This window comes from Ranitomeya variabilis, chromosome 2 (genome assembly GCF_051348905.1).
Source record: "Ranitomeya variabilis isolate aRanVar5 chromosome 2, aRanVar5.hap1, whole genome shotgun sequence".
NCBI classification, from domain to species: Eukaryota; Metazoa; Chordata; class Amphibia; order Anura; family Dendrobatidae; genus Ranitomeya; species Ranitomeya variabilis.
In genome coordinates, this window is record NC_135233.1 from 218,023,241 (window position 1) to 218,095,329 (window position 72,089).

Sequence of the window (72,089 nt, forward strand, 5' to 3'; positions counted from 1 at the left end):
TTTCCAAGGACTCCTTAATATATTCCCGCATAGCAGCATGTTCAGGCACAGATAGATTAAATAAACGACCCTTTGGAAACTTACTGCCCGGAATCAGATCTATAGTACAATCGCAATCTCTGTGCGGAGGTAGTGAACCAAGTTTAGGCTCCTCAAAAACGTCACGATAATCAGATAAAAATTCCGGAATCTCAGAGGGAATAGATGACGAAATGGAAACCAAAGGTACGTCCCCATGAGTCCCCTGACATCCCCAGCTTAACACAGACATTGCTTTCCAGTCGAGGACTGGGTTATGAGATTGCAGCCATGGCAATCCAAGCACCAACACATCATGTAGATTATACAACACAAGGAAGCGAATAATCTCCTGGTGATCCGGATTAATACGCATAGTTACTTGTGTCCAGTATTGTGGTTTGTTACTAGCCAATGGCGTGAAGTCAATACCCTTCAGAGGTATAGGAACTTCCAGAGGCTCTAAATCAAACCCACAGCGTTTGGCAAAGGACCAATCCATAAGACTCAAAGCGGCGCCAGAGTCGACATAGGCGTCCGCGGTAATAGACGATAAAGAGCAAATCAGGGTCACAGATAGAATAAACTTAGACTGTAAAGTGCCAATTGAAACAGACTTATCAACTTTCTTAGTACGTTTAGAGCATGCTGATATAACATGAGTTGAATCACCACAATAGAAGCATAACCCATTTTTTCGCCTAAAATTCTGTCGTTCGCTTCTGGACAGAATTCTATCACATTGCATAATCTCTGGCGCCTTCTCAGTAGACACCGCCAAATGGTGCACAGGTTTGCGCTCCCGCAAACGCCGATCAATCTGAATAGCCATTGTCATGGACTCATTCAGACCTGTAGGCACAGGGAACCCCAACATAACATCTTTAATGGCATCAGAGAGACCCTCTCTGAATTTCGCCGCCAGGGCGCACTCATTCCACTGAGTAAGCACAGACCACTTACGAAATTTTTGGCAGTATATTTCAGCCTCATCTTGCCCTTGAGACAGGGCCATTAAGGCTTTTTCAGCCTGAATCTCTAAATGAGGTTCCTCATAAAGCAACCCCAAAGCCAGGAAAAACGCATCCACATTGAGCAACGCAGGATCCCCTGGTGCCAAAGCAAATGCCCAATCCTGAGGGCCGCCCCAGAGCAAGGAAATTACAATCCTGACCTGCTGTGCAGGATCTCCAGCGGAGCGAGATCTCAGAGACAAAAATAATTTACAATTATGTTTGAAATTCTGGAAGCGAGATCTATCCCCAGAGAAAAATTCAGGTAAAGGAATTCTAGGTTCAGATGTAGGAGCATGAATAACGAAATCCTGTAAGCTTTGAACCTTCATAGCGAGATTATTCAAACCTGTAGCTAAACTCTGTGGATCCATATTAATCAGGTGAAATCAGAACCATTCAAGGATTAGAAGGAGAGAGAGACGAAGGCTGCAGTAAGCAGAGATGCTAGAGAATCAACTAATGAGCAAACTCAGGGAAAAAAAAAAAAAAAAAATTCTCTGCAGACTTCTTTTCTCTCCTTTCTTCTGCCAATTATTTTAACCCTTGGCCGGCCAAACTGTCATGGTTCTCAATGGCAAGAGAACGTAATTAAGCATACAAAAGGACTAGCTCTTGGAAGATGGGAACTCGAGCTGACCATGAGCTAAACCTACCGCACAACTAACAGTGGCCGGGTAGCGTGCCTACGTTTTATCCCTAGACGCCCAGCGCCAGCCGGAGAACTGACTGACCCTAGCAGAGGAAAATACAGACCTGGCTTACCTCTAGAGAAATTTTCCCCAAAAGGCAGACAGTAGCCCCCACATATATTGGCGGTGATTTTAGAGGAAAATGACATATGAAGTATGAAGATAGGTTTAGCAAATTGAGGTCCGCTTACTAGATAGTAGGAAGACAGAAAAGGGAACTTCACGGTCAGCTGAAAACCCTTTCAAAATACCATCCTGAAATTACTTTAAGACTCTAACATCAACTCATGACACCAGAGTGGCAATTTCAGCTCACAAGAGCTTCCAGCCTCAGAAATATTCAATCACAGAGAACTGGAACAAAAATGCAAAACAAACTTAGGACAACAAGTCCAACTTAGCTGATAGTAGTCTAGGAGCAGGAACATGCAACAGAAAGGCTTCTGGTAACATTGTTGGCCGGCATAGAAATGACTGAGGAGCAAGGCTAAATAGAAAACTCCCACATACTGATGGAAAACAGGTGAACAGAGGAGATGAAGCACACAAGTGCAGTACCACCAGAAACCACCGGGGGAGCCCAGAAACCAAATTCACAACACTCCATAGGTGAGTATGCTCATCACATTGCCTCCATCAGTCCCGGTTGATCTGTTTCTTTCTGTCATGATCCAGGATGGGGTTTGCTTCTTGCTTTTCTTCCCCGGCCTGGTTATGGTGGAGTTAACCTTTTCTGCCTCTTTTTGGTTTGTGGATGGCAATTTATTGGTGCCATTCCTGACCCATATACCCTTGTGATCCTTCTGCCTATGATTACCTGTGCCTGACCCATTCCCTGTCTCTGACTTAAGCTACTGTCAACACTTCCGTCGGTACGAGCCCGTCGCAATGCGTCTGGCCGACGTACCGACGGATGCTGTGAAATAACTGCAAGACGTGGGCAGCGGATGCAGTTTTTCAACGCATCTTCTGCCCATTCTGCAGTCCGGGGAGGAGGGGGCGGAGTTTCAGCCACGCATGCGTGGTCGAAAATGGCGGACGTGACGCACAAAAGCGTTACATGGAACTTTTTTTGTGCTGACGGTCCGCCAAAACACGATGCATCCGTCGCACGATGGATGCGACGTGTGGCAATCCATCGCGATCCGTCGTTAATACAAGGCTATGGGGAAAAAACACATCCTGCAAGCACATTTGCAGGATCTGTTTTTTTCCCATAACGACGGATTGCAACGGAGCTCTAAAGACGGAAGTGTGAAAGTAGATTTAGTGTGCGCTTGGTGGTTTCCTACAGTGTATGACTCAGCTTGTATTTTGGACCCCGCCTCCTGCTTTCCATCTTTGTTACTATATTTCCCATCTGACTTTGACTCTCTGGCTCGTACCCCGACTACGTCTTTTGTCTCATGTCTTGGATCCCGTGCTCCCATCTGGTTCCGATTTGTGGCTTGTCTCCAAACTCGTGCTTTGCTAAGACCTCTGGTACTTCGTTTTCCTGTTTGTTGCTGACCGGCCTGTCTGACTACTCTGTCGCCTCCTGGGGACGCCCCTCGCTTTGCACCGGTGAGTGCTACATTTTTCCCCTTACCTATGCCCCCTGGTGGAGGTTGCGTGCATCTGCCTTGCAGTTGCATTACACTTTCCGTTTCTTTCTACATACCTTTAAGGCTATGGTCACATGTTCAGTATTTGATCACAATTTTACATCCGTATTTGTAAGCCAAAACCAGGAGTGATTGAAAAATACAGAAATGATTACTTGTTTCTATTGTTATGGTAAATATTTATTCTTTGCTTTGATTATTATTTTAGACAATTAAATCTACCTATATATCTGTGATAATTTTGTATTTTAGTAATATCTTTATCAGTGTTATTCATAAAAGCAATAATCCAGGGAGTTATCTCAGATCTAGAGGTGTCTGTGTGTTAAGCTTTCTTTGTTACAGAAGGCATAGAAAGCTGGGTAGAACTAGTTTGAAAGGAAATTTGTCATAATCCATAATTTTCAACCTTGTTTTTCCCAACTAAAATACTTTTTGAACCAAGACGAGATTCAGAAAACGGGGCAGCACCAGGATAGTCAATCTTCACAGGCTATTCACTAAGCGAAAGCAAGCAGACTTGAGACACTTCCAGACTAAACAATCAAGGGTGGTGCACTAATAATGTTCAACAGTAAAACGGAGACTTCACTTATAGCAACCAATATAACAGATATGGCACTCACCCCGAAGATGCTGTAGTTAATGTCCTTTATTTGCTACGACCAGCATTTAGACATACATGGAGAGGCGGCAGGGAATGAAGAGAGGAGGGTGCGGGGAGACAGGTGAGGACGACGGCCGTTTCGCGCAAATGCGCTTCCACGGGTCCAAGTGCAAACAACACACGTCACTTCCTTTTTAAGGGATGGACAATAATGTGAAAAAATGTACAATAGTGCAAAAGTTAATAAAACGCACAATTTGCAATAGAAATGCGTACAAAGACATATTGTTACCATTATAAAACAGCTTATAAACAGTTTATAAAAATTATAAAAAAGTTTATAAAAATACCGCCATATCGAGCTTATCGTTAAGACCGATTGGGCCCTGAGCATTGCTATCTACAGGTCCTTCTCAAAAAATTAGCATATAGTGTTAAATTTCATTATTTACCATAATGTAATGATTACAATTAAACTTTCATATATTATAGATTCATTATCCACCAACTGAAATTTGTCAGGTCTTTTATTGTTTTAATACTGATGATTTTGGCATACAACTCCTGATAACCCAAAAAACCTGTCTCAATAAATTAGCATATTTCACCCGTCCAATCAAATAAAAGTGTTTTTTAATAACAAACAAAAAAACCATCAAATAATAATGTTCAGTTATGCACTCAATACTTGGTCGGGAATCCTTTGGCAGAAATGACTACTTCAATGCGGCGTGGCATGGAGGCAATCAGCCTGTGACACTGCTGAGATGTTATGGAGGCCCAGGATGCTTCAATAGCGGCCTTAAGCTCATCCAGAGTGTTGGGTCTTGCGTCTCTCAACTTTCTCTTCACAATATCCCACAGATTCTCTATGGGGTTCAGGTCAGGAGAGTTGGCAGGCCAATTGAGCACAGTAATACCATGGTCAGTAAACCATTTACCAGTGGTTTTGGCACTGTGAGCAGGTGCCAGGTCGTGCTGAAAAATGAAATCTTCATCTCCATAAAGCATTTCAGCCGATGGAAGCATGAAGTGCTCCAAAATCTCCTGATAGCTAGCTGCATTGACCCTGCCCTTGATGAAACACAGTGGACCAACACCAGCAGCTGACATGGCACCCCACACCATCACTGACTGTGGGTACTTGACACTGGACTTCAGGCATTTTGGCATTTCCTTCTCCCCAGTCTTCCTCCAGACTCTGGCACCTTGATTTCCGAATGACATGCAAAATTTGCTTTCATCAGAAAAAAGTACTTGGGACCACTTAGCAACAGTCCAGTGCTGCTTCTCTGTAGCCCAAGTCAGGCGCTTCTGCCGCTGTTTATGGTTCAAAAGTGGCTTTACCTGGGGAATGCGGCACCTGTAGCCCATTTCCTTCCACACCAGACTCAGTCCACTGCTTCCTCAGGTTCCCCAAGGTCTGGAATCGGTCCTTCTCCACAATCTTCCTCAGGGTCCGGTCACCTCTTCTCGTTGTACAGCGTTTTCTGCCACATTGTTTCCTTCCAACAGACTTACCATTGAGGTGCCTTGATACAGCACTCTGGGAACAGCCTATTTGTTGAGAAATTTCTTTCTGGGTCTTACCCTCTTGCTTGAGGGTGTCAATGATGGCCTTCTTGACATCTGTCAGGTCGCTAGTCTTACCCATGATGGGGGTTTTGAGTAATGAACCAGGCAGGGAGTTTTTATAAGCCTCAGGTATCTTTTGCATGTGTTTAGAGTTAATTAGTTGATTCAGAAGATTAGGGTAATAGGTCATTTAGAGAACCTTTTCTTGATATGCTAATTTATTGAGACAGGTTTTTTGGGTTATCAGGAGTTGTATGCCAAAATCATCAGTATTAAAACAATAAAAGACCTGACAAATTTCAGTTGGTGGATAATGAATCTATAATATATGAAAGTTTAATTGTAATCATTACATTATGGTAAATAATGAAATTTAACACTATATGCTAATTTTTTGAGAAGGACCTGTATAATCCACCTCGCTTCATGTTGAAGCAAAATTTTGTTCCGATCACCACCTTGATGTGGAGTTTTAACGATTTCTAAGCCTGCAAATCTCAAAACTTCGGGGTTTGCGTTATGCCGGTTTTTTACATGTTCAATCAATCGTAAGGACCCTTTCCCTGTAGAAATCGATCTATAGTGTTCCCTAAATCTCGTTATTAGTGGACGGATAGTTTTGCCGATATAAAAAAATAGACATGGGCAATAAATTATATAGACAACGTATTGCCATTGCTATTGATTATTGCCATCTCCATCTAACGCACAATCCCCTACATATAGGCTCCATAACACACACAGTCCGGGATTTCATTTTGTGTAAAAGCAAATACGTTGTCTATATAATTTATTGCCCATGTCTGCCAATCAACGGTTTTGAGGGCTGACAAGAAGTCTCCTGAGTCTTTGACAAAAGACGGAATTTTTTGTAACAATGGCTTCAATAGCCAATCTAAAAATTGTGATAATGGTTCTGTTAAAGATTCATTCCCCGAAATTATGGGGCGTCCTGGGGGATGTGTGGCATTCTTGTGGATTTTTAGGATACTGTACCAGTGTGGAGTTTTAGGATATTCTGGTAAAAGTTTTTCTGCTCTTGATTTAGATAAGGCACCTTTTACCACAAATTTGTTCAGCAGAGAGCGTAGTTTTTCTCTAAATTTTACAGTGAGGTTACTATCTAACGGTATGTACGTTGTTCTATCGTTGAGCTGAGATAGAGCTTCAGCAATATAATAACTTTTATCCAATATAATAATATTGCCCCCCTTATCTGCTTTTCTTATAATAACGTCCTTCCATTGTTGCATCTCTCGTAGAGCCTTTTCCTCATTCTGTGTCAAATTCTTCCTAGGTTCTTGATATACAAGAGCCTCCACATCTTTCAGGACTAGATCGTGAAATAAGTCTATTGAATTCCTTGGAGAAATCATTGGCATGTAGTTGGACCGGATTCCTCCTCTAAATGGTTCAACCGTTGTTTTGACCATATCATCATTCTTAGGCGGCTCAACATCATCGACTTCTTCGCTTAGATTTGTCAGTAACCACATATCATCTGTTTCTCTGCTATCAGGAGGTGGAAAAGCCATGAAACCAAGATTTCCTATAGTGGCCGGACTTTCTGTTGTTGGTACACGTCACTTGCGATTTTGTTTTATTATTAGCAAATTGTTTATGTAAATGAATTTTTCTTACACTTTTAAACAGGTCTATTTTAAAATTTGTTAAATTAAACCGCTCTGGTAAACAAAAGTTTAATCCTAAAGACAAAACTCGCTCTTGATCTGCTGACAAAATTTTATTAGACAAATTAATAATTCGGAGTAGATCATCAGTTGTGTTCACTTCCTCTACGACACTTGTTTGCGTTTCTTTTGCTTCGTTACGTTTCCGGCCCCCTTGCCGGGTTTTCTTCCTAAAGGGATTTCAACAGATTGTGATGTAGTTGTGATATTACAATCCTCCCCCTGCTCTTCCAATCCACTTGAATCCGAATCTGTAATCCAACCGTCTTTCATTGATTTTTTCCTGTTCAAGTTTTTAGCGGGGCGATTTTTTGTAAAAAATCTTCTCCTGTTTTTGTTCCAGGAAAAGACTTGCCCCATTTCGAAATCATTTTTGTCCCTTAGGAATTTTTCTTTTTTCTTTTGCTTTGTGGCTATCTGAATTATTACCAGTTTTTTCAGGAACATTTTATACTGTGCTTCTGCTATTCTCGTGGATAATTCTATTTTAGCTTTATCCAGCTGTTCACATAACTTCTCGTATTCTTTTTCATTTTGTGATATAACTAATAACAGCAATTTCTGTGAGCATTCAAGATGAATCTGCTCCCATGCTTCCTTAAAGAACGCATCTTCCTTAAATTGAGAGATGTCCTTATAAACACGCAGTCCTCTCGGGTCACGATTACAATCAACATAAGATTTCAATGATTTGATAGTCCAATACAGTCTAATTTCTTTTTCGGCCAAGGTATAGATTTTTGACTCTAATGTCTTCGTACTAATCATTTCTAATTCCTCTTTATGGTTACAATCCATAAAGAACTCCACCGCACCCTCTCTGCCTGCCAATAAACCAAGCTCCGCTGGTGTGTTCGTGTCTGAGTCCATTAGGACTTCTTCAGAGGCTTCCATTTAGCAAATTATCGCTTATTTTCCACCTGACTCACTTTTTCCTGTGCTCTGCACACAATACACAAGTCCACAATGAACCAAGACGAGATTCAGAAAACGGGGCGGCACCAGGATAGTCAATCTTCACAGGCTATTCACTAAGCGAAAGCAAGCAGACTTGAGACACTTCCAGACTAAGCAATCAAGGGTGGTGCACTAATAATGTTCAACAGTAAAACGGAGACTTTATAGCAACCAATATAACAGATATGGCACTCACCCCGAAGATGCTGTAGTTAATGTCCTTTATTTGCTACGACCAGCATTTAGACATACATGGAGAGGCGGCAGGGAATGAAGAGAGGAGGGTGCGGGGAGACAGGTGAGGACGACGGCCGTTTCGCGCAAATGCGCTTCCACGGGTCCAAGTGCAAACAACACACGTCACTTCCTTTTTAAGGGATGGACAATAATGTGAAAAAATGTACAATAGTGCAAAAGTTAATAAAACGTACAATTTGCAATAGAAATGCGTACAAAGACATATTGTTACCATTATAAAACAGCTTATAAACAGTTTATAAAAAAGTTTATAAAAATACCGCCATATCGAGCTTATCGTTAAGACCGATTGGGCCCTGAGCATTGGTATTTATAATCCACCTCGCTTCATGTTGAAGCAAAATTTTGTTCCGATCACCACCTTGATGTGGAGTTTTAACGATTTCTAAGCCTGCAAATCGCAAAACTTCGGGGTTTGCGTTATGCCGGTTTTTTACATGTTCAATCAATCGTAAGGAACCTTTCTCTGTAGAAATCAATCTATAGTGTTCCCTAAATCTCGTTATTAGTGGACGGATAGTTTTGCCGATATAAAAAAATAGACATGGGCAATAAATTATATAGACAACGTATTTGCTTTTACACAAAATGAAATCCCGGACTGTGTGTGTTATGGAGCCTATACGTAGGGGATTGTGCGTTAGATGGAGATGGCAATAATCAATAGCAATGGCAATACGTTGTCTATATAATTTATTGCCCATGTCTATTTTTTTATATCGGCAAAACTATCCGTCCACTAATAACGAGATTTAGGGAACACTATAGATCGATTTCTACAGGGAAAGGGTCCTTACGATTGATTGAACATGTAAAAAAACGGCATAATGCAAACCCCGAAGTTTTGAGATTTGCAGGCTTAGAAATCGTTAAAACTCCACATCAAGGTGGTGATCGGATCAAAATTTTGCTTCAACATGAAGCGAGGTGGATTATAGATACCAATGCTCAGGGCCCAATCGGTCTTAACGATAAGCTCGATATGGCGGTATTTTTATAAACTTTTTTATAAACTGTTTATAAGCTGTTTTATAATGGTAACAATGTCTTTGTACGCATTTCTATTGCAAATTGTACGTTTTATTAACTTTTGCACTATTGTATGTTTTTTCACATTATTGTCCATCCCTTAAAAAGGAAGTGACATGTGTGTTGTTTGCACTTGGACCCGTGGAAGCGCATTTGCGCGAAACGGCCGTCGTCCTCACCTGTCTCCCCGCACCCTCCTCTCTTCATTCCCTGCCGCCTCTCCATGTATGTCTAAATGCTGGTCGTAGCAAATAAAGGACATTAACTACAGCATCTTCGGGGTGAGTGCCATATCTGTTATATTGGTTGCTAAAATACTTGTTGACTTGGGTAATGTATTGTAAGAAGCCATTCCCCCTTTCCTTATCTCTGTGGTTGTTATAAAGACTTGTGACAGGGCTTCTGAGAACCAGACAAGAATTGTACACTGACAGACACTGGCTGTGTGTTATTTTCTTGCCTCCGATGTACCGTATCTATTTAATTTGAATCAATAATGGCAGATTGGAGATCATTTGTGTCTCAACCCAAATTAGCTCTTCTTGGAAGGGGCTATCAGGACACTATTATACTTTTCTTCTGATTGTTATTCTCCTGGCTCTGGCCTCTAAATACGGAGGTAAAATACTGAAGGAGTGACCATAGCCTAAGACCCGCAAACATATTGATAACTGTCAAATCTATATACCCATATATAAGCTGAGTGTTTCAGCACTTTTTGTTGTGCTGAAAACACCACCCTCGGCTTATACACGAGTCATTGTGCCAGAAACATTGCGGGGGAGGGGGAGAAGCGGGTCACAGAGGCAGGAGCCGTCGGCTGTGGCTAAAGGCTGCTGTAATAGCGCACAGTGCTAGCCGCAGCTGCCATCTTCCAGCACACATTATACTCGCCTACCTGCGTGCCCTCGCTGGCACTGCATCTCGTTTAGCAGTTCTCCTGGCCGAGCGATCATGCGGCCCCCCCTCATTAAGGTAATGAATATGCACACCTCTTCACCCCCTCCCCCCAAAAAATTACCATAACATATGGATTTTGCACCTCTAAAAAATGCACACAAAAATGGGTACAAGCTACTGTATATGTACAAGAGACCCCTTTATTGTACCCAAAAATTTACACTATTATATATAAAAATGTGTTCAACATTAATTCGGCAACATTATTGTAAGTTAATTCTTGCTACTATTCCCTTCAAAGCTTCTCTCCCTCCCTTTTGTAGGGCTCAGCTTTCCCTGTTATGCTTTTTAACAATCCCAGATGGTCTCTTGAAAAAGAAGAGCTGTCAAAAAGCCATTGCAAGCTGCCGCCACTAGATGGAGCTAGCCGCATACATGTATACAATATCTAACATGGAGCTGTAATAATATGTAATATCGAGCTCCCTCTAGTGGTCATTTTTTGTTTGCAAATCCATGGCTCATAGTTAGGATATTGAGGGTCACGGTACTGGTTATGGATGGGAATTTCTTATGCTTATAGTTGATGCTTTCGGTGGAAAAAAAATAATCTGCAACACATCATTGTGTTGGAGTCTTCATTGATTTATGGGGAATAGGAAGAATAGCTGCATTACTGGGGAGATAAGTGGTAAATTGCAAAAGTGGTTGTATTTACAAGCTCTATCCAACAATATATACAGTTGTGTGAAAAAGTGTTTGCTCCCTTCCAGATTTCCTATTGTTGTGTATGTCTGTCACACTTAAATGTTTCAGATCAACAAACAAATGTAAATATTAGACAAAGATAACACAAGTAATCACAAAATGCAGTTTATAAATGAAGGTGTTTATTAAGAAGAAAAGAAATCCAAACCTACAGGGCCCTGTGTGAAAGAGAGACAAGCAGGCAAAAGAATAAGGAAATCAGGAAGGGGGCAAACGCTTTTTCACCCCACTGCATGATGTAGCGAATAACCCTTTAAAGAGAACCAGAAGGCGGTAGTTTTCATGATGTTGGGTGGCACATATGTCTGCTGTATGGACTGAGGTTGGAAAAACAGGCAGGTTGGTAATTATGGAGGAGGATGTGGTGATGCAGGTGCCGGAATGAGCTCCATGGATCCGAGCGATATCTAACCATAGCCAGTGGAACCTCTGGGGCTGAAGTGTTTGATGCAATAGCCTCTTCGTGCATCGGGGCGAGACTGAGTAGGGTCTTCGGCTGGGCCGTGTCCCCTCCACATTTGTATGAGCCTCCTTTTTCAGCAAAATGGTGCTGGAGGCAAAGCATACTCAGATCAACCTTACGGTCTCCACCAGAATGGTGGCGCCTGCGCTGATCGAGAACTCATCACTGAGCCGAGATCCCAATCTGCGCATGCGTAACCATTGACACTATTTTGCTGGAGACCGCCGGAGGTTAATCTGAGCATGCACCATTTTGCTGGAGAACACTGGGATATGAATGTGCAAAAGCGTGGAGAGGTCCGCAGAGCTGAAGACCCTACAGACGGTCCTGCCCGATGTACGAAGAGGCTATTGCACCAAAACTTCTAAGGGGAATTAAACAAGAACCAGGCTACAGATTTCCCCCCTACAGGTATCCATTAAATCAGAATAACGGCCTTATGGCCATACTTTTACAGGTTAAATCGTGATGACAGGTTCTCTTTAAAGACACGTGACACCTGTGATAGGGCTGCAACGTGACTGTGGTGGTCATCTGTAACCTGGCCGCTCAAATGTGTCCCCCAAAAAAGTGTGTCTGAAATTTTAAAGGCCCATTTCCCCCCCATACAATATCTGGTTGTTGGGTTGTGTTCTGTACTGAAGGACCACTCCACTACCTACAATGGGGCTGACCTGCAATTCCAAACACCGTCACCAAGCAAGAGTGGCACTGTTTCTACAAAGTAATAAATATTCTGAGTATCGTGGGAAAATGCTGCAGGACGGCGTTACTACTCCAGAAGCATGGAGCCATATATAAAAGTTGAGTTCCTCCATAAAAGACGGCAGAATCTGGTTTATCAATCTTTTATTGAATTGGGAACACAAGAGTAAATGAAGCTCACACACGTCAGAGCGGAGTACACACACAATGACCCAAGAACATACAGATAAAGGTTGGGCTCAGACTAATGATGGCTGCTAGCTGTAGGAACAGTGCATGCTGCGATGATGAACATCGGTCAGTGTGAGATCTGCTGCTCACAGCAGGAAACAGGCTGGTGTGAACGCTGCCGTAGGCATCAAATGCCGAACGCTGGAGTGCAAGTGCCGAGATTATACCAGAAGATCTCACACCCATGTACTGCGGCTATAAGAGGAGCTGAGGGCTGTGACAGGAGCAGGCACCGGCAATGGTGGAGGAGGCCACGGCACCTGGAACACACAATATTATCATCTCACGTAAGGAAGATATCCTGGAACCTTAACGTCTGTCACAAGAGTGGTCAAACCCGCAATACGGTCCCAGAGATCTGCGCCTTTTTATTTACTGCTACTTTTTATGTTCTTTGGGGGCGTGGCTCTCAGGGTAATGTACAGCGACCTAAAGACACGCCCCTGAGGATCCTGCGAGCCACAGCCCCCGAGTAAAGACTCTTAAAATTAAAACTAATGTAAAAGTGCATATCTCTGTACGCATATGGCGGATTTAAAAGACAACAAAAACAGAATAGTCGGGAGATGTTGGAATAAAATAAGAGCAAAAACTGGCAAGTCCTCTCAAGTGAATGCTCTATGAAACCAATCTTTTGTTATTTAGCGAGTTTTTTTTTTTTACTTTGATATACGTAAAAACTTTTATAAATTATAGGTTGAAGTCAATGGACTTGTGTATTAGCAACCTTAAAAATTACGAATATATTTTTTCAAATACTTTTCCCCAAAATTCTGTTTTGTTTTTTTTTTTATTTATTTACCTCCTCACAACAAAAGCCTTTATTAAATGTATAATTGTATTATTAAACATGCCGTACTATTACACCAGTCCACAAGAACTGTAAAATCTGTACAATGTAATAGTGCACTGCATAGCGGGAATAGGTTAATGTGCCCGATAAGAATACCCCTCTAACGTCCGAGCTGCACAGAGTTGTTCTTTAGGCCGGTTTCACACATCTTGATATTACGGTACCGGACATATCTGTGTCCGTGTGCAATACTTGTGGCAACCATGTGCCGCATGAGTACCACACATCCCGGGACCTGAGAAGCAGCGGCACTGTTAGCGCTGTTTCCCAGTGCCGGGTGCTGAAGACCGCTCTAAAAGGGCGCTACTTTTAATTAAAACCATTGTATTGTCAAGGTGACAATCGATATACACATTACAGGGCAAACCTCACAAAACGTCACTTTACCTCAAACAGTGACTGCACGGCCATTTTTCACAATAATCTGCCGGCAAATGGACTGGACCACTTCTGAGGTGGTACCCTGACCCCCAATATCTGGAGTGTGCATCTGTCACAAAAAGAGAAGCAATTCGTACACAACTTGCAAAAATGCAAAGATCCAACCACCGCCACTAACAGCAGCTTGTATTCTACAAGTGGTAGAGTCTGTAATAGGCGAAAGAGCTGCCATCTTTGTACAAGTGTTTCTCACTAAATTAGAATATCAAAAAGTTAATTTCAGTTCTTCAATACAAAAAGTGAAACTTATATACAGTAATTTCTCAGAGTGATCTTCACGTGTTTATTTCTGTTAATGTTGATGATTATGGCTTACAGCCAATGAAAACCCAAAATTCATTATCTCAGTAAACTAGAATACTTTATAACATCAGCTTGAAAAGTAATTTTAAAATCCGAAAAGTAGGCCTACTGACGTGTGTTCAGTAAATGCATCAACTACTGCATCAATGCGGCGTGGCATGGAGGTGATCAGCCTGTGGCACAGCTGAGGTGTTGATAGCAACCTTCAGCTCATCTGCATTGTTGGGTCTGGTGTCTCATTTTCCTCTTCCTTTCAAGGCTGCAGTTATCCCGATTGCTTGTGCACCTTTTTCTACCACACATTTTCCTTCCACTCCCCTTTCCATTAATATGCTTGGATACAGCACTCTGAACAGCCAGCCAGATTCGTAACCAATGACTTTTTGTGGCTTACCCTCCTTGTGGAGTGTGTCAATGACTGTCTTCTGGACATGTCAATTCAGCAGTCTTCCCCATGATTGTGGAGCTACTGAACCAGAGTTAGGGTATGTTTCCACGTTCAGGAAACGCTGTGTGTTTGACGCTGCGCAGAGCAACAGCTTCAAACACGCAGCGTTCAGATGTTACAGCATAGTGGAGGGAATTTTATCAAATCCCGTCTCCACTATGTGTGGTAACACGCACCCGGCGGCCCTGCGATTCCGGACATGCTGCGCGTCTTTTAAGATCGCAGCATGTCCGTTTACCTTGCGGCGACGCTGCGCCGCCGCAAGGTAAAACACAAGGCCCTATGTGTGGGGTGCGATGATGCCGAATGTGTGCAATGAACACATCCGGCATCATCGCGTCACAGAAGGGGTGGAGCTTAGGGCGGAGCGAGTTTGCCGCTCCGTCCAAATCGCCGGCCATCCTGAAGTTGGATACGAACCCTAAGGGATATTTTTAAACACTTAGGAAGCCTTTCCAGGTGTTTTTTTTGTTAATTATTCTAATTTACTGAGATAATGACTTTTCGGTTTTCAATGGCTGTAAGACATAATCATCAACATTAACAGAAATAAACGCTTGAAATATATAATCATTACACACAGAGTGATCTAATACATGAGTTTCACTTTTTGTATTGAAGATCTGAAATAAATTCACTTTTTGATGATAATTTAGTGAGAAGCAGCTGTATGTGTAGGTTCATAGTGATGGCTGCTGGGCAAGAGGCAGTGGTCAGTTATAGGGGGGTCACACGGTGTAGTCCACCTGGTGCAGGGCCAAGGACCTGCTGAACTTACCCGATGCTCATTCATACTGCCCAGGATAGCCTTACGAATGGAGGCCGCGTAACTGTGCAACCTGCCAAAACAAGAGAGGCTTCATCACACCCTATACGCCAACTACAGGACCGAGCAGTGTAGACTGTATACAGACAGGAGGATTAGTGAGGCGCCGCTCGTACTTTAGATGGTCCAACATCATGCAGCTGGCCAGCAGCATCGCGGTGGGGTTGGCAATGTTCTTGTTGGCTATGCTCTTCCCAGTATTCCTGGTTGCCTAAAAGATAAAGTATTTGTAATGTATCTGTATTTGTGATGTAGAAATTCAGATACCAGGCGATGGTTGCTTTGGGCTCCAGTGCTCTAAGGGTGCCCATTTCATGGGGTTGGACCCAATAAACCATGGCTTAGCTACTAGACTTCCATGGAAGCATCGTGTGTAGAGAGGGGCAGACCCTTAAGTGTTCGGATTCGGCGGGTTAGGCTGAACAAACATTACCCACAGTCAGACTACCGCGGTTCCCACGATGTCAAATGGCAATGTGAGCCCGCAGCTTTGTTCGGAGGTAGAAAGTTTACATCTGATCACTGGTGTCGGCTGATGGGACTACTGTTGCCATCAGCCTTTACCTGCTGCTGCTAAGAACAGCAAGAGCAGGCGGCGGCTGATGGGAGCATTCATCAGCCAGAACATGCGCTGTAAATAAATTTAAAAAACGGTGTGCGTTCTCCTGTATTTCTGATAACCAAACAGGCAAAACTGACAGCTGGGGGCTGCAACCATCAGCTGTCAGTGTTAGCAAGGCTTGTTATCAATAGAGGGGTCTCCACGCTGTTTATTTTAAGTATTTCAATAAATAAACACACAACAAGAATAAAGTCTTTTGACATAAACACACTTTTACTCTTATTTAAAAACAAAACACAGTAATACTCACCTAATGCCCATTCCATCCAAGCCCTCGTCTCCTGTAATAAAACAAAAATAAAAAACAACCATATCCCTCACCTGTCTGTCGTTCTGTCCCACGCCATAATCCATGTCTGGGGATGAACAGTTTTCAACCTGAATGGTGCCAAGATGCGACCGTCCAGGCTGAAAATCACTGATGAATGAGCTGCTGGGAGCGCAGCGTCAGTGACCTCATCGAGGGTACCACAAGTCACTGATGCGGTGTTCCCAGCCAGGCCAATGAACTGTGGGGACCTTGGTGACATCATCGTTCGCACAGTAAGGAAAAGTCTCACCGTGCAGCTGTGAGTTCACCGCAGTTCACTTGGAGGAAATTTCTCATGCTGAATTGTGGTGAACTCACCCCTACACCATGAGACATTTTTCTAATTGTGCTAGCAGTGTTCACCATAGTTCAGAGGCGTGCTCGCTGCAGCTCATTCTTCCTTGCTTCTCACCATGAACAGTCGCATGATGCCACTGTTCATGTAGCACAAATGGATAACGGCGTGGGACACTATGAATTACAGCCACACATCCATCCAACCATCCATCCTTCATTCATCCATCCATCCCACGCAGCTTCAGTGACCAGAGGTAACCTCGACGTCACCGCTAGTCACTGATGCTGTTCTCGAAGCAGCTCATTCCTCAGTGATTCTCAGCCTGAACGGTCGCATCTTGGCACCGTCCAGGTTGAACACTGGTTATCCCCCAGACATGGATTACGGAGTGGGACAAAACATCAGACAGGTGAGGGACATTGTCGTTTTTTTTATTTTTGCTTTATTACAGGAGACAATGGCTTAAATGGAATGGCCATTAGGTGAGTATAACTGTGTTTGCTATTTTTTACTAAAAAAAGGATAAGTGTTTTATTTCTAATAAAAGACTTTATTCTGGCTGTGTCTTCATTTACCACATAACTACAGGACTAGTAATGAATTTGTGTCTTATAGATGCCTCTCCATTAGTAATCCGTGGGCTTGATGTCACCAGACAATACAAAGGTGACATCAACCCAACAAATATGAACCCCACTTGCCACCGCTACAGGGCAAGTGAGAAGAGCCGGCAAAGAGCCAGAATTTGCGCATCTAATAGATGTGCCTTTTCTGGGCAGCTGTGGGCTGCTATTTTTAGGCTGGGGGGGCAAAATCCATGGCCTCTTACCAGCATGAGAATACCAGTCCCCAGGTGTGCTTTAGCTTGGCCAGCAAAAAAGGGGAGGGGACAACACACCGTTTTTTTATTTAAATAATTTTAAAAAATAGCTTGGGGACCCTTCTATTTTTGATAACCAGCCTTGCTGAAGCCGATAGCTGAGGCTTGCAGCCCTCAGCTGGGAGTTTTGCCTGGCTGGTTATTTAAAAATACATGGAAACCCACGCCTTTTGTTTTTCTTAAATTTAATTATGTATTTATTATTTATTTATTTATTTATTTAGAGTGCAGGCACCAGCTGATGAATACTGACATCAGCACTAGTCCCATCAACCGATGCCAGTGACTGGAGGTAAACCGGTCAGAAGCAGCATTTGCTTGCGCTGTCATGCACATGACAGCACTCAAACATCCAATGTTCGGGGGGCTGAACTCAAACAGTAACACAGACTTCCTGGTGAATTCCATGTTTGGTGTCCGTGACTGTACAGTACAGACACCGAACTTTACTGCTCGGGTTCGCCCATCTCTAGTAGTGTGAACGGGCATCTCCCCACTGACATTTTGGGAGAACCTTATAAAGATGGTCAGAGTACTGCCTGTACTCCCAATGGGGAAAGGCCTCACCTATATAATATTTATGGCATACTCCTTAAAAAAAAAAATAAAAAAAAATAAAAAAAAAATCTGATTAGATTACTAATTAGCATCTTACTGTTTCGAATACAGCATACACGCTGCCATAGTTCGCCCCTGGAACAAGACCGGGCCCACCGACAAGCCCAGCGCAGACGTTATTAACTATGTTCCCGTACAGGTTGGGCATCACCATAACATCGAACTGCTGGGGGTTGGACACGAGCTGCAAAAAAAAAAAAAAAAAAAGTGCATGAATAGTAAATGAGGGTGAAAGAGGGTATTAGATGTCCTAATCCTGCCGGAAAAGCTGGTGCTCATTACACTGCTCCCTAAAGGCCAGGAAAGGGGGGGTCCATCAATGTACCAGTAAGGTGGTGCCACATCCCATCTATCTGATTACTGGGAGTTCACTATGGTGTCTTTGGCAATGACTGGCCCATCGGGGGAGTATTAATCTGATGTAATTATCCCACATCAGAGATACATCAGACCAAACCTGCCCTGGAAGCACTAGATGGATGCCACCATGTTTACCTGCATTGTGGTGTTGTCAACGATCATACTCTCAAAGGTGATATCGGGGTAACCGGAAGCGACTTCCTTGCAGCATTGGAGGAACAGACCGTCCCCCAGTTTCCTGCAGAGACAATGGAGAAGTTAGAAGTGCCCCGTGAGCAGAATGCAGACTGCCCATGCCATAACCTACATGATGTTGGCCTTGTGCACAGCTGTGATCTTCTTTCGTCCTTTCTCCCGGGCCAGTTTGAAAGCATAGTCGGCAATGCGTAGCGAGTTAGTCCGGGTGATGATCTTCAGGCTCTCCACCACTCCAGACACGCTCTGTAATGTATGAGGACACATGTAGGTCATGCTTCATGAGGGCGAGCCTTGTATTGTGCCGTCATTCATACGCTTTACACTCCCCGGCATGGACGGATTGGTAGATCCTATGATGGGTGCCTGGGTACGGATCAGGCTGAGCCAGCTCCATTCCTGGCAGATACAGACTGTGTTACACAGACGGCAGCTGCCTCTAACCTCAGAGATCTTACCTGGCTCCTATCACTGCTGTTATTACCTTACATGACAATGTGTAAGTGCCCGGTCTAGGGGGCACGCCTTTCTGTACAAACATCGCTGGTGCCGACAAGTTGTTTTGGCAGTCAGAAAGGCCTGTTGACGGCCTCTGAAGAAGCCATGTTGGTCCTCCTGTGTAGAGTTGAGCAGATCTCTTCGGGTCCCCGCTTATTCGGCAAGCTATAGAGCTTGCCGAATAAGCTTCAGAGGGAATCTGGATACATGGAGCGCGCCGGCTGATCGGCGCCGCAGCTGTGTCACTGTCACAGCACATGCATGGACAGCCTGTGCGTTGGCCTCTCCATGCATGTGCTGTGACAGACACAGCCGTGACATATGCAGCTGCGGCTTGCCAAATAAGCGTGGACCCGAACAAATTCACTCATCTCTACTCCTGTGGAGCCATGGTATTGCACTATAAAGAACAAGCGATCAGACAATCCGCTAAGAGGACTAAAAAATAATATACCGTCGAATTACAACCCTTTGATAAAAAACAAAAAGACTCAGCGGTATCGCAGCTTCAGTAAATCTCCCATCATATAAAATTTGAAAATCCATACTGTAAGTAACCCTGGAATGGTGCAGACACCGGAGGGAAGTATAGGTGTCATTATTTTACTTCGGGAATGAGAAGGGGATGGGGGGGGGGCTCTGAGCAGTCAACAACCCCCTTAACGCACAATGAACACTAAAAAAACAATACACTAAAATGATCGCTCTTGGTATAAGGGGAAAGAAAAATGAAAGCTGAAAAAAAGGAATAAAAATGCCTGTTCATGAAGAGGTTAAAGTTCTCTCCTTACTCTAAAAGGTGAACTGGGATTAAATAAGACAAAAAGTAAAAGTATAATTCTCTCTCCTCCCCGGCTGCAGTCAGTCCCTCACCTCATGCTCCAGGCTGCAGTACTCTCCCTCGGGCCCGGCTGCAGTCAGTCCCTCACCTCATGCTCCAGGCTGCTGTACTCTCCCTCCTCCCCGGCTGCAGTCAGTCCCTCACCTCATGTTCCAGGCTGCTGTACTCTCTCTCCTCCCCGGCTGCAGTCAGTCCCTCACCTCATGCTCCAGTACTCTCCCTCGGGCCCGGCTGCAGTCAGTCCCTCACCTCATGCTCCAGGCTGCTGTACTCTCCCTCCTCCCCGGCTGCAGTCAGTCCCTCACCTCATGTTCCAGGCTGTTGTACTCTCCCTCCTCCCCGGCCGCAGTCAGTCCCTCACCTCATGTTCCAGGCTGCTGTACTCTCCCTCCTCCCCGGCTGCAGTCAGTCCCTCACCTCATGTTCCAGGCTGCTGTACTCTCCCTCCTTCTCGGCTGCAGTCAGTCCCTCACCTCATGCTCCAGGCTGCTGTACTCTCCCTCCGTATTCTCCCGCACGATCAGGATGTCGATGTCCTTATGCCGGGTCTGCACACCAGGCAAGCTCTGACAGTGGATCACATTGGCGTAAAGATCTAAGCTGGTACTGAAAAATGAGAGCAAAGCACCAAAATTATAGAGGAATGAGAGGGTGACAGAGAACAACGTACCCTACACATATTGGAAGGCTTTAAAGTGTAACTTGTAATTTCATATAGAACCTATAGAAAAGGAGATTTTTGTTTACTTACTGTAAAATCTTTTTCTCCGAGCCAATCATTGGGGGACACAGACCGTGGGTGTTATGCTGCTTGCCACTAGGAGGACACTAAGTGATACAAAGAAAGTTAGCTCCTGCCCTGCAGTATACACCCTCCTGCTGGCCCTCAGCTAACCAGTTCGGTGCAAAAAGCAGTAGGAGATCAGTAACAACATATTAGCTTACAGCATGTCATATCATATATGAGAGTATAGCATATCGGATTGTAAAAACAAGCATAAGCCAATACTAGGGTGGGAGCTGTGTCCCCCAATGATTGGCTCGGAGAAAAAGATTTTACGGTAAGTAAACAAAAATCTCCTTTTCTCCTACGCCTCATTGGGGGACACAGACCGTGGGACGTACCAAAGCAGTCCCTGGGTGGGGACAACATCAGATTAGGCTCTGTGTAACCGCTACTTACAAGTGCGCCACCGCGGCCTGCAGAGTCCGCCTGCCCAGAGTCACATCTGTGGAAGTCTGGGAATTATAATGCTTCAAGAATGCATGCGGACTGGACGAATCCGCAAACGTGCAGGCGTGTCTTGTTGACGCCTGGTGCCTGGAACCCACGATAGACGGGGAGATAGGCTGTCATCTAACACGGAAGGACTACTGGATGGTGAAAGAATACACCAGGCTAAATGGCCGATGGAGACGGCCAAACCCTTCCTGTAAAAGTCAGGAAGCCTTCCTCTTACCGGTAGGAAACCCAAGATACAGTGTCCAACCTTTGGAAGGACGCCGTCCTCAAGACATACCTACTCAGAGCACTTGCTCTGTCCGGAATATGGGGACCTCATTCCATTTTGTGGAGTGGTGCCAAAAGAGATGAGGGAGGAACTATGCCCTCATGACAGTAGTAATACAATACCACCTTGGTAACTAGGGACAGGGAAGGCTTGAGGACAACCTTGCCTTGAAGGAAATAAGAGAAAAAAGTCTGAAAAGACCCGTTAGCACCGAAGACTCGTCAGGATGAGGATATCGCCGAGAGAAAAGGGGGCAACCTTCCCTAATAGAATAGATCCCAATGATCTAACGGTATGCAATAGGGAAGAATTACATGTGAAAAAACATCCTGCGAGGTGGTCCCTACTTGCAGTTTTGTTGCAGAAATACAGAAAGCTACCAGCTCCGCAAGTGAACTGACGTGGTCAGTACGGATGTCCGAGGATCACTGGGGCCCTTTCTACTTCTGAAAAGTTTTCGGAAGTGGAAACTGGTACCACGGAATAACCGGAGCATGCAGTGCGAAGGCTCCTGGATCTCGAGGCCGAACAACCAACTCCAGTACGCCGGCGATCAGTCAGGACGCTATCCGAGCTACAACTGTAGAGCTCCAGTGAAGGCGGGTCTGATGGAATACTTCCGGTGAAGTTCCCACTCACTTGAGGTGAAACCCTGACGACTAAATATGTTCGCAGCCCAGAGTTCTACTTCTGGGATATGAACTGCCAATATCACCGAGTGATAGATCTCGGCCCATGTGAGGTACTTTGGCCATGGTGCTTGAACGTGGGTACTCGCTAGATGATTGACGTATGACACAGCCGTGGCGTTGTCCAATTGAATTCGGATGGGTTGACCCGCCATAAGGAGTGGACCTACTATAGGACTACCCTTGAGATCTCCAGAGCAATGATCGGGAGAAGAGGACTGGCATTGGAAGTTACTAGTAACCATGGAACCGGGAGAAAAAAAACTCCGGATGAAGAAGGAACTCAGAGACTATCGTCTGAAAGGCTGCTTGACTTGCTGAAAACTAACGGAGCAAAGGAAACTGTTTCCATTGTCGTCTCCGTTTTTTTTTTTTTTTTTGGAACCCTCCCAGCAAATCGAATGAAATGAGGGGATGAGTGAGCAAGAGCGCGAGCTTCCGTTGAAAAACCATGACCTTGTCCGGAGGGAGATTTACCACCCTTCTGGAGGAATACTGGATCATCCTCAAAAAGGATATCTGCTGGGCTGGAAATGAGGAGTTGTCTAAGTCTAGCCACCAGCCCAGGTGAGAGGGTATCGCAAGAGATATAGACGACTTAGCGTAGTCCTGCAAGGGTGGGTAAACAGTCGGTCAAACAGGATAGGACGACCACGCCTCTAGGTGCAAGATGACAGCCACCATGACCCTTGCGAACACCCTGGATGCGGTAGCAAGGCCGAAGAACAAGGTCGTGACTTAAATGCTATTCACGAATGGAAAAGCAAAGGAATTTTTGAAGAGGTTAGGCATCCCGAATGTCGATGGATGCCCGAAACTGCACCTTTTTTGTTGAAGTAATGGCTGAGCGGATGAGACTCCATTCGAAGAAGAAGAAGAACCTTGTGAAAAGATTGTTAGAAGTTTGAGGTCCGGAATCGGTCCTACTTATCGTTCCACCTTTTAGTAACCAAGATCCCTTAGATCTAGACTGTCATGGACAACCCTTTCACTGTTGGTCGGGGCTGCGGAAACGTACGATTGTTCGTTAGTCTCCCGCTCAAGAATATGATTGACCAGCTGAACTGTCTTCAGGAAAGGGATACTGGTGTGAATCAAAGTAGTTAAGGGCTCTAAGCAGGAGACCGTTGCTCTAGCATCCATGCGGCGGATAGGGAGGTTAAAGGGCTGGACCCGTAGTTGCCAAACGGAACAAACCAGATGTGCTATTTGACAGATCGTGGCATTTTTAATTAAGGACATATCGGGCAGGGATACTGGTAGGTAACCCACAGGAGATTGTACCCGGTTAATCTGCCGAGTGGCAGAATGCGCCGCTGCTTCCAGCAGGTCATTGCAGAGTTAAAAATTAGGAGCCTCGATCCACCATCCTCTTAACAAGGAAGTGGAGAGGGAAATTCGCCTACTTGCATCTTCTGTTAAATAGTGGTGATGCAGAGGGGGGTGCTCAGACGCCCGAAAAAAAGGGTGCCTCTGTACATCCACAGAGTTCAGGTCTCCGGGTGGACAGGACAGGCTGTCTGGCGTTAGGCCTGGACCTTCGAGTGCCCGTCTGTTGATGGTGTGGGGAGACCGGCGCCCTTTAAAGTGCCTGTCGCCCTTAAAAATCAGACCAGGCATAGCGTCCCGCGTAGAGGCTTCTGTCCAGTGAATCGCATATCCGGACTGGATGGCAAAAGCTCTACGAGGGAGTTTAGGCTGAGGGAACTAGTTACACTGGGATAAACTGGGCTCGGCGGCAGAGGGCTCCTCAATTATGACCAGTTTCGGATTGGTCATGGTGCCCTCAAGACCAGGGAAAACTGGTCGTGTGCCTTTAAGACCAGGGAAAACTGGTCGTGTGCCTTTAAGACCAGGGAAAACTGGTCGTGTGCCTTTAAGACCAGGGAATACTGGTCGTGTGCCTTTAAGACCAGGGAATACTGGTCGTGTGCCTTTAAGACCAGGGAATACTGGTCGTGTGCCTTTAAGACCAGGGAATACTGGTCGTGTGCCTTTAAGACGAGGGATTACTGGTCGTGTGGCTTTAAGACCAGAGAATGCTGGTCGTGTGCCTTTAAGACCAGGGAATACTGGTAGTGCGCCATTAAGACCAGGGAATACTGGTCGCGTGCCTTTAAGACCAGGGAAAACTGGACGTGTGCCTTTAAAACCCGGGAATTCTGGTCACGTACCCTTAAGACCAGGGAATACTGGTCGTGTGCCTTTAAGACCAGGGAATACTGGTCGTGTGCCTTTAAGACGAGGGATTACTGGTCGTGTGGCTTTAAGACCAGAGAATGCTGGTCGTGTGCCTTTAAGACCAGGGAATACTGGTAGTGCGCCATTAAGACCAGGGAATACTGGTCGCGTGCCTTTAAGACCAGGGAAAACTGGACGTGTGCCTTTAAAACCCGGGAATTCTGGTCACGTACCCTTAAGACCAGGGAATACTGGTCGTGTGCCTTTAAGACCAGGGAATACTGGTCGTGTGCCTTTAAGACGAGGGATTACTGGTCGTGTGGCTTTAAGACCAGAGAATGCTGGTCGTGTGCCTTTAAGACCAGGGAATACTGGTAGTGCGCCATTAAGACCAGGGAATACTGGTCGCGTGCCTTTAAGACCAGGGAAAACTGGACGTGTGCCTTTAAAACCCGGGAATTCTGGTCACGTACCCTTAAGACCAGGGAATACTGGTCACGAGCCTTTAAGACCAGGTAATACTGGTCACGTGCCTTTAAGACCAGGGAATACTGGTCACGTGCCTTTAAGACCAGAGAATACTGGTCGTGTGACTTTAAGACCGGGAATACTGGTCATGCGGGTTTAGGTAAAATCTCGCAGTGAGCGAGAAGCGCCAATTAAGGGGGCGGAGCCACAGGCACGACGTGGGCGGAGCCTCGAAACTTCCATGATAGGCCCCAGCCGGGGCGTAAATTTCTGCAGCCGGCGTCAGCGTTAGGGGTGGTCACCCGTTGCTCGAGAAAATTGAGCGCTTCCGCGTCAGGCGCTAAGCGCCAGGAAAAAAGGCTAAGCCGCCTTGAGGCGACACAGTGCGCTTCTGGAGGTGCGGACTACACATCGGCCGAAGCCGGGAGCTAAATTTGTTAGCCGGCTGGAGCGTTACCTCAGGGAGGTGGTCACAGGGAAGTCTGAGACTGCCTGTCAATATCCCGCTGCAGAAGCCCATCGCTGGCAGGATCCACTTACCAACGGTGCGCGTCCCGGCATGGAGACGCCGCGGATGTCGGGTATTGCAGCGTGGACGGTGCAGGGATAGAGGGATAAACCTCAATCCATCATCCCTTTGTTAGGGAGGTGGAGAGGAACCGTCCGCCTCCTTGTCCGCTTTCACAGTGGTGGAGGCTGCCCGGACCATGGAGGGGGGCTTCTTCCACGAAGTTCAGCCCATCGGGACCATGAAAGCACCTCCGCTCCTGAAAGGTATTTCACTGCGGCCTAGTCCGGCTGCAAAAGCCGGGGACTAAATTTATGGAGCCTGCCGGTGGAGCGCGTCGGCGGCCGCGCGCCGAATGATTGCCGCTGGCGTACCGGCCAGTGGCACCCCCAAGACCGCATCTTCCAGGCAGGCAGCGTGAGGAAGCATGGCCCCCGAGATCTGCAGGGCGCCTCTCGTCCCAGACGAGAAGCGCCGATATAGGGGGCGGAGTTACGGCCGTGGGAGGGATCTGCCCACTGCGGCCTACTCCAGCTGAAAAGCCGGGTACTAAATTTCAAGCCTGCCTGGGGATGCGCGGCGGCCGCAACGGAGCGACGCTAACCGCCGCAGTTCCCGACCGCCGGCGCCTGTCCCCAGGGGCTCTGCCGAAAGTACCGCCGGCGCCTACCCCATAGAGGCCACTGCGGCCTACTCCGGCTGAAAAGCCGGGGACTAAATTTCCGGCCTGCCCGGCGGTGTGAAGTGGCGCGGCCGCAAAGCGATCCGGAGCGCAGGAGGGGAACTCCTGATGTACTCACAGTCCGGTAATGCAGGTCCCCCTGTCCCTGCGCGCTCCATCCTCATCTGCAATCCCTTTGGGCTCTGCCGCAAGTATGCAACGCCATGTGATGTGGGCCTTGTATGTCGGGCCACCGGAGAGGAACATTAGAGCAGGCTCTATGTGCTCGCCGTCTTGCAGGGGGAAGGGAAATCGGGACCAAAGATGGAAACCCGTTGCCCGAGTAAAATTTGGCGTGCTCCCGCGTCGCAGGAGAGGGACGGGGAGGTATACTCGCCGTGCTCGCCTGTTGCTGGTTCGGGGGAGAGCGGGTCCCATAAAAAAGGATCCGTCGCCCCCTTCACTCCGTTGAATAAAAAATAAAAATTTACAGAAAAATAAAAATTAAAATTAAAATAAGAAAGTTGGGGTCTGAAAACAGACCCAAGTGCCTCCTACAGACACTAAGCAAGAACTGGTTAGCTGAGGGCCAGCAGGAGGGTGTATACTGCAGGGGAGGAGCTAACTTTCTTTGTATCACTTAGTGTCCTCCTAGTGGCAAGCAGCATAACACCCACGGTCTGTGTCCCCCAATGAGGCGTAGGAGAAATGCTCGGCCTTACTGCCCCCATCCTCTATGACAAGGAAAAACTGCTATTGGTTCACATATTGGTCTATGTCCAGGACTGATCCCAATTATCAAGCTCTGTAGGTTTCCATTAACTATTTTGAGTACACAATTCCTCTTCATCAGCATTCTACCAGTACTACAGGTGCTAGGACTAGCTTTCCCCTCAATTCCCAGTGTGCATTGCTCCTACCATGGTCTAGTGCAGGGATTCCCAACCTGTAGCTCGGGAGCCACATGTGGCTCGCGAGCCAGTGATGTGTGGCTCGCGGCTGCCTGCCAGCTTGGTGCATTAGCATCAGGTGTAAATAACTATTAAGAGCAGATCTCTAAATGGTGACTTGTGTGTGTAGCCCTGTACAGAAGACCAGATCTGAATGGGGATGAGATAGAACACCGTGGAGCTTGGCATACTGCCTTGGTGTGATTTCAGTGGAATAGCTTTGGTTGTCATTATACCGGTAATGGAGGCTCTTGGTGTCACTGCTGAGAGTGGGGGAGGAGCTGGTTGTGGCTCTCGACCCTCTCTCAGAGCTGAATGTGGCTCACTACCCTCTTTCATAGGTGGATGTGACTCAAGGTCTGAAAGGTTGGGGACCTCTGGTCTAGTGACTGAAAGCCATCCTCTATTGTGCCTGTACACAGATAGACAGTACATCAGGAATATGGGAAAGACCCCAACTTTCTGTCCAGCGACCAAGACCCCCCCAACTTCCTAACTACAAACTAAGACCGGCCCCGAAGGCCATTACATTCATTGTCTATGGGGCTGCTGGTCAAAGCCGAGCGCAGCGCTCCACAGCCCCATAGGTTATAAAATGGAGCGATGGTCGAGCATGAGAACTCCTGCTCCAGTCTAACAAGGATAAATGTGCCCAATTCATGTGGGTCCCAGCGGTCGGACCCCCATCGATCGGTGAGTTAACACCTATCCTCTGGAGAGGACATAATTTCTTTTTCACCTGACAACCCGTCTAAGTGCTTAGCTGACCATTTATGTATTGAGGACATTACCTACCCTTATGTAAAATAAGTTGTTCATTACTTTTACATTGATGCTTTTTCCTTAAGACAGATCCTCAATGTCTGATCGGCTGGGCTCCGACACCCGGCACCCCCGCTGATCGGCGGGGGTGCCGGATCCCAGCAAATCAGACATTGATGACATATACGAAGGAAAGGCCATCAATACTAAAGTAGTGGACAACCGCTTTACATTAATTTAGTAAGTTTGGGCGATTTATTTTATTTTTTAAGGTACCGTCACACTCAGCGACTTTGCAGCGAGAACGACGACGATCCGTAACGTTGCAGCGTCCTGGATAGCGATCTTGTTGTGTTTGACACGCAGCAGCGATCTAGATCCCGCTGGTCGGAGCTAGAAGTCCAGAACTTTATTTCGTCGCTGATCACCCGCTGTCATCGCTGGATCGGTGTGTGTGACACCGATCCAGCGATGTGTTCACTTGTAACCAGGGTAAATATCGGGTTACTAAGCGCAGGGCCACGCTTAGTAACCCGATATTTACCCTGGTTACCATTGTAAAAGTAAAAAAAAAAAAAAAACACTACATACTCACCTTCTGATGTCTGTCACGTCCCCCGCAGGCGGCTGCCCTGCACTGAATGTGTCAGCGCCAGCCGGCCGTAAAGCAGAGCACAGCGGTGACACATTCAGTGCAGGGAAGCCGCCGGCGGGGGACGTGACAGACATCAGAAGGTGAGTATGTAGTGTTTTTTTTTTTACTTTTACAATGGTAACCAGGGTAAATATCGGGTTACTAAGCGCGGCCCTGCACTTAATAACCCGATGTTTACCCTGGTTACCCGGGTGCTGCAGGGGGACTTCGGCATCGTTGAAGACAGTTTCAACGATGCCGAAGTCGTTTCCCTGATCGTTGGTCGCTGGAGAGAGCTGTCTGTGTGACAGCTCCCCAGCGACCACACAATGACTTACCAACGATCGCATCGCTGGTCGTGATCGCTGGTAAGTCGTTTAGTGTAACGGTACCCTTAGGTCACCAACTATAAAAAAAATGTTTTGAGATTTTGCAGTTTTCACTTTAACCAATAAGTTTAAAATTGGACTTCAACCTTTTGCTCTGTAGAAATCCTTTTTCATCAGTCTCATTATCATCGCAGACAGGATTACAATGACTGATAACACAGGATCCACCATTCACAATAGATGTCACAGCTCATCTCCTCCTCCTGTATAATGACTGATAACACCTGTATATACAGTAGATAACACAGGATCCACCATTCACAATAGGTGATGTAACAGCTCACCTCCTCCTCTCTGCACAGATTGGAGAGCATGTCCACAACGCTCTCCCATAGAAGTCGATGAACACCTCCAGGCCTACTAAATATAGCTGCTGAAAATCATGTCTATAGATACCGTCTACAGCAGCTCGGTAAATATGGCCGCCCCCATTACCATGTCCCGCAAACAGAATTTAGAAAATCAACGACCCTGGAAACGCACATTTAGCACTGGGCAGATTTGTGTACCCAGAACGTCTGTAGCGTTTCCCTGAGGTCCATGGTCAGATCCACGTAACCGTTCCCTACGGTATTTTGTGTAAAGGCCATAACCGCTGTCCCATGCCCAAGTCCTTACTGAGACCGGGGTGAAGATCTCCCCCGCAGTCACTTACCGAAGCAGGTTGTTCCGAGAGCGGTGAGATGGCGGCATGTTGTGGTTCGTCTCAATGTTACCTGACGATAAAAAGCAGAAAGGTGCAATAATTATCAGCACGGGTGAAAACTATGCAAAGATACGAACCTGCAAGAAACTCTATATAAGAGCGCCGTACCTTTAAGAGCCACCCTGTTCCTCCGGATGGCGGTTATGGCGTTCTGGATGTCGTCTTCGTCTGTTGTGGTGGAGTTCACATTCACCACTTCGAAATCCACCGGCACACAGGCGTGTCTGTAACAAGGGGCTGCGTTACGGGGTCTTCCCATCCTGTACACTTATCCTTAGGAGGACAGCGGGTGTATGGAGCTGAGCGCGCTATACAGGGCTTGGGTGGCTGTGCTGTACAGCCGGCATCTTCCCATAACAGCAGCGACCAGTGATGGCTCCGATCACTGCTGTTTAACCCCGTCACGCCATGGCCAATTTCCATTTTTCCCATTTTGTTTTTTCCTCCCCTTCTTCCCAGATCTATAAATCTTATTTTTTCTCTCCACATAGACATATGAGGGCTTGTTTTTTTCGTAACGAGTTGTCGCTATTTTCCCGAGACCCATAACGACTTCATTATTCGGCTGATGGACCTATCTGACGGCTTATTTTTTTGCAGAGTGAGACTATTAGTTTTTATTAGCACCATTTTGGGATAGATGGGACTTTTTGATCACTTGTTACAGCAATTTTTTGCAGAATTGTGGTGACCAAAAAAAAACCATAACAATGTTGGCGTTCTTGAATTTATTTTGTTTATAGTATTTACTGAGTGGGTTAATTATTTTAATAGATCGGATTTTTCAGAATGTGGCGATGCCACCTGTGTATTGTTTTTTTAATATCTCTAGTTTCAAAGGGAGGGGGTGATGTGAACTTATGGTTTTTCTTCATACTTTTTAAAACTTTTTTATAACTTTTTTTTAATAGTTTTATAAAACTACAAGTTGACTCATAAAAACAAGCCTCGTACGTCCAAGAGGTCAGAAAAAAAAACAATAGAGAAGTTATGGCTCTTGGAAGAAAGAGGATAAAAAAAAACCACGAAGGCGCTAAAACGAAAATAGTCAATGGCACAAAAGGGGTTGAAGAACTGGAAAACTCCTTAAGACATCGGGACAAAGGACGAACCTCACCTGAAAATCTCCTTAACGTGCAGGGAGAGTTCCTGGCCGATGCCGTCTCCGGGGATCATCGTCACGGTGTGCCTTCCTCCGTACTTTGCAGGAGGCGGCTGGAACAAGACACAAAGGAAAAAAAAAGTTATATACTGTAAGAGCGATGGAGGAAAGTCCGACACCCAGTCCGCCATCATTGTCTGGACAAGCCCTTTAAATAAGATTATTTGTCTCCCGGCACCTCCGCCAAATTATAAGTACCGCTACCAATGATTATTCTGATGGGACACAGCTATGACGACAGTGCTAGAGAGGGAAGGAAACATGCCTGACAAAGGATGACGTCAGAAAACAAGTAGCACTACAGACAACGGGGGAACGACAGACATAGAAAGCACAAACACACACAATACTTGGGGGGCGCATACTTACTATCATGGGTTGCTGTTAAGAGACAGAAAAAAGGCACAGTCAGAGACTTATATAACGGGGACCCGAGACGACAAGCCACTTGTAGGTGCCAAATGAAAAGGGCATTCGGATACGTGACAGACGGTCACCGGACGGCTCCTTGGCTAAAAACTTTGCCATCTCCTGGACACCTCATGCATCACCAACCACACATTTAGGGTATGTGTCCACGTTCAGGATTACATCCGGATTAGCTGCGGACAGAACGCTGCGTACAACCTCAGCGTTCAATGCGCAGCGTCCAGATGGTACAGCATAGTGGAGGGGATTTTATGAAATCCCATCTCCACTATGCGTGTGAACATGCGTCCGGCAGCCCTGCGTTTCCGGACATGCGGCATGTCTTTTTAGACCGCAGCATGTCTGTTTACCTTGCGGCGACGCTCCGTCGCTGCAAGGTAAATAAGAGGGTCCCATGTGTGGGGTGCGGAGATGCCGGACGGGTTTTCTTCTCCGTCCAAAGCGCTGTCAATCCGGACCGTGGACACGCACCCTGAGTGTTTCCCATTCTCACACTACCCCCACATCTCACCCCTTCTATATCCTGGGAATAAATATTTATCAACATTAAATGTATATAAAAAATACAGTAAAGTCATTCACCCCTGAAGAAGCCCCCAGGGCGGCGAGACACCTAGAAACTGCTGATACCATACCCTATGGGACGTATCAACTGTGCACACTGCATTAGCAGCGATTAGCTATTTATATACATGTATCACTTTACTACAGGACTGTGAATAATTCTCTATAGTGAGAGGATAAGAGGGCGACTGCCTCTTGTCACGGCCGGCCAGACTAGGCACCTTACAGAGCATGGTTATGCTTCTTAATGTGCTGTATACATGTCTGAATACTGGATTGATAAACCTGTTTGCAATGTTTTGGTGTAAAGCTTCTGCGGAGAGATGTGTCGAAATTTGTCAGAATCAAACAGCGGATTAGACTTGGTCAAGATAAATCTGGTACAAATTAGAACTTCTCTGAAAACATTTATTGAATAAAAGGCCTGGGAAAGGGCAAAAAATATATTTTTTAACCCCTTCCAAGCCTTCTATTTATTATGTTTTGGGGTCCGGAGAGACTTCATATAGAATGACCTGAAGTGAATCTGGATCTTCTGGGGTTGACAAGGCCACATGTGGGGTGCGATAAGTATATGCAATGGGCCATGTGACAAGGTGGGAAGGAACGCACATCCCCGCCCAACGCGTGTCATGTAAGTCAATCAATGGCGTGAGTCACATTCCATGGGAGGTCCAGTCAGAGCTGGAGGATCTGGCCCAAAGGCGGAGGCTCTACAGTGGTTTGAGGGGTCATTTTTGGCACAAGTTTAGGACTAGAGTTTTATGGGGTCCCAGCAATGCCGGCTCATCACTTACCGATGAATAGTCCCTGCGCTGGGTCCATGCTGCAGGCAGCACCTATGGGGAGTAAGAGATCAGATCAGAGAGGATAACAAGATGTCAGGAAATCACGGCTGCCATAAGTGTCTGAAATGAGAAGACACCATTAAAGGAGTCCTACAGTATCCAGTTGATAGACCATAACTGTTAGAGACATGAGAGTCTTACTACTGGGACCCCAGATAGGTAGTTAAAGATGGCGGCCAGGGGGAGTTGAATGGTGCGGCATTCAAGTCTATAACACTGATTATATCCCTCCGTTATCTTTGGGCATCTTCAGTGTCATAATGTAGACGTGATACTCACCGCTCAACTAATGGGGTACAGAAGGCTCCCATCCCAGCCATGGCTGGGGGTCCCAGTTGTGGAGGCCACACTGGTCTAACAGTCACCTTTCTAGGATATACCGACCCTTTAGCCTCTTCTCACTCCATGATGTAACTGAGGTCTGTGTTACACAGTCAGCACCGGCCTCTATCGTCTCCAATCACTGATATACGGCCACTTAAACGCTGCAGTTAGGGCCGGATATTGTCATTTATGTGCTGGACGTCCATTCAGGCGATCGCTGGCGGACGATGGTTTGCCGCAATCTTGGTACTCCTGTAAAGCCCAGCCTGTGATTATCACTACACACCACAATGCTGAAGAATGATAGTACAGATTCAATTCCCTTATGGGCGGCCAAAAAATAAAAGTTAAATATCTGGGGAACAAAAAAAGTTTTGGAAATACAGTGCTGTGCAAAAGTTTTAGGCAGATGTGCAAAAATATTGTAAAGTAAAAGAATGCTCATAACAGAAGGGTTAATAGTTAATTTATAAAAATAAACAATACATAAACAATTGAAAAATGGCATAAAAAATAAAAAACGCCATATCCGCCCTTCTTCAAACATTTAAAAAAAAAAAAATAAATAATAAAATGATCAAAAAACATTGCATGGACCCCAAAATGGAGCCAATAAAAAAAGAAGCACAACACCAATAATATAACCTACGGTGGTTAACCACACATGAAATGTATACCTACAAGAAAAGGCACCACGCAGCAATAACATTAAAAACGAACTTTATTTAGACAAATGAAAGACTAAAAAGTAGTCATAAAAAGGCCTACAATAGGCAGCAGGTAAAATACACTAGATACAGGAAAAGAGGGGAAGACACCTGGTAGAAAATCATAACAATATATATACACATATGTTAAATGTACATATAGTGCTCACATTGTATGGAATTCACATATACGCACCAAAGCATATGGTGACTAATTGTGGAGTAGTAATACAATCAATCAGCTAGCTGGGGGCTGGACGAAGCAACTCCTTGCGAAACGCGCGTCGGGTGTGGTGGACGCCTGGTTTTTGCTCTATTGTGTGGTAAATATGCACTGGTGTATAATTGAATAGATGTGTGTATTATCTATTATAGTTCTTTGGATACTTCCGTGTATGTGGCCTTTTACGGCACATTAGCCTCTCTACTTGACCACATACTTTATTTATTACAGTTTTCTATACAAATTTTGTATTTTACTATTCTTTTGATTGTATTACTACTCCACAATTAGTCACCATATGCTTTGGTGCGTATATGTCAATTCCATACAATGTGAGCACTATATGTACATTTAACATATGTGTATATATATTGTTATGATTTTCTACCAGGTGTCTTCCCCTCTTTTCCTGTATCTAGTGTATTTTACCTGCTGCCTATTGTAGGCCTTTTTATGACTACTTTTTAGTCTTTCATTTGTCTAAATAAAGTTCGTTTTTAATGTTATTGCTGCGTGGTGCCTTTTCTTGTAGGTATACAATAAAAAAGAAGACCTCAGAGAAAAAAATAAAAAAGTAACGGGTCTCAGGAAATTGTGATATAACGACTTTTATGTTTAAAAAAAATAAGATGAAAAAATTAAGCCACTAAAACAATAGTAGAAAAAAAATACACGTTTGGTTTCGTCTTCATTCAACAGACCTGGTGAATTTGTGAGTCTCAAAAAACTACAAGTCCCAGCATGCCTTGACATAAGCACACAAGAAGGGAATGCTGGGAGATGTAGTTTTACAACAGCAGAGCCAAAGCCCTCTGACATTGAAAACACCTGACCAATGCTGCAGACATCTCCTCCATACTGAACCCATAACATTACGGTTACAGGGACCACCGGGAGCCCGGGCACTACCTGCTGCCTGACGCCAACCGTCCCCGGGAGAGAAGACAGGAGAAGCCTGGAAGCTGCGGACACTGTGCGAGCCGCCATTATAGAGGCGTGAACGTCGCAGCTTGACAGGTAGGTAAGTATCTTGCGCATGCCCAAACACCTACTTCACACTGCACATGCGCCACAGCTGAAATTTACTAAGCATGCGTTAATCCAGACGTGTCTAATAGGTGACTGGACGCCATTTTTACTACTGGCAATAATATATTATAGCTCCACACACTATTTCACCATTGTACTAGCATGTAAAATATAAACGCTATGTACTCAAAATATGGTTTCAAACTAATTTTGTTGTTCAGGTCTCGGAAAGACGATTCCCTTAGTAAAGATGGTTTCTTCTAAAAGATATCCCAGGGTGCATAGCGTTGGAAGCTGAGGTGGCCCAATTTGGCTCCTCCTTCCTCTTTGAGAGGATTCCTGCGGCGGCGGAGCTGTGTCGTATCTCTGTGGTGTCATGGCAGGAGCGGTGCGGGTACTGGCGGCTCTGCTGCTGGCGGTGGCGGCCTGTGCAGGTGAGGAGCCGCCTCTGGTGACGGCCTGTACCGAGTACGGGATGGGGGTCACTGCTGACAGACCTGGTGCTGCTGCAGTGCCGGTGGCTCAGTGGTTACGGCTCTGACTGCGGCGCGGAGGGTCCGGGGTTCGAATCCAGTCAGTGATGATTATCTGCATGGAAATGGATTTATGGCGGGATGTGCTCAGTGGTCCCCTCATAGTGTACCCCATGCCAGAGAGCTCTGCCCCTAACCATTGGCAGGATCCAGGTGGGCCTGACCACTGAAGCGGGCAGGACAATGTTTTATTATTACTATGTACCCTGGCTTGTGCCCAGGGGAGAGGGGGCGGCCGTGGCCTGTGCCCAGGGGAGCGGGGGCTGCCGTGGCCTGTGCCCAGGGGAGCGGGGGCTGCCGTGGCCTGTGCCCAGGGGAGAGGCGAGCGGGGGCGGCCGTGGCCTGTGCCCAGGGGAGAGGCGAGCGGCCGTGGCCTGTGCCCAGGGGAGAGGGGGGTGGCCGTGGCCTGTGCCCAGGGGAGAGGCGAGCGGGGGCGGCCGTGGCCTGTGCCCGGGGGAGAGGCGAGCGGGGGCGGCTGTGGCATGTGCCCCGGGGGAGAGGTGAGCAGGAGTGGCTGTGGCTTGTGCCCCAGGGGAGAGGCGAGCGGGGGCGGCTGTGGCATGTGCCCGGAGGAGGGGCGAGCGGGGGCAGCCGTGGTGCATTTCTCTGTCGCTCTGAGCACATATTTCAGCCCTAGTAACTGATGATCGGTGCAGATGTTGGGTGTCGGACCCCACAGACCTGAGATTGATGCCGGTGATATCTCCTGGACAGCCCCTTTAATCTTTCTCCCCACGTTCTGTCTTTCAGCTGAGACCTGCACGGAGCCGGTCATTGTGCCGTCCTACTACACGACCTCAGACGCCGTCATCTCCTCCGAAGTGGTTTTCATTGTTGAGATTTCTCTGACCTGCACAAATGGCGCACAGGTGACTATGTCGCAACACCACCATCTCCCACCAGCATGGCAATGATTTATGGTGGGGTCCTGTTAGTGGCCCTCCCGTAGTGTACCCCATGCAAGAGAAAACTGCTGCTCCGAACCATTGGCCGGCCGGTGCTTGTCAGCCGTGACCACTGAAGAGAGCGGCACATTGTCTATCACCCTCTTTCCATTTACAGGACTACATGACACTGGGGCGATCGCGCCGTCTGGTGGTCTTGCTGAGTCAGGCGATGAAACCTTACTGCAGATGTAACCCTGGGAAATGCTTGCCTACCTAGTGATGTTATGTCTCTAGGGTTTGCCATCGCTTGTTGAGGATCTGACTGCCAGGAACCCCCAGTCAAGGGGCCACAATTCTAGTTCAATTGTTAAATAGCAAAGTGCTTGTAAAAACAAGGAAAATTGCAATTTCTTGTTAAAAATCATCTTTGACCTCAAAAACATCTTGAATTCAGCATTCTTACGGCTATTTGCAGAGGTTACTGGCTGCCTCAGAGGTGGCCGGTCTCCTAGGCAAAGAGTGGACACTTACAGCTGCTTTCTCTAGAGCTTTATTGCCCCCGCACTTCTTCTCCAATACCAGAGGGGCAATGCCGCCTGTGTTATCAGCACTGGAGCACGCGCCCCCTGCCATAGCTGTCAATCTTCAGGAGCACACTGCTCCTCCTTCCCCTACCACCAAGCGGGAAGACGACCTGTAAAAATCAATCTGTGTTAATTTTTAATGAACCCGAAATGCAAAAAAAATAATTTTTAGGCTCAAATACATTAATTTAAAAAGAAAATGATTGCCCCCACCCTCCCCCAAAGGAGGACGACCTCTGTAATTCTCCTACTATAGGGTTATTAATACAGCAGATGGTGTTTCTGTGGATAATGGGAAATGTCCTGATCCAACATCTTCTCTTTCTTCTCTTTCTGTAGAACGTTGCACTTTACGCGGATGTAAATGGGAAACAATTTCCAGTTACCAGAGGCCAGGACGTCGGGAGATATCAGGTAGGAATCGTGTGCATGCCAACCTGGCTACCGTAGAATTTTGGCTTTTTAGGGATCATCTGATTGGACTTTACATGATTTATGCCATGTTATCAAATACTGCTGACAGCATGGTGCTAGTGCTGCCCTTGTTAATAGGGATGCACTGCCTGACTGGCTTCTCCTTTGATAGATACCTCTGCATTTTACATGCTCATCAGTAATGGACTCTACAATTCAACCTTACCTTGTACTATACCTGTAGGGGTGTTCCATCTTCTTTCTTCAGGAGCCCACAGCTCCTCTTCCTGCTTGCTGACAATTCTACCTTTCTTTTTTTTCTATACCTGTAGGGGGTGTTCCATCTTCTTTCTTCAGGAGCACACCGCTCCTCTTCCTGCTTGCTGACAATTCTACCTCTCTTTGTGCTGTGCCTGTAGGGGGTGTTCCATCTTCTTTCTTCAGGAGCACACCTCTCCTCTTCATGCTTGCTGACAATTCTACCTCTTTGTGCTGTGCCTGTAGGGGTTGTTCCATCTTCTTTCTTCAGGAGCACACCGCTCCTCTTCCTGCTTGCTGACAATTCTACCTCTCTTTGTGCTGTGCCTGTAGGGGGTGTTCCATCTTCTTTCTTCAGGAGCACACCTCTCCTCTTCATGCTTGCTGACAATTCTACCTCTTTGTGCTGTGCCTGTAGGGGTTGTTCCATCTTCTTTCTTCAGGAGCACACCGCTCCTCTTCCTGCTTTCTGACAATTCTACCTTTCTTTGTACTATGAAGATGGAATTCTTTGTGCATGAAGATGGAAACTCCCTTGACTTGGTCTTCTCCCGGCTTTGCTCAGTGGATGATTTCACAAACTCCCCTCTCCCGCTCTCTGACCACAACCTTCTTTCATTCTCTATCAAGAACTGCCATCCCGCTCAGGTCACCCCCACTTTCCACACTTATAGAAACATACAGGCCATTAACACCCAGAAACTTATGAAGAACTTGCAGTCCTCATTGGCCCCTATCTCCTTCATCTCATGTCCTGATTCTGCTCTGAAGCATTACAATGAAACCCTGCAAAGTTCCCTGGATGAAGCTGCACCTCCTATACATAGAACAACTCGGCACAGACGGCGACAACCGTGGCACACACTGCAAACACGTTTCCTGCAGCGGTGCTCCAGGTGCTCCGAACGTCCATGGAGAAAATCTAATCTACCCGAAGATTTCATCCATTATAAGTTCATGCTAAAAACATACAACTCTGCCCTTCACCTCTCCAAACAAACCTATTTCAACACCCTCATCACCTCACTGTCAAATAACCCTAAACGTCTCTTTGACACTTTCCAGTCCCTACTCAACCCAAGAGTGCAGGCCCCAACCACAGATCTCCGCGCTGACGATCTGGCCAATTACTTCAAATTAAAAATTGACCACATTCGACAGGAAATCATCTCCCAATCCCTTCATACCATGCACTGTCCTCCCTCCCCCACTGCATCTAGTTCACTCTCTGACTTTGAACCAGTTACAAAAGAAGTAGTAAGCAGACTCCTTGCATCTTCTCGCCCGACCACTTGCGCCAGTGACCCCATTCCGTCACATCTCCTCCAGTCCCTTTCCCCGGCTGTCACCTCTCACCTAACAAAAATATTCAACCTTTCCCTCACTTCCGGTATTTTTCCCTCCTCATTTAAGCATGCCATCATACATCCATTACTTAAAAAACCCTCCCTCGACCAAAACTGTGCCGCTAATTATAGACCTGTCTCTAATCTTCCCTTCATCTCTAAACTCCTCGAACGCCTGGTCCACTCCCGTCTTACCCGCTATCTCTCAGATAACTCTCTTCTTGACCCTCTTCAATCTGGCTTCCGCTCTTTACCCTCTACTGAAACTGCCCTCACTACAGTCTCTAATGACCTACTAACCGCTAAATCTAATGGTCACTACTCCATGCTAATTCTCTTGGATCTCTCTGCAGCATTCGATACTGTGGATCATCAGCTTCTCACTATGCTCCGCTCCATCGGCCTCAAGGACACCGTTCTCTCCTGGTTCTCCTCCTATCTCTCTGACCGATCCTTCACTATGTTTTGCTGGTTCCTCCTCCTCTCACCTTCCCCTTACTGTTGGGGTTCCTCAAGGATCAGTCCTAGGCCCCCTCCTCTTCTCTTTGTATACTGCCCCTATTGGACAAAATCAGTAGATTTGGTTTCCAGTACCATCTCTATGCTGACGACACCCAATTATACACTTCTGCTCCTGTTATCACGCCGACCTTTTTAGAAAACACTAGTGATTGTCTTACCGCTGTCTCTAACATCATGTCCTCCCTCTATCTGAAACTAAACCTGTCAAAAACTGAACTCCTCGTGTTCTCTCCCTCTACTAACCTACCTTTGCCTGACATTGCCATCTCTGTGTGTGGTTCCACCATTACTCCAAAGCAACATGCCCGCTGTCTTGGGGTCATCCTTGATTCCGAGCTTTCATTCACCCCCCACATCCGATCACTGGCTCGCTCTTCTTATCTGCATCTCAAAAACATTTCTAGAATTCGCCCTTTTCTTACTTTCAACTCAGCAAAAACTCTTACTGTCTCACTTATTCATTCTCGTCTGGGCTATTGTAACTCTCTACTAATCGGCCTCCCTCTTACCAAACTCTCCCCGCTCCAATCTGTCCTGAATGCTGCTGCCAGGATTATATTCCTCACCAACCGTTACACCGATGCCTCTACCTTGTGCCAGTCATTACACTGGCTACCCATCCACTCCAGAATCCAGTACAAAACTACTACCCTCATCCACAAAGCACTCCATGGCTCAGCACCACCCTACATCTCCTCTCTGGTCTCAGTCTACCACCCTACCCGTGCCCTCCGCTCCACTAATGACCTCAGGTTAGCATCCTCAATAGTCAGAACCTCCCACTCCCGTCTCCAAGACTTTACACGTGCTGCGCCGATTCTTTGGAATGCACTACCCAAGTTAATATGATTAATCCCCAATCTGCACAGTTTTAAGCGTGCCCTAAGAACTCATTTGTTCAGACTGGCCTACCGCCTCAACGCATTAACCTAACTATCCCTGTGTGGCCTATAAAAAAAAAAAAAAAACAATCAGGTTCCTCGCATCATGTTCTCATACACTTTATGCAGTTAATAGCACTCTGTGTCTGTACTGCTACATACTTAGGCAGTTAACTGGTTCATGCAGCTTTATATGAACACCCGAGCCTTACACTATGGCTGGTCCGAATAACTAAAGCAATTGTTACCATCCACCTCTCGTGTCTCCCCTTTTCCTCATAGTTTGTAAGCTTGCGAGCAGGGCCCTCATTCCTCCTGGTATCTGTTTTGAACTGTGGTTTCTGTTATGCTGCAATGTCTATTGTCTGTACAAGTCCCCTCTATAAGTTGTAAAGCGCTGCGGAATATGTTGGCGCTATATAAATAAAAATTATTATTATTATTATATTATTATTATTACTATGCCTGTAGAGGTTGTTCTTTCTTCAGGAGCACACCGTTCCCCTTCCTGCTTGCTGCGGGAGGACATTGTGCTTCTGAAGATTGTCAGTTTGGGTCTGCGGCATGGTCGCACTGCTTGACCGTCCTGTGCATTCTCCAGTTCTGTAAGCAGAGGCAACTTTGCTTCTGCAGTTTGGGAGAAGGCACTAACCAGCCGACCAGCACCATGGGTGCACTTGCAAGATCTAAAGCATAGATGTGCAAGTACTGTGCACTCCATGCCTACGAGAGCCGCCATTTCTTAACCTGCAGAGGAGGTGGCTGGTAACAAGCAGTAAGTAATAGAATTAAGAATCTCTGTTCTTTCTAGAGGAAGTTACTTTTATTAAGGGGTAAATTGCAGAGTTGGAAACCATTTTACCCATTTAATTGATAGAACTTTCTGCACACGTATTATTAGATGCTATCTGATAGTCTTGGTTTTGCTTTGCTTTTCCGCCAGGTCTCCTGGAGTCTGGAGCACAAGAACGCTCGCTCCGGCACTTATGAAGTGAAATTCTTTGATGAAGAATCTTACAGTCTTCTGAGAAAGGTCAGCAGGGGGCAGTGTTGTATCTTCCCTAATAGTACTGCATTCTGTATGCTCATGAATACGTCTTGTGTCTTATTCTCTAGGCCCAGAGGAACAATGAAGACATCTCTGCCATCAAGCCTCTCTTCACCGTCAATGTTGATCACCGGGTAAGGCTACCACTCAATGATCTTGATCGCACTGGACCTTGCTCTTTATTTAAGCTTGGATGTCGGCTCATGGGAAGAACTTTATAGGTAGCACATAAATGTAGAGGTGAAGAAGTACCTTTGTCAGGAGGCTGTCTGGAAATTCTCGTCATCTTGGAAGTCATCCTACTGTAGAGCTTTTAGTTCAGTACATCAAACACACTTAAAGGCGTCGTCCATTTTGGACATTCATCCTTAATATTTTTTGGGGGGAGGGGGCCCACTAATTTCTTCCTACTCGATGACATACTATTATACCATGGTGTGGGGTGTATGGAGCGGTGGCAGGAGCTGAGCACGCTCACATAAGGCTTATGTCGGCTACGTTGTACAACCAGCATCTTCCTCTAACAGTAAAATAATAATAAAAAAAAAAATCAAATTTAGTTCCGTCTATCAAAATATAAAATGTTGTAAAAGGGGGAAGAAAATTGAAACGCCAATATTTCTGGTTTTTGCAATGTAAAATTAAATTTTATGGACATTTGGTATTTCCATAATCAGACTGAGCTGGAGAGTCTTGTTGCCAGCTCACATTTTCCCCTCCATCCTGACAGCACCATTGAGCAGATCCAACACCATGGAACAGGAAACTTACAGAATAAAAAGGCAGAACCTCTCCATTCACCTTCAGTGGGGTTTCCTCTTGAGGACGACCTACAATCCTTGGGCTGCCAGGGTGAATACTTTCCAACGTCATTTTTCTTTCTATTTACCGAGAGGATGGTAAAATTAATGTGGTCAATCAAAACTACAACTCCTTTTGTACAAAAACAAGCTCTCATATGGCCATGTTGACCGTAAAAAATTTTTTTTATTGCTCTCAGAAGTAAAGGAGGAAAAAAACTGTAGCATAAAAATGAAAATTAATTGTGTCCTGAAGGGGTTATTAGAAATCTGTTAGGTTTGTCTCACTGTTCCCATCATGCGATCTGCCTTGAAAATGTCCTGTTTACGATCTATTAGATCCCAGCAGCCGCACCATCACTTAGGAAAAGTATAGTTTGTATAACTGCCGAAATGCATGACACAAGTCCACTGAGCAGGTGCGGATCTTAGAAGCCCCCTGTGGAATCCGTGCTAAGCCATTCTCTACACTCACCATGGATGACGTACCCCTTTGTGGTCCCCCTCTCGAGGGTTAGTAACCGGTATCCTTCTTCTTTCAGGGTGCGTGGAACGGTCCTTGGGTATCCACAGAAGTGTTGGCCGGACTGATCGGTATATTACTATACTACACGGCGTACACGGCAAAGAGCAATATCCAGGCGTGAGAAGAACAGGCCGCCGCCAGGGAGAATGACTGGTCTGGGTGTAAAAAGTTGTCATGTTTTTTGTCATTGATGCAAATAAAACTTTTCTATACAACTAATTAATTTTTTTGTTTCTTTGATCTCCTCTTTATACTCTGAAAACAACTGTATTCATGTGAATAGAAACTAAACTACGATTCTTGGCCACTAAATGCTGATCTGATCAGTGGGGGTGCTGGGTGTAAGCCCCCCTCTGATAGGTCATCCATATCAAAGTAGTTGTCAACCCCTTAGATATACATATCCCGATGTGCTCCAATCTTTTAGGTTGTGTATTGTTTCCCTCCGCCATACTAGCTGACATTTGTGTAAATAAATCGCTGTGTACAGCGCTCCTCCGTATGTGCGCTACAAAGCATCATGTGCTAGTATCCCTTTAAGAACAGAGACCTCTAGTGGACATCTATGGTAAGTACACAAGTTTACTGACTGTATACGCCACATAATGCACCTTTGTGGTACTATACTCTGGTCTATGTTTTCACCTTCTCTTTGTAGAGGCAGAATATATTGTGCTTATGAACAGGGGTCAGGCTTCATAAATATGGACGTATCTGTTCACCCAAGGTTCTGTTTAGAACATATATTTGGAGAATTCACGCCGCCATAGGTGCATAATCGTCTATAGTAGTCTGCTTCCTACCATACAATGTAATGGAGCCTAACCTGCTGTTCATATTGAGTCTTAACAAGCTAAGTGCAGTCATGGGCAAAAGTTTTTAAACTTTGCTTTTCACAAAGTTTGCTGATCCAGTGTTTTTTTGATCTTTTAGTCCAATGTTTCTATTAATGAAGGACAATTATCAGGGTTTCATAAGCTTTTAATCTTCTTATTTACAAATAAAGGAAGCTTCTGTAAACTCTCAATATTTACAGAGTTGTCCCTTATTGCCGTGGACCTCCATAGAGGAGCCAAAGATTTAAATAAATGTGTTTAATCGTCATTTTAAATGAAGGGATGAGAGGTTCTGTGTAATTGCGAAGGCACAAGGGGAAGGGGGATTGTCAAAAAGGGCACAGTATAGTGAGGTGGGTGAACTTTCCATAATAGTCCCTCCACACTGCTGCCTCCTTTGCAAAGGGGAAGTTTGGGGAGATATTTTGGAGACGCACAGTGTAGGGGGCATATTTATTATGGATTGGGGCGCTGGGGGAGGGGGATATGAAGAAGCTCAGTGTGTGGGGGGGGGGGTTTGTATTGTGGAGAGTGGCACTATAGGGAGGTTATTATTGAGAGCCTTATCGTCTGGTGGGTGGACAGTATGGAGAGGGGCAGTGTAAGAGGGGATATTTTGTGCTGGAAGAACAGTGAAGGGAAACTATTCAGGGCCACAGCAGCGGTCATTTTTATTTATGGGGCTGTATAATGGTACTTTTATTTTTAATAATGGTGTGGTGTCAGAATGTGCTACTGAAGGCTAATGTCTACAGAGATGAGCTCTGGGCATGAACACTCATCATGGCGTCTGTACTACATGGAAACAAAATGGATGAGAACAACTCCAATCAGAGAACATGTCATCCGTAAGGTACATGGATATAAATGTTATACATTTGCTCTGATGCCGCATTCATGTACCGACGGTGGTTCAGGCGCCGAATTCATGTACTTGCATTTAGAAAAGCAGCGGAGACACCATCACGTGTTTCTCAACGCAAGCAATGAATAGCCAGGTCTTTCAGCGGGAAGGAGCAACCACGGGAAGGGCAGCATCCAATAAAGGAAAACCACCTATGCCAAAACATGGTACCCATCCACAGACAGCTGTTTCGGGGTATTTGCCCATCATCAGTGTGGAGTAGGAAATGTTTATAGTCTTTTCACTAGGCACTGCTCCTAATAGCCAGTTTCCTACGTGGTTGTTCCTTCCCGGTGAAAGACCTGGCTATTCATTGCTTGCATTGAGAAACACGTGATGGTGTCTCCGCGGCTTTTCTACATGCATTTGCATATTTCCCTTAAGGGATGGGGGCAGTGTTCTGGATCACTGCGTTGAGAAACACGTGATGGTGTCTCCGCGGTGTTGGATGTTTTGATCACCCCGAGGTCATTCATCCTCATGTTTATAGAGTTCATGTACTGACTGTGGTTCTGGTGCTGCATTCATGTACTGACTGTGGTTCTGATGTCGCATTTCATGTACCGATGATGGTTTAGGTGCCGAATTCATGTACTGACTGTGGTTCTGGTGCTGCATTCATGTACTCACGGTGGTTCTGATGCCGCCTTCATGTACTGACAATGGTTCTGATGCCGCATTCATGTACTGACGGTGGTTCTGATGCCGCCTTCATGTACTGACGGTGGTTCTGATGCCGCCTTCATGTACTGACTGTGGTTCTGGTGCCGCATTCATGCACTGACGGTGGTTCTGGTGCCGCCTTCATGCACGGACGGTGTTTCTGGTGCCGCCTTCATGCACTGACGGTGGTTCTGATGCCGCCTTCATGCACTGACAGTGGTTCTGGTGCCGCATTCATGCACTGATGGTGGTTCTGGCGCCGCATTCCTGTACTGACGGTAGTTCTGGCACCGTATTCATGTACTGAGACCACCAATATAACATAAGCTTTGTAAGACTTAAGAAACAGAACCCCTTCAGCATTCATATACAGTACTGATGCAGGCACTGGGAAAGGTCAGAGCTCCAGCACATGCACACTACAACACTTTGCTCTGCTCTCAACAGGGCAGAGAAGATGCTGAGACTGTATGGATGATGTAGGATCTCGTCATCCACACAAAGAAAGAAGATGGGAGACGCAGGACCAAGAAAAGCAGCACACCTCGCACTGTACCGCCACTGCAGGTGAGTATAATAAAAAATCTTATTTTTCTCTTGCAGGTCGGGTTGGGGCAGATACACAGAATTATAGAACGCCACATATCAGCCCTGAGAGATGGCGGCCGTATCTCATATTGGCGAAACCTGGTGGCAGGTTCGTTTTCAGACTATTCCCCACAGTACTTCTTACTATGGCCGTGATGTGGATAAATTGGGAAATAAGTCTACGTACACATCTGTCCTTTCCCTGGTGCCCCATAATATCATTGTGCCCTATTACAATGCCCCTTAAGCCGCTCTCTTTACCCTTGTGAGAAACATCCTGCCATATTTACAGTGCAAGGCAGGAAAATAAATGAAGTCAGGCCCTTGGAATTGCCGTAATTAGCAGCTAATGAATTGTGACTGTGCTACGTCTTGTTTAATAGATAATGAGGACTGTACCCCTGCTAAACAAGTGCAATACGTCACATAATTAAGCATTTCATTAGCTTGATGGGATCTGGCCTTCTGTGGTCTGGATGCCTTCTGCACTGATTTGACCCCCATCATTTCACTTTTTGGGTCATTATTGCTTCTGTGCCGTATCTGTATCATTCATTTTTATTTCAATTTAGCATTGAGAATAAGTGTTGTAATGTCAGCGGCTAAATGTTCTCCTACTACTTGGCCAAGCACTGAGCATCCAGATCTGTGTCCGGCCAGGCCACATGGCCATATTGGATGAGACGAGATCTGGATGTTCTCCATCCAATTTGAATATTTGGATATTTTCCGGAATTTTTCGCAATGTAGCGTCCAAGTTTTACTTTATTCATATCATAGAAATGTGTTGGAAGATGGGTTAAGTGGAGTATGTGCGCTGGAACCTCGCAATCCCTGGATGTGAAGGACCCCTAGTAAATGTCCATCTTTTCTTATTTTTCCTCTTACGGTGTAAGGCAATGTTCACATGGAGTTTTGAGGAGGTTTTTTAGCATATTTTTCCTCCCATCAAGAGGTTCAGAAAAATGCCTGATGGCAAAAAAAAAGTGTTTGTCACTTCTTTAAAGTAGATCCTATTGTAATCCACTCCAACCTAGGCACTGTCAACTCAAAAGGCTGCAAAAAATGTTTCAGGAAAAACACTTCATCACTCTGCTCCAGCACTCCTGTCTATCAAACTGCCTGCAGCCATACCAGAGAAGTGGTGTTCAGATTGGGCAGGAAAGCCATCAGAGATTGGCAGGTGCAGTGCATGATGGGGAAAAGGAAGTTCAAGCACATATAGTGCTGGCAGAACTCAAAAAGAGGGAATATCAAGTTACCAACTATAGAAATTGTGATATTTCCTGGACATATTAGACTGGTATATGCACCAAGAGGACCATGCTTTTATACAGATTTTGTGTGAACATACTGGGACACTTTAACACTACATGTTGGTGCACATTTTTCTTAAAATGGGAAAAAAATATGGTGGATATTTTATAAGATAAATGCTTAACCCTGCTGTTTTGTTCGCATTTACTATACACTTGTAGTGTTCCGGGTCACTATGACCCGGCTTATTAAAAAATGGTCCTGCATTTCTCCAGGTTCTTTTGTATAATTATGCATTGAAACTTCTGTGGCAATTAGAAGTGTTTTTTTTTTTTTTTTAATTCTATGGGGAAAGTAAATTTATTTATTTATTTTTCTTGCACCGTAGAGATAAATATTAAGATAATCTCTGCTGAGGATTACAGAAATTTACTGGAAATATATGATCTAGGATGTTATTAGAATAATTAGAGATGGCCAGAATGGCTCGTAAACTAATAAGTGGATCTGCCGGGGCCGCTCTGTGCTCCTCCGAGAGACGCCGCGGTCAGAGACGAATGGTTTTCATAAAGGAAAGAGACAAGCGATGTAATAACTCGGGTCGTATTTCGTAGGTCAGCTAGTTAAACCTTCAATAGCGAGATACATGAACTGAGGATCCGAGTCACAATTAGTTTATAAGTCGGATAGTTGGGAGCTGATACATTTATTTCATATGTATGTAAACCATGCTTGACTTTTATGAATCATTTCTGGAAATACGCGGTGCACTTAGAACCTTTTTTTCTAAAGCCCTCCTATAAGTCATACAATCAAAACTGCCCCGTTAGTTTGCGTGCAGATGGATTTTTCTTAAGAGGGTTCTCTTTAAAAAAAAAAAAAAAAAAGCATAAAAATCACCAACAAAACGCTTAAAAGATTCTACCTATTAATTTTAAATGTTAATCCTCATTGCTGTTCATCTGTAGAAGTTTTTGTGTGTTTTCTTTCCACTTCAAGTTCTGAAAAAACCTTCCAACAGGCTCTATAAAAACTTCTTCCAAAACTTTTCAAGACTGCTGGGAAAAAAAAGGAGAAACTCTTCCAAAAATGCTCCAAAGAATGGATCCTACACCTCCGTCTGCGCATAACCTTATATATAAGCACTGGCATCGCGTTTTTCTGTTTAATGATACGGGTGCCGGAACGCAATGTGAAAGCCCCCTAAGGAGGGAGACCCCAGCTTGTGCGGCAGGAGATCATCTCTGATTTTTCGAAAGCTACTTCAATACATCTAGTACTACAGGTAAAGGCTTGTTCACACAGCCGTAAAAATCAGGTTTTGACAGACGGCACTTGTACCCTTGTTATTCTATGGCACTGTGCACATGACCGATTTGTTTCCTCAGACTTGAGTGGACTGAGGAGGAAAAATCACAGCATGTACAATTTGCCTCTGAGAATTTGATGACACTCACCCATTTACGTCTATGGGTCCGTGAAAAAAATCATTGGCAAACAAGTGCAGTCAAATTTTCACGGGCTGACAAAACAGAAAAGGTGGAGAATATTTTTTTTTCTTTCTCTCCATCTCTAAGAAATACTGATGCCACTCTGATCAAAGTCTGATCAAAGTATTATTAGCATAATCGGACCAATTTTCTTAGATGGAGAGAAAACAATCCCTTATAAAGAGTGAGAACCCAGCTTTATAAAAGCTTCCAAGCTTTATAAAAACCCAGCCTCCTCTAACAAAAAAACCCAGCAGCCATGGGTTCTTCTAAGCAGCTGCCTAGTACTCTGAAAAATTAAAATGGTAGAGGTCCACAAAGCAGGAGAAGGTTATAAGAAGATAGCAAAGCGTTTTCAAATTGCAGTTTCCTCAATTCGAAATGTATATAAGAAATGGCAGTTATCAGGAACAGTGGAGATCAAGATAAGGTCTGGAAGATCAAGCAAAATTTCAGTGACAGCTGCTGGTAGGATTACTAGAGAGACAAATCAGATCCCTTGCTTGACTGCAAAAGACCTTCAGAAAGATTTAGCAGACTCTGGAGTTGTGGTACATTGTTCTACTGTTCAGAGACACCTGCACAAATATGGCCTTCATGGAAGAGTCATCAGAAGAAAACCTCTCCTGCATCCTTACCATAAAATTCATCCTCAGAAGTATGCAAAAGAATATCGAAAACAAGCATGATGTGCATTTTCAAAACAAGTCCTGTGTACCAATGAGGCTCAAAAGGGCTCTTTGGCCACAATCATCAAAGGTATGTGTTGAGAAAAAAAGGCACAACATGTCAGGAAAAGAACATCTCGACAACCATTAAACATGGTGGTGGATCAGTCATGCTTTGGGGTTGTGTTGCAGCCAATGGCATGGGGAACATTTCACGGGTAGAGGGAAGAATGGATTCCATGCAATTTTAACAAATTCTTGATGCAAACATAACACCATCTGCAAAAAAGCTGAAGCTGAAAAGAGGACGGCTTCTACAAATGGATAATGATCCCAAACACACATCAAAATCCACAATAGATGAACTCAAAAGGCACAAGCTAAAAGTTTTACAGTGGCCCTCACAGTCCCCTGATCTCAACATCATTGATAATCTGTGGCTAGACCTCAAAATAGCAGAGGAAGCAAGACAACCCAGGATTCTCACAGAATTAGAAGAATTTTCCAGGGAAAAATGGATGAAAATCCCTCAAACAAAAATTGAAAGACTCTTGTCTGGCTACAAAAAGTGTTTACAAGCTGTGCTACTTGCAAAAGGGGTGCTACTAGGTACTAACCATGCAGGGTGCCCAAACTTATGTATAGGGCCATTTTCGTTTTTTGTTTTTGTTTTTTTTTAATTTTTAAAATGTAAAAGATTCTGTTATACAGTCATTGCACTGTTTAGATAAGCATTCCTCCTCCTTCCATCAAAATTTGTATCCTCTTAATATATTACTATCATCATATTATATATACAGCGCTGTGTACTTATAATTGATCATTTTGTCTTTCTATTTCTACCCAGCTAATTCTTCTCTTTTCCATTAGGTCTACTCTGACATCATGTGATTATAAATTGACAAACTTAATCCTTCTAAGCTCTATGTGGAAACAGGAGGTCAATTTTCCCTGTATGAGTCATAAGTCACTGCAAAAGTCCCTTAGAAAGAGTAGTGGAGCAGCTTCGCAAGGAGTTGAAAGCCCCCCTTGATAAATAAAGGGACTAGAGATTTCCTTTTTCTACATACAGTAGAGAAAATAGAAGAATTATCTGGGTAGAAAGGCAAAATGAGAAATTGTAAGTACACAGTGCTGTATAATATTATGGTTGCAATATATAAGTGGATAAAAACTTTGATTGGATAAGTGCTTCTTTAAATGTGAATTTAGTAAACCAAAAAAAGGGGCATATATTAGGCAAGCTCTACCATATGAAACTTAAGAAAAACCAAAAGAGGATGGACAACTGAGCTGAGTAAAAAATTGTCAATTTTTATTCACAGAATATTAAATAATTAAACAAATGCAATAAAGACGAAACAATTAAAAAGGGAACGACACCATAGTGCCACATCCGTGCAGGAAATAGATATAGACTAATAGAGGAATAGTCTATCTATAGAGCTAGGCAACTCAATCGGAGCAAATATGGATGATAATCAATCTCTATACAACCAATATTAAAGAAAATATTCCATAAATCGAGTTACTATAGTAGAATATATAGTCTAAGTGACATAGTTACACTTTATATATATATATATATATATATATATATATATATATATATAGTCTCAGTGGCATAGTTATATATATAGTCTCAGTGACCTAATTCTAATCAGTGTATGGCTGCCACCAATAATATAGGATCATAAATAATAAAGGTGAACACAAAGTTGCAATGATTTACTATAAAGTGCCTATTGCCATGGTGCAAAATTGGACATGTATGTGTGCACATCCAAAAGATAAATATAGAGTTCATATACAAGCCACATACATGTATATAGACATTGCTGAACTAGCATGAAGCACACACATGCATGGCCAATAGCATAAATACTAAATTGTAGTATAGAAAGACCGACCTGCTGAGGACTTTGGAAAGAGAGAACCCCAACGCGCGTTTCGCACTCTGCTTCTTTGGGGGGCATGATCAATGTGAATTTAGCTGTTTGACAATATCCGTGCACCTGGTTGGGAACAGAATATTTAATATTTGGGACTAGCCCAGAATAAGAGGGCCTAGCAACCAGTAATGTAACCTAAGGTCTGATAGTTGGCAGACTGACATGCTACAGTGTGTTGTGGAGAAGACATCAGATAGCACGTCCTAAGAACCAAGAAAGCATAAGACATTTAATAGATTGGAACCCAGGCCGGTGAGGTCATTCAAATGGTGCAGAAATTTGGCCCGGGGGGAGCAGGATGAAATTGATAGCGGACAAGGAATTATATCAGGGCGCTAGTGAACAGTTGACTACGCTGAATGGACCTTTGTCTATACTGTACAAAAGCTATGATCACCATATTGAGACAAAAATTCGGCTAGGGAGAGCAGTGGACTTTCAAGAGTGACTAGTCGTACCCGGCGTACCTCAAGTAGTGGAGTCCTCATTAGTTGGGAACTGAGAGTAGCTGTGAGCAGCTCAACCCATGCGGCCCTCACAGGGGAAGGTGGACTCTCCCATAATAGTTTCGTAGATTGTCATTAGATGCTGGAGTGTGAAGTACAAGAAAAATGAAGTGTCGTTAACTGTGACAGAAGTGCCTATGTCTGCTTAATGCAAGAGAAACCTTTGTGATGAATTGCGCCTATTATCTGATGTACATCGTTCTTAGCAAGCTCATGCTCGGTAAAAAGAAGTTTATTGTTGGACTTTGGTCTCCCTCCTCTTTTTGTAACATCTGATCCTCACCTGCCCAGTACAATAGCATCATAGAGTCAGCAGAGACGTGTCACCCAGCTAGCATGAGTAGAGATGAGGGAGCCTTTTGACGTTTGGTTCAGAACGGCGAACACCTAAGGGTATGTGCACACGTTGCGGATTTTTCTGCACGGACTCTGCAGAATCCACAGGTAAAATGACCTGGTTTTTCTGCGGATTTTGTGCGGATTTCACCTGCGGTTTTACACCTGCGGATTCCTATTATGGAATAGGTGTGAAACGCTGCGGAATCCACACAAAGAATTGACATGCTGCGGAAAATAATCCGCGGCGTTTCTGTGTGGAATTTTCTGCAGCATGTGCACAGCGGATTTGGTTTTCCATAGGTTTACATGGTACTGTACACCGCATGGAAAACTGTTCGGAGAACGTAACCAAACCTCAAGTCATGTCTCTTCTCTCGCACCTTTTCCGGCACATGACAGCCAATCTGATCTGATCTGATGACATGAGTGTGGTTTAATTTAGATTAATTAAAGGAGTCTGTGTCATTCTTCAATTAAAGGACTTTATTCTGGGTGTGTGTTTTTTTAATACTGTACAATATGACTATGGGGTTAGTAATGGGGCATCTTATAGACACCTCTCCATTACTATCCTCTGGGCTTGATGTCACCTTACAATATGAAGGTGATATCAACCCCACTTGTCACCGCACCAGGGCAAGTGGGAAGTCTTATAGATGTGCCATTTCTGGGGCAGCTGATTGTTTTTAATCTGGGGGGGGACCAATATCCATAGCCCCTTTCTAAACTATTAATATCAGCCCACAGCTGTCTGCCTAGCCTTTGCTGGTTATTAAATATAAGGGGATCCAGCTTTATTTTTGGGGGGATCCACAACTTTAATAATCAGGAAAGGCTAAGTATACATCTGTAAGCTGATATTAATAGCCTGGGAACCTTTATGAAGATTGTCTCTTTTCCAGAATATTAACATCAGCCCCCAGCCGTTGGATTTCACTCAGCTGTTTATGAAAATTACCGGGGTTGCTCTAATACTGGCATGTCAGCGGAAGGATTAGACTCTGTAATTTGCACCATCTTGGGTACTTTTCTGGGACTGCTCTGTGTGTTATTTGCCTGTTTTGTGGTTCAATAAAGCACACTCTTTTACCCTCACCCTTTGTTGTCTGAATAGTATTATGCCCACAGGAAAGGAGTGCGGACATGCAGTGGGATGATCCCTGGTCCATGGGGTCTTGAGCTAGCAGACGAGACCACCCACTGACCCCGCGTGTCTCCACAATTACCCACTGCACCCCAACATTTCTTTCTTGCTAGTAACCCGTTCCTTGAATATTACAGCTCAGCAGGTGATATGATATATAATGACAAATATGGCGCCCGACGTGGACAGGAGATCCCAGAAGACAACATATCGTTGTTCAATGTGTTCATTACACAATTAGAATCCCGAGCCCTTTGCCGGGATGTTAATCCTGTAAGTGCGGCTGTGAATTGCTTCTCCTGCCCCTGATTAACATGGGGTGAAGCCGACGACGTGCCTGTTGGCATTTCACCCATGTAAACGAGGACAGGCGAGACCTCCGTCGTTGACCTCAGTCTTCTCCAAGAGACACATTAAAAGCTTTTCATTAGCGGCGGCGGTTTCCATGGTTTATAGGAACCGATATTGACAAACTTATCCCGTTTAGCTTAATGCATCGCAAAGGCTGAGGGCAATACTGTATAATGCCATTGTCATCCATTATCAGCCCAGGCATGCGATGTACCTGGGATTATATCATTGTAATGGATGAACGCATGCCCAGCGTACAAGGGGTCATGGCTGACTCACATTTATTACTGGAGAGGGTCTATCTCCCCTACTAAAGAACTCATTTATCAATTCACAAGCAGGTGATGCTCTCATATGTGGATTATACACAATGGCTGCCATGTTCCCTTGTGCTGAATTGATGGGTTCATGGTGCATTTTACATCAGCAATTACATATTAGACGCAATGGGGAAGATTTATAAAAAAGTATTTCGTTACCCATAGCAACCAATCACAGAGCAGCTTTCATTTCATCAGAGCTGTTTGAAAAGTACAAGCTGAGCTCTGATTGGTTAATACAAGCAACAAAAGCAGTCTTCCTTTAAGGTACTTTTGATAACTGAGGCCCATTTGTAACATACACAACACAGACAAAAGTGTGTGCCCCCTCCACATTACACCTACAGGAGCTTTTATGACCTCCCATTATAAATCCATGGACATTAATTTGGAGCTGATTGCACCCCCCCCCCCCCCCCCCCCCCCCACCTCCGTGCAGTTAAAACAGTTTCCACTGGGGAAAAAAATCCCTTCCCCAAAACTGTTCTCATAAAGTCAAAAAGTACAATTGCCCAAAATGTCTATGTGACTGCATACTTGTTAATCCTCATGGCCAGGGCCGGACTGGGACTAAAATTCAGCCCTGGCATTTGAAGTTACACAGGCCCACTTGTCACATGGTGACTGTATAATACCTTTGTACACTTGTAGGCAGGGCCGGTTTTAGGCAAAGTGGGGCCCTAGGCAAAGTTTAAAATGGGTCCCCAAATGCTAACATATTGCACATCACACAGAAGCCTTTCTGTTGTATTTACGTGCGCTGAGTTCAGGCCGCTAAACAAGTTTGATCGACAATACTGAAGTTGTTCAACGCTTGTTTCCCGGCCTCTTTCCACCAGCTGAGGAATAATGATGAGACAGAACGATCACTAATAGATCACTAACAGATCACCATACAGTATCATGTTTTCAGCAGCACATCTACAGTTTACACTGGCAATGTGCTGCTGACAACAAGGCTTTTAGTTCCAGCAAAAACAATCCGAATATGCAGCATTTTACTTGTTTAGTAAAATACATCCCATAGTCCTCCATATATTATAATGTGCTCCATAGTCCTCCATATAGTATAATACACTCCCTATAGTCCTCCATATATTAAAATACACTGCTCAGTCCTCCACATAGTATAATACACTCCTCATAGTCCTCCATATAGCATAATACAATCCTCATAGTCCTCCATATAGCATAATACAATCCTCATAGTGCTCCATATAGTATAATGCACCGCCACAGTCATCCATGTAGTACAATTCACTTCCCATAGTATAATGCACCCCATAGTTCTTCATATAGTATAACGTATTCCCCATAGTCCTCGATACAGTATAATGCAGCCCACATATAGTATAATGCAGCCACCCCAGAGTATAATGCAGCCACCCCAGAGTATAATGCAGCCACCCCACAGAGTATAATGCAGCCACCCCAGAGTATGTAACCCCCATAGAATATAATACAGCCCACCTCCCCATAATATATAATGTAGCCCCCCATAGAATATAATGCAGCCCCCCATAGTATATAACGCAGCCTCCCCCATAGAATATAATATACCCCCACAATAGTATATAACACAGCCACATAGTACATAACATGGCCTCCCCCATAGAATATAATATACTCCCCATAGTATATAGCAAAGCCCGCATATTATATAGCACAAACCGCATAGTATACAGCACAGCCTGCATACTAAAGCACAGCTCGCGTAGTAGATCACACAGCAGTATTCAGCACAGACCACACAGTAGTATACAGCACAGACCACACAGTAGTATACAGCACAGCCCACGTAGAAGTATACAGCACAGTCCACACAGTAGTATACAGCACAGCCCACAGAGTAATATATACAGCACAGCCCACAAAGTAATATATACAGCACAGCCCACAAAGTAATATATACAGCACAGCCCACAGAGAACTATATACAGCACAGCCCACAGAGAACTATATACAGCACAGCCCACAGAGAACTATATAAAGCACAGCCCAGAGTACTATATACAGCACAGCCCAGAGTACTATATACAGCACAGCCCAGAGTACTATATAAAGCACAGCCCAGAGAGTACTATATACAGCACAGCCCAGAGAGTACTATATACAGCACAGCCCAGAGAGTACTATATACAGCACAGCCCAGAGAGTACTATATACAGCACAGCCCACAGAGTACTATACACAGCACAGCCCACAGAGTACTATATACAGCACAGCCCACAGAGTACTATATACAGCACAGCCCACAGAGTACTATATACAGCACAGCCCACAGAGTACTATATACAGCACAGCCCACAGAGTACTATATACAGCACAGCCCACAGAGTACTATATACAGCACAGCCCACAGAGTACTATATACAGCACAGCCCACAGAGAACTATATACAGCACACAGTAGTATACAGCACAGAGCACAGCCCACAGAGAACTATATACAGCCCACAGTAGTATACAGCACAGAGCACAGCCCACAGAGAACTATATACAGCCCACAGTAGTATACAGCACAGAGCACAGCCCACAGAGAACTATATACAGCCCACAGTAGCATACAGCACAGAGCACAGCCCACAGATAACTATATACAGCCCACAGTAGTATACAGCACAGAGCACAGCCCACAGAGTACTATATACAGCCCACAGTAGTATACAGCACAGAGCACAGCCCATAGAGTACTATATACAGCCCACAGTAGTATACAGCACAGAGCACAGCCCAGAGAACTATATATAGCACACAGTAGTATACAGCACAGAGCACAGCCCACAGAGTACTATATATAGCACAGAGCACACAGTAGTATACAGCACAGAGCACAGCCCACAGAGAGCTATATACAGCCCACAGTAGTATACAGCACAGAGCACAGCCCACAGAGAGCTATATACAGCCCACAGCAGTATACAGCACAGAGCACAGCCCACAGAGTACTATATACAGCCCACAGTAGTATACAGCACAGAGCACAGCCCACAGAGTACTATATACAGCCCACAGTAGTATACAGCACAGAGCACAGCCCACAGAGTACTATATACAGCCCACAGTAGTATACAGCACAGAGCACAGCCCAGAGAACTATATATAGCACACAGTAGTATACAGCACAGAGCACAGCCCACAGAGTACTATATATAGCACAGAGCACACAGCAGTATACAGCACAGAGCACAGCCCACAGAGAGCTATATACAGCCCACAGTAGTATACAGCACAGAGCACAGCCCACAGAGAGCTATATACAGCCCACAGTAGTATACAGCACAGAGCACAGCCCAGAGAACTATATATAGCACACAGTAGTATACAGCACAGAGCACAGCCCACAGAGTACTATATACAGCCCACAGCAGTATACAGCACAGAGCACAGCCCACAGAGTACTATATACAGCCCACAGCAGTATACAGCACAGAGCACAGCCCACAGAGTACTATATACAGCCCACAGCAGTATACAGCACAGAGCACAGCCCACAGAGTACTATATACAGCCCACAGCAGTATACAGCACAGAGCACAGCCCACAGAGTACTATATACAGCCCACAGTAGTATACAGCACAGAGCACAGCCCAGAGAACTATATATAGCACACAGTAGTATACAGCACAGAGCACAGCCCAGAGTACTATATATAGCACAGAGCACACAGTAGTATACAGCACAGAGCACAGCCCACAGAGAACTATATACAGCCCACAGTAGTATACAGCACAGAGCACAGCCCACAGAGAGCTATATACAGCCCACAGCAGTATACAGCACAGAGCACAGCCCACAGAGAGCTATATATAGCACAGAGCACACAGTAGTATACAGCACAGAGCACAGCCCACAGAGTACTATATACAGCCCACAGCAGTATACAGCACAGAGCACAGCCCACAGAGTACTATATACAGCCCACAGTAGTATACAGCACAGAGCACAGCCCAGAGAACTATATATAGCACACAGTAGTATACAGCACAGAGCACAGCCCACAGAGTACTATATATAGCACAGAGCACACAGTAGTATACAGCACAGAGCACAGCCCAGAGAACTATATACAGCCCACAGTAGTATACAGCACAGAGCACAGCCCACAGAGAGCTATATACAGCCCACAGCAGTATACAGCACAGAGCACAGCCCACAGAGAGCTATATATAGCACAGAGCACACAGTAGTATACAGCACAGAGCACAGCCCACAGAGTACTATATACAGCCCACAGTGGTATACAGCACAGAGCACAGCCCACAGAGAACTATATACAGCCCACAGTAGTATACAGCACAGAGCACAGCCCACAGAGAACTATATACAGCCCACAGCAGTATACAGCACAGAGCACAGCCCACAGAGTACTATATATAGCACAGAGCACAGCCCAGAGAACTGTATATAGCACACAGTAGTATACAGCACAGAGCACAGCCCACAGAGTACTATATATAGCACAGAGCACACAGTAGTATACAGCACAGAGCACAGCCCACAGAGAACTATATACAGCCCACAGTAGTATACAGCACAGAGCACAGCCCACAGAGAGCTATATACAGCCCACAGCAGTATACAGCACAGAGCACAGCCCACAGAGAACTATATACAGCACAGAGCACAGCCCACAGAGAGCTATATATAGCACAGAGCACACAGTAGTATACAGCACAGAGCACAGCCCACAGAGTACTATATACAGCCCACAGTGGTATACAGCACAGAGCACAGCCCACAGAGAACTATATACAGCACAGAGCACAGCCCACAGAGTACTATATACAGCCCACAGTAGTATACAGCACAGAGCACAGCCCACAGAGAACTATATACAGCCCACAGCAGTATACAGCACAGAGCACAGCCCACAGAGAACTATATACAGCCCACAGTAGTATACAGCACAGAGCACAGCCCACAGAGAACTATATACAGCCCACAGCAGTATACAGCACAGAGCACAGCCCACAGAGAACTATATACAGCCCACAGCAGTATACAGCACAGAGCACAGCCCACAGAGAACTATATACAGCCCACAGCAGTATACAGCACAGAGCACAGCCCAGAGAACTATATACAGCCCACAGCAGTATACAGCACAGAGCACAGCCCACAGAGAGCTATATACAGCCCACAGCAGTATACAGCACAGAGCACAGCCCACAGAGAACTATATACAGCCCACATCTCTTCTCTTCCTCCCCTCACCTCCTCCGAGAATGGCCCCACAGTCCAGAAAAAAAAAAAACTCTCCTCACCTCTCCTCGTGCCCAGCGTTGCTTCCTGGTTCCTGCTCCTGTCTCAGCAGCTGCAGTCTGCCCGGGACACAGCAGGTGCGCGATGATATGACATCATCGCGCACCCGCAGTGTCAGAGGCAGAGCGGGGAATGATGGGAGAGGAGCGTCTGTAGACGCTCTCCTCCATCATTGCATTCAACTGTACCGGCGTCTATACGCCGGTGTAGTTGAATGCGACGGCGGGGGCGGCGGATTGAGTGGCCCACCACTGGCACCGGCCCTTCTGGCATTTGCCAGAAGTGCCCTATGGCCAGTCCGGCCCTGCTCATGGCGCACATGCTGCACACTGTGAGGATTCTCCGGTTACGAGATCGCTGGGTATGTGACCATAACTATCTGATTTGCATACATGTGGTCACGTGCTGACTAGGTTTGTGCGGCTTCGCTCCCTGAAGCCCTAATGCAAAATATTCAAAGAGGTCCTCAATCTCCTTTGTGTCATTTATTATCACACTTGCCAGCTCTTCCAGAACTCCTGAGAGGCTCTCGGAGAAAGGGGAGACCTTCCAGACTGCAAGAGGAGTTAGACAATGTCTCTGACGCCTGTCATAACACAGCTGTCGAGTGACCTGGGATCAGGGGCTCCTTTCCTGGCCCTAACACTAAGGGGTGCCCTAGCTCGCCCTGTTCCCCGGGATACTTCACATGGCGAAGATGCCAGGGCCTCCGCCCTTGACTTATCTCTTAAGTTAGCCCTTAAGCTGTCACCTTTACCCACACAGGGAAGAGGGGGCGTTACAGTGCACCGCAGTACGCCAGCCCCGACAAACAGGACAACAAAGACAAGGGGAAACTGAAAACTCCACACAAAATATTCACTCACATATAACAGAGGAATCCACCAGGTTGTGCAGGAAGAGGAAGAAAGCAAAACAGGGAAGGATAAGGGATTATGAAGCGTACAAACCAAACAACAGTCGCTTATAACTCCTCCAGCAATCTTTCAATCTTTCTCCCACTCCTATGTCTTGCAGCAAATGCTAACTCTGACAGGAGCCAAGATTTTATAGGGAAAAGGAGTGGCTAACCGAGCACAGCTGAACACAGGGATTTCTGACATGACCGATTAACCCCTGTTCTGCAGGAAGAAATAAACACGGTTAATAAACCGGAGACGTGCTTTTTCTCAGTGGTGGAGTAGGAGCAACCAGACGCTGCGGTCTTCTGGCTCTGCTCTGCTGCGGCAGCCCTGTGACAACGCCAAAATTATTTGAAACCTCATTGAAACAAGCATTTCTGGAAGGTTTCCAGTGCCTGACACCTGGATGGTCCCTGCATGGTCCATGATTATACTGAGTGCCAGGGTTCAAATGTACTTTTAAGGGTACATAACTCCGCTCAATATTAAGTGATAATATTAATATAAAATAATAGCTATAATTAATATGTTAATATTAATTTTGAGCATAATTAATTTTAGCCTATTGGTGCGGCCACCCCAATCTCTCATATGGCCCCTCAGAAAAATTAATTTCCTACTCCTAGGTTAGGGGATATTTTTCCAATCACTGGGGGTGTGACCATAGGGAACCCCATTGATCCCCAGAAACTTACTCTGAAATTTCCCATCTGAATACAGGGAAAGACGAGCATTCAAACTGCCACTCCATTCATTCTTATGGGAGTGCCAAAGACAAGCCGTTCGCAACTCTCTACAACCTCTGTCAAGAATGAATAGAGCAGAGATGAGTATGATCAACGTCTGCTCCACTCAGGCTGGGCTCTCCAGAACCCCATTCCCAGGATCAGCGGGGGGGCCCAGGAGTCAGACCCTAAGTGAATAGTCATTACCAAATTAGTCATAACTTCCAAACTTGGTACAACCCTGCTGAGCACAAGGTCCTCAATGTTACTGCTCCTCCAGCTATGCCCCTGGGATAAACCTTACATCACATACATGGAAGCCGTTCTATGAGAGAGGAAACAGTTTACCTTGCTTTGTAAGGACGACATTCTGCCTCCTTTTATATAAACACATTGTTTTCCAGCAATTCTGATATTTTTTTGCCAGCCTCCATACACAATGTGACCTCACGGGGGGCGCAGAGCGTATGACACTAGAAGGGGAGACAAATTGACATTTTAATGGAATGGAGCATTTCGCAGACGGCGTTTCTATTCTGGTCTCTGACATCAGCGATACTGAACAATGAGTGACTCACGGAGAACGGTGAGACACAATCACGTCTCCAATTCTCCACGGACCTCAAAAGGAACATAAACAGCACTTGTGTCACGAGCGCAGAAATGTGAAGTCTTGGCTATATTTAACTGAGATGAACATTTCATATCAAATGTCAGAAATACTCAGCGAGGTTATATTCTCAGTCCTGTATGTAGGGGATTATCACAATACACAGGACATCAGCAAAAACATAAATTAGCGCCCTATCCCCATGCAGCATTATGCCAAAATATCAAGAATATCCTAAAATGGAGGTATTTGTCTTCACATATGAGAACTTAACGTTTTATTGTGGGATGTAGGTCCTCCACTCTAGTAATTGGTGGGGTCTTATTGGTAGGACCCCCACTGATCAATCTTTTCTTACTTATCCAGTAGCCCATGTAACTCATCAAAGCTCTGTGATCCAGTGCAAGCAATTTCAGCTGGCATCTTGTGTGCTAACCAGCACTTCTGTTCTGGGTCGCTGCCTTGATGTCCACTACAGGTCATTGTATCAGGTAGCCTAGGTGAGTGGTGCCTCCTGATCATCCTGGTGGTCTATCTCAAGAGGGCTTCATCGTCTGGACCTCAGCTGGTGTTTTAGATGCGACTTATCATTGGCTCCTGTCAGTTTACTTTTCTGCTGTATGGTAAAGTGCAAAGATTTTAGGCAGGTGTATGGATAAAATGCTGTAAACTAAGAATGTACTCTAAAATAGAAGTGTTAATAGTTTATCATTATCAATTTTTTTTTAAAACTCAAAAGAAATAAAAAAAAAAAGGAAATCTGAATCAATTAATACTTGGTGTGACCACTCTTTGCCTTGAAAACAGCATCAATTTTTCTAGCTACAGTTGCACAAACTCAGGGATTTTACATGACTATATTCACGTGTATGAGTAACCAATATAGCCAAACTGGTGATAATGACCATCATCTTCATATGTAGGTTGAAAGACGGTCATTAACGGAAATAGAAACAGGTGTGTAGGAGGATTTAATCTGGGAGAGGGATAGCCAAACGACTCTGCTACAAAGGTGAGGTTGTGGAAGACAGTTTCATGTCACTGTTTATGCACCATGGCAAGACTGACCACAGCAACAAGACACAATGTAGTTAATACTGCATTAGCAAGGTCTCTCCCAGGCAAAGATTTCAAAGACTGGGATTCCAAGATGTGTTGCTCAAGCTCTTTTGAAGAAGGATCGGGTAAATTGAGGGCCGTTGATGCGGTTTTTGGCCAAGGAAAATTAGTGAAGCAGATGAAAAACACATCAGGCTTACTTTCTGTGAACTTGGAAGATGACCAGCAGTGCCATCAGCTCAACACTGGCAGCCAACAGTGGGACCCAACATTTACTGTTCGGAGAAGCCTGTCCAAAAGTGGTCTTCATGGAAGAAATGTGGCCATACCTTTGACATGGATACAAGACCAAGTGACTCAACTATGCATGAAACATAGGAACAGGAGAGAAGAAAAAATGGCAGCAGGTGCTCTGTGCTGATAGGCCAAAATCTGAAATATTTGGCTGTTCAGAAGGCAGTTTGTTTGCCATATACTTTGCATGAACACAAGCCATAAAAATAAACCATTTTCCAGCTCGTTCAATATCGAGAACACCGCCTCCGCACCCTTACATGAACCTCCATCATAGTGTTTAGAGCTAATGCACCGATGTAACAGCTATTTGTAACTCCATTCCTGAACTCCTTATGCTTCTACTTTGAAGTGCTCACATCAGATATGCAAATGCTCAGTAATTAATTGCAATGATAAGCAGTCACTAATTAGTAGACTGCAGCAAAATCTTTTGCAAGGGTAAATTTTAGAGCAAGCAATTTCCTAGTTTATCCAGTACTTAATACCGAACGCCTTGATGAGAATGTAATAATAACAGAGCCCGATAATGGGAACAAAATAATCTGAATGTAAGTTAGAAGTACGGCTGTAATGAGTCAGCCCTGGCAGCGGTCTCCGAAAAATGAAACGGGACGAGTTTCCTAATGTGAATGTCTAAATTAATTGTGCGCACATTACAGAGCGCTTCCCAGTAATTGCACTCTCTCATCACCACTATGTGAATCTGAGATTTTTCTGACTTTTGTGTCTGTTTCTAGAAGAGCTGGGTCAAGCATCATTACAACTCAACACTCAGAAATTCAATATTGTGCCCACCAACTTCAACCTTATTCCATATTAGTGGGCACCACCCATGGAGGCTCTTATACTTCTGCTCAACCATGGTGACCCACTAATTTTTAAATAAAGGAGTATAAGACCATCTTGGCAGAACCTCATGAATCCGTGTCTCTGGGGCATCACCACTGGAACCAGGAAATAATTCATTTAACATTTGTGTTTTAATTGATCAGTAGAAAACCCCTGATGCAAGCAACATATAGGAGTAATTATATCATATGTACCTCCTCAGGCTGCGTAAAGAAAGTGATAGAAAAATCAATATCACTCCACAGACCAGCGCCTATGATCTCAACATGTACATGAATGAGAATCACTGTCTGTCTAAAGGAAGAAATACATCATGGGGCGACTGGTTCATTTCCGCGAAGCCATATATCATGTGTACTGACAAGTCTCCCTGACACTTATGGCTCTCAGACCTTCAGTTCAGCAAGAGTTGCTGGCTTCTTCTCCTGATCTGCCACTCTCAAGGTGCAAATCCAGAGCTAAAAGTTGAGTGGAGTGACGTCACAGTGCCTTGGAGGCGCAGGAGATAACCAGTGGGAGCATTTTACAGCATTTTCCCAGAAGGTAAATTGCCCTTATATCAGTATGGAATCAGTCTGTCTGTGTAAAGACCACCAAACACACAGCTATAAAGTTGTCCAAACCAGTCCATTTTGGCTTGATTGATTATTTTATGTATTGAGGTCTTCAGACTGATGATTTTGGGGAATGAAAGGTCAGAAATGCTCAGGAGGTGTCTGGCGGCTGCTTACTCTCCTATTCTGAATGAGCAGAACGTTCTTGTGTATGGTGGAAGCTACTGAAGGTGCATGAGAGTCTTAAATGGAATCTGTCAGTAGGTTTTTTGCTATGTAATCTGTGTGCAGCATAATATAGGGCACAAAACCCTGATTCCAGTGATGACATCGTCCGACAACATCATGATGTTGTGACAACACAGCATTTAATCTTAATTATCCAAACATCTATTTGCAGTAGGCCAGGAGAAATAGGCTATTGTTTGAATGTTGACTATTGAATTTACGTGTTTTTCTTTGGTGTGTCAAGAAACATAGACTGTTGTCATATGAGACATAGGCTATTCTCTGATCGTTGACTATTAAAATTGATGTTTTTGGATTTTTGAATGGTTGCTGTTTGATGCTTATATCAGCTCCAACAGGTTATTGTCTTGCTATCTTTGCAAGACAGGGATGCAGTAACTCAATGGACTGTCAGCTTCCTAGGTTTGTCGTTACCTCCTCTCTCTAGGTGCCAAAATCGGGGTGCCATAGGTGGGGGTAGTCGGCCCTTGAAGCCTCAAAGTTGCAGCTGCTCTAATCCTAGAGAGTCAGCAAGAGGGTGAGACACTAATTTTGCACCATCTTGGGTATTTACTGGCACTGTTTTATGTGTTATTGTCTGTTGGTGGTTCCATAAAGTATTGCCACACTGTTTCACCCTGACCCTGTGTTGTTTAAGTAGTATTATACTCACGGGAAAATGAGATTGGGCGTTCAGTGGGATGAGCCCTGGTCCATGCCGTCTCAGGCCAGTGGACGAGAGCACCCACTGACCCCGTGTCTCCGCAGATATCCCTTGAGATGTAGCACTGAGCTGAAGGATTTATGCAGCGCCCCAGAGTCCTGGTCGTTGCAGTACTGTTGCTCTGCCACTAAGGGGAGTGATGGTACGTCTGATTGCACTAAAGGAGTTCACCTGACCAGGTAACACACACCCACAATACACTTCACACTCCGGCCACCAGGGGGGGTGGTTCTATCTATTAGACCACTCCTCACACTTGGGTAAAACTGGGGGGTTGGACAGGAAGTGAGGAAGAAAGGAGCTGGGAAGAGCTCGAGAGAGGACCTGTCAGAGATGGGATCCTGGCAGAGCCCTAGTGAACAGGAAAGAACGTTACGGAGCCGTGCCTGTGCTTACAGCAGCAGTCTCCTAGGAAAGGACAAGAAGCGAGGGGTATTGTGAAGGAGTGAGAAACGGGAATACAGCGCAGAGGTGATAGGACCAGAAGGAGTCGTGCTGTAAGATCGAGGCAACATCCTTCTGAGGCGCAAAGTCGGTGGCCGGAATGCCGAGAAAGTAAGAGACTCTAAGCATTACTTCAAACCACGGCAAGACAGCCAATTATAGGTTGGCTGTCTCACTTAAACACCTAAGCAGACAACGGAGGCAGCTGTGGGAGAGGGGCGACTCTAGGGTCCCGGAAGAACTCCAGGCCTACCCCGTCATAGGGGTGCGTCCTAACCATATCATCTGGGGGGACGAAGAGAACAAACATCAGAGACAGACACAACAGTTGTGAGGACTATCCCGGGGTGCTCAGCAGGGAAGGACTACAACACACAGGCGCTAGAAGGTAGACACTTATTCCCACCTGCTAAGGGAACTCCGGATGTGCCTTTGGACCGGCCGGTCTCAGCCAGCCCTGTTAACAGTGCTCTGGATTGAGTATCTCGAAACCTTCAGTAAAGAGGTAAAGAGACTGCAACCCTGTGTCCTCGTTATTCATCGCACCCCGCACCGCACATCATCACTCTCAGCTTTTACTGGACGCCCCTTAGCAGGGTCACGGACCGGGTCTAGCCACCGTGACAATCCCAGAACCGAGACAGAGAGGCCCGGTACCGGGTACCCCACGGCCCTGCAACGGTGGGGGCACTCCAACTTGGCGTCACGAACAGGATCTACTTAAGCCTGAAGAATCAGGTCATGTGTGCCTTGGAACTGTGATTTATTGTGCTTGGACTGTGACTTATTGCAAAGACTGTGCATTGCTATTGCCGCCAAGAGTTCCCGCCACAATTCGCCATCGCCGCGCAGGGAGCGAGGAGCCTTAGGTTCGTGGGTGGAACCGGTCAAAAGGAGCGTGGAACGAGAAAGCGCGGTAAAGCGCCAACCCCGGAAGAGGAACCCCGACCTCCAGCAGGTTAGTAGGAGGAAGGGACGGCCATGTCTGAGTCGGGAGGAGCGGAGGCGGCGGTCGCAGACGTGGACACAGAGGCAGCTCCGGTCCCCGCAGCGGACGTAGCCGCGGCCCTAATACCACCACCGGTTGCCGCAGAGCCCGCTGCCTCCATCAGCCAGTCAGAGACTGACGCCACCACAACGGCCATAATGCCCTTCTCTATGCCGTATCTGCCCGGAGCGGCCTGGCTCCCGCGGTACTCCGGGGAGTCGCATACATTAACTGACATTAAAGAAGGGATCTGCAGCCTGCTCGAGTTCTACCCCTTGACAGAGCCTCAGAAGGTTCATATGATAACAAACCAACTCTTTGGAGCGGCTTTGAGAGAAGTGAAGTCTTGGCCCGCCGCGGATAAGGGAACTGCACAGCAGGTTTTTGCAAAGCTTAAAGCCACCTTCGATACCCGTACTGCTACAGAAATTAAATTGACTTTCTATGGATGCAAACAGAGACCGCAGGATAGCTTACGGGACTATGCTCTTAATCTCCAGGAGGCGCTGCGGGCCATTAAGCAGAGTGACCCCGGCAGCATGCAAGATGAGGATAAACTCCTGAAAGAGCGGTTCATTGAGGGGCTCCTGTGCAGTCACCAAAGGGGCCAATTGCACTTCCTGGCCATGCAAAATCCAGACCTGATTTTTGCGCAATTCAAGGATAAAGCCATCCAGGCGCTGCAGGAGCGACAGTCCAGCCGTGCGGCACCCCCCAGGCGTCAAGCCCTCACGTACCACCAGGAGGTGGCGCCAGATGCTCGAGTCACCGCCGAGGCCGATGCCCAGAGCTTAGAGGACGACTCCCCCGCAGGAATCCACCTCCAGATGCAGGAGCTGACCAAGAGCGTTGCTGCCCTAGCCCGGACTGTGCAGTCCCTACAGGAGGCCCCCAAGGAGAAGATCCAGCTGGCCTCCAGACCAGAGGATGTCCCCTGGATGCGACAGAGGAGGACTCCGCCGACCAGAGGCCGGGACGACGATCGCTTCCATCGGGACTGACGACCTATCTGCCGCCGCTGTCACCAGGTGGGCCACCTTGCAAGGTACTGTCCTTTAAACGAGCAACCCCTGGGGCAAAGGGCCAACCCCCAGGAGTAGGACGATCAGACCTGCAGCATTGGAGAGCCAAATGCGTTGGAGGGCGACCAGTTCTTCCTGTTGTGATCGACGGCATCCCCATGAACGCTCTGCTGGACACCGGTTCTCAGGTGACGACTATGCCTTACGTGCTTTATAAACGGTATTGGGATGACACCGATATTACTCGTGGCCCCGATGACGATTTCACCATAATAGCCAGTAATGGTCAGCCACTGCCACAAGTGGGGTATAAAGAGGTCACCATCAAGGTGGGGCGGGTGGAATTGAAGGCCCAAGGGATTGTAATTGTTGATATTGACCGCCGTGATGACTATCGGTACCAATGTTATAGAAAATTGTCTTGCAGAAGTTATTGTCTTGTTACAACAGGTAGCAGAAACCGCTGGCTACAGTGAACAACGCGCCCTGCAAAAAGAAATCAGAGCTCTGATGCAGAGACAGCAGGTAGAGCTGACTGGTGGTGAAATTGGTCGTGTCACTGTGAGTGATTCAAACCCTATCGCGATACCCCCCAGGAGTGAGATGTTAATATGGTGTCGGGCAGCCATAGGCCTCAGGGGTAAGGACTACCAGGCCCTGGTAGAACCCGTATATTCAGACAATAGGCCTACTCTCCTAACAGCCAGGGGGGTGGTTGACGTCCGCCAGGGGAGGGTGCCAGTACGTGTCCTTAATTGTGGGGAGGAAGAGGTCCATCTCACCAAGTATGCCACGCTCACCAAACTGTTCGCTGTCAATAATAGTGTGATACAGACACCTGGACCCTTGGTCCCGTCTAACCTGGCGGAGGACAACGGTTCTGCAGGGCACTCGAAAGATTGGTGTCGGGAATTGCATGTGGGCACTGACTCTACCCCATCCCACCAGAAACAGGGGGCCTACAGGGTGGTCCACGAGTACGAGCGGGTATTTAGCAAACACCCCTTAGATTTTGGACAGGTGAAAGGGATCCAACATCATATCCCCACAGGAGATCATCGGCCCATAAAAGAGAGATACCGCCCTGTACCCCCAGCTCATTACCAGTGTGCCAAGGACATGTTGCGAGAAATGAAGGAAGCTGGAGTGGTGAGAGACAGTTGTAGCCCCTGGGCAGCTCCATTAGTCCTTGTTAAAAAGAAAGATGGCACAATGAGGATGTGTGTTGATTACAGGCAGTTGAATCGCATTACACATAAGGATGCATACCCACTGCCCAGGATAGAGGAGTCTCTGGCTGCCTTAAAATCTGCTAACTATTTCTCTACCTTAGATCTCACCAGTGGGTACTGGCAGGTTCCTGTGGCGGAGGCGGACAAAGAGAAGACGGCCTTCACAACACCGATGGGTCTCTGCGAATTCAACTACATGCCCTTCGGATTGTGCAATGTCCCGGGGACGTTCCAGAGGATGATGGAGTGCTGTCTGGGGCACAAGAACTTTGAAACCGTACTGCTGTATTTGGATGATGTCATTGTCTTCTCTAAGACCTACGAAGACCATCTGAAGCACCTGGCTGAGGTGTTTGAAGCCCTGTCCAACTTTGGCTTAAAGGTGAAACCGTCCAAATGCCATCTGCTGAAACCCAAAGTGCAGTACCTGGGCCATGTGGTGAGTGCTGAAGGAGTGGCCCCAGACGCCGACAAGGTCACGGTGATCCAGGACTGGTCGAAGCCCAGCAACCTCCACGAAGTCCGGCAGTTCCTCGGGCTGGTAGGCTATTACCGAAGGTTCATTAAGGACTTCACCAAGAAAGCCGCGCCCTTGCAAGACCTGTTGGTGGGCCAATCAAAGAAGACCAAGGGGAAGAATGCCCCATTTGATTGGAACGAGGGGCTGGAAGGATCCTTCACTTGCTTGAAGTCGGTACTGACGGGAGAAGAGTTACTGGCCTGCCCTGAATACGACCAACCGTTTGTGCTGTATACGGATGCCAGCAATGTAGGATTGGGGGCCGTGCTGTCCCAGGTCCAGAAAGGCAAGGAGAGGGTGATCGCTTACGCCAGCAGGAAGCTTCGTCCCACGGAAAGGAACCCTGACAACTACAGTTCCTTTAAGCTGGAGTTCCTTGCCATCGTCTGGGCGGTGACAGAGAGGTTCAAACACTACCTGGCCTCGGCGAAATTCACCATCTTCATGGATAACAATCCGCTGACGCACTTGGATACAGCCAAACTCGGGGCCTTGAAACAGCGGTGGATGGCCCGGCTGTCCAACTACGACTTCACCATCAAGTACCGGGCAAGACGCAAGAATGCGAATGCCGATGCCTTGTCCCGGACAGGGGAGGACCCAGAAGCACTTGAAGAGGTAGAGCTGCCCGCATTCCATCGCTCCAAAGCCGCTCAGTACTCCCATCATGTGAAGAACAGGCACAAGAACCAACAGGATACCACGCTGAATCCCCTGCCCCATCACGGATGGGCGGAGACCCAGGATGGTGACCCCGCGGTCTGTCGGGTGAAAGAGCTCTTGACGCAGGCAGGGTTGCATCCTGGCCCAGATGATCCACAGGAGGCACGACAGCTGTGGAAGGGGAGAAGCAAACTGTTTATTCACGATGGTAAGCTGTGCCGGAGGAGCATCGACCCACGTACTCATGAATTGGTATGGCAGATAGTGGTGCCAAGGCGAGATGTGCCCATGGTTCTGGGAGCCTACCACGATGGAGCCGGACACTTCGGATGGAGGAAGCTGGAGAGGCTACTCCGAGGGAGGTTCTATTGGATTGGCATGAAGAGAGCCATTGAGAAGTGGTGTCGGGAGTGCGGTCCATGTAGCCTACGCAGGAAGGACCGTGACAGCCAACGGGCCCCCTTGCAGCCCATCATCACTGTTATGACCCCAATGGCAGAGGGTCTCAGAAATAAATACCAAGTCTGCAAACACAAAAAACCAGCTCATAGGGCAGTGGTAACTGGGCTGACCGTATATCTAATCCTAACACCACAAATAGCAGCAGCCGGGGAACGTGCCTACGTTGGTTCTAGACGTCTCGCGCCAGCCGGAGAACTAACTAACCCTAGAAGGGAAAAGATAGACCTTTCTTGCCTCCAGGGGAAAGACCCCAAAAGTTGGATACAAGCCCCCAACAAATAATAACGGTGAGGTAAGAAGAAAAGACAAACGTAAGAATGAACTAGGTATTTAGCAAAGAGAGGCCCACTGACTAATAGCAGAATATAGTAAGATGACTTATACGGTCAGCAAAAACCCTATCAAAATTTCCACGCTGGATATTCAAGAACCCCCGAACCGTCTAATGGCCCGGGGGGAGAATACCAGCCCCCTAGAGCTTCCAGCAAAATCAGGAATCACATTTAGTACAAGCTGGACATAAAAAATAAGAGCAATGCAAATAACCAAAAAACAAGGAAGCAAGACTTAGCTTAATTTTGCAAGAACCAAGACCAGCAGACAGGAGCAAACAGAAAGGACCGATTACAACGATGCCAAGCACCAGACTGAGAATTCAGGAAGTTCATATAGCAACACCCCTGGACTAACGACCCAGGTGGGTGCCAAACTGAGGAAAGACAATCCCAGAGTCATATCACTAGTGACCACAAGAGGGAGCCAAAAAGTCTAATTCACAACAGTACCCCCCCTTTAAAGAGGGGTCACCGAACCCTCACCAAGACCACCAGGGCGATCAGGATGAGCAGCGTGAAAGGCACGAACTAAATCGGCTGCATGCACATCAGAGGCAACCACCCAGGAATTATCCTCCTGACCATAGCCCTTCCACTTGACCAGATACTGAAGCCTCCGCCTGGAGAGACGAGAATCCAAGATCTTCTCCACAACGTACTCCAACTCGCCCTCAACCAACACCGGAGCAGGAGGCTCAACAGAAGGAACCACAGGTACAACGTACCGCCGCAACAAAGACCTATGGAACACGTTGTGAATGGCAAACGACACCGGAAGATCCAAGCGAAAGGACACAGGATTAAGGATTTCCAATATCTTGTAAGGACCGATGAAGCGAGGCTTAAATTTAGGAGAGGAGACCTTCATAGGAACAAATCGAGAAGACAGCCATACCAAATCCCCAACACGAAGTCGGGGACCCACACCGCGGCGGCGGTTGGCAAAACGCTGAGCCTTCTCCTGTGACAACTTTAAGTTGTCCACCACATGATTCCAAATCTGCTGCAACCTATCCACCACAGAATCTACCCCAGGACAGTCAGAAGGCTCCACATGTCCCGAGGAAAAACGAGGATGGAAACCAGAGTTGCAGAAAAATGGCAAAACCAAAGTAGCGGAACTAGCCCGATTATTAAGGGCAAACTCAGCCAACGGCAAGAAGGTCACCCAATCATCCTGATCTGCAGAAACAAAACACCTCAAATAAGCCTCCAGAGTCTGATTAGTTCGTTCCGTTTGTCCATTGGTCTGAGGATGAAAGGCAGACGAAAACGACAAATCAATGCCCATCTTAGCACAAAAGGATCGCCAGAACCTGGAAACAAACTGGGATCCTCTGTCAGACAAGATATTCTCAGGAATGCCGTGTAAACGAACCACATTCTGAAAGAACAGAGGAACCAGATCGGAAGAGGAAGGCAGCTTAGGCAAAGATACCAAATGGACCATCTTGGAAAAGCGATCACATACCACCCAGATGACAGACATGCCCTGAGACACCGGAAGATCTGAAATGAAATCCATGGAAATGTGTGTCCAAGGCCTCTTCGGGACAGGCAAGGGCAAGAGCAACCCGCTGGCACGAGAACAGCAAGGCTTAGCTCGAGCACAAGTCCCACAGGACTGCACAAATGACCGCACAT

The 72,089-nt window shown here is 45.9% G+C and overlaps 2 protein-coding genes and 2 non-coding genes across 5 annotated transcripts; 3 read left to right on the forward strand and 1 right to left on the reverse strand.

Annotated features, from left to right (window-relative positions):
• Positions 1-12,407: 12,407 nt before the first annotated feature.
• On the reverse strand, positions 12,408-34,800 carry IDH3G (isocitrate dehydrogenase (NAD(+)) 3 non-catalytic subunit gamma). 2 transcript variants are annotated; one of them, XM_077283617.1, is made up of 14 exons: positions 34,630-34,800; positions 32,416-32,457; positions 30,995-31,006; positions 30,581-30,678; positions 29,572-29,687; positions 29,413-29,473; positions 20,478-20,610; positions 18,778-18,911; positions 18,606-18,708; positions 18,148-18,294; positions 15,499-15,593; positions 15,335-15,395; positions 13,752-13,854; positions 12,408-12,771 (listed from the first exon to the last, which is right to left on the reverse strand). In XM_077283617.1, exons 1-13 carry the CDS (start codon positions 34,756-34,758, stop codon positions 13,753-13,755), a joined length of 1,233 nt encoding a protein of 410 aa, XP_077139732.1. In that variant the 5' UTR covers positions 34,759-34,800; the 3' UTR covers positions 12,408-12,771; position 13,752. The 2 variants fall into 2 exon arrangements, with proteins under 2 accessions (XP_077139732.1, XP_077139733.1); XM_077283618.1 differs by lacking the exon at positions 30,995-31,006.
• Positions 34,801-35,025: 225 nt separating this feature from the next.
• Positions 35,026-42,767, forward strand: SSR4 (signal sequence receptor subunit 4). The gene is made up of 6 exons (XM_077283619.1): positions 35,026-35,183; positions 36,033-36,151; positions 37,093-37,167; positions 41,118-41,207; positions 41,291-41,356; positions 42,565-42,767. Exons 1-6 carry the CDS (start codon positions 35,126-35,128, stop codon positions 42,667-42,669), a joined length of 513 nt encoding a protein of 170 aa, XP_077139734.1. The 5' UTR covers positions 35,026-35,125; the 3' UTR covers positions 42,670-42,767.
• Positions 35,340-35,468, forward strand: LOC143810833 (small nucleolar RNA SNORA42/SNORA80 family). Its single transcript, XR_013223212.1, has one exon. It is a non-coding gene; the product is annotated as a small nucleolar RNA SNORA42/SNORA80 family (small nucleolar RNA).
• Positions 36,185-36,319, forward strand: LOC143810832 (small nucleolar RNA SNORA42/SNORA80 family). The gene has a single exon (XR_013223211.1). It is a non-coding gene; the product is annotated as a small nucleolar RNA SNORA42/SNORA80 family (small nucleolar RNA).
• Positions 42,768-72,089: the final 29,322 nt, after the last annotated feature.

Excerpts from the sequence above, each read along its gene's own strand:
- IDH3G (XM_077283617.1), bottom strand. The coding sequence starts at position 34,758 with ATGCGCAAGATACTTACCTACCTGTCAAGCTGCGACGTTCACGCCTCT. Across the intron at positions 18,709-18,777 it reads GTGCACAAGGCCAACATCAT|GAAACTGGGGGACGGTCTGT; the intron begins GTAGGTTATGGC and ends TTGTCTCTGCAG. Across the intron at positions 13,855-15,334 it reads GCAGTATGAATGAGCATCGG|ATGCACACTCCAGATATTGG; the intron begins GTAAGTTCAGCA and ends TTTTTGTGACAG.
- SSR4 (XM_077283619.1), top strand. The coding sequence starts at position 35,126 with ATGGCAGGAGCGGTGCGGGTACTGGCGGCTCTGCTGCTGGCGGTGGCG. Across the intron at positions 35,184-36,032 it reads GGCGGTGGCGGCCTGTGCAG|CTGAGACCTGCACGGAGCCG; the intron begins GTGAGGAGCCGC and ends TCTGTCTTTCAG. Across the intron at positions 41,357-42,564 it reads CCGTCAATGTTGATCACCGG|GGTGCGTGGAACGGTCCTTG; the intron begins GTAAGGCTACCA and ends TTCTTCTTTCAG.